Source organism: Mizuhopecten yessoensis, unplaced genomic scaffold (assembly GCF_002113885.1).
Source record: "Mizuhopecten yessoensis strain PY_sf001 unplaced genomic scaffold, ASM211388v2 scaffold10275, whole genome shotgun sequence".
Taxonomy (NCBI): Eukaryota; Metazoa; Mollusca; class Bivalvia; order Pectinida; family Pectinidae; genus Mizuhopecten; species Mizuhopecten yessoensis.
In genome coordinates this window covers 2,370,924-2,443,012 of record NW_018408465.1, presented here as the reverse complement: position 1 = coordinate 2,443,012, position 72,089 = coordinate 2,370,924, and the positions used below count along the sequence as shown (strand labels likewise).

Below are 72,089 nucleotides of genomic sequence, written 5' to 3'. Positions count from 1 at the left end.
CTCGTACCCAAAAGTGTGTGTAGCAAGCCTGTTCTAGTATGTAGACAACTCGTACATAAAAGTGTTTGTAGCACACCTGTTCTACTATGTAGACAACTCGTACATAGAAGTGTTTGTAGCACACCTGGTCTACTATGTAAACAACTCGTACACAAAAGTGTGTGTAGCAAGCCTGTTCTACTATGTAGACAACTCGTACATAAAAGTGTGTGCACACCTGTTTTACTATGTAGACAACTCGTACATAAAAGTGTTTGTAGCACACCTGTTCTACTATGTAAACAATTCGTACATAAAAGTGCGTGTAGCACACCTGTTCTACTATGTAAACAACTCGTACATAAAAGTGTATGTAGTTAACCTGTTCTACTATGTAAACAACTCGTACATAAAAATGTTTGAAGCACACCTGTCCTACTATGTAAACAACTCGTACATAAAAGTGCGTGTAGCACACCTGTTCTACTATGTAAACAATTCGTACATAAAAGTGTATGTATCACACCTGTTGTACTATGTAGACAACTCGTACATAAAAGTGTGTGCACACCTGTTTTACTATGTAAACAACTCGTACATAAAAATGTTTGAAGCACACCTGTTCTACTATGTAAACAACTCGTACATAAAAGTGCGTGTAGCACACCTGTTCTACTATGTAAACAACTCGTACATAAAAATGTTTGAAGCACACCTGTTCTACTATGTAAACAACTCGTACATAAAAGTGCGTGTAGCACACCTGTTCTACTATGTAAACAATTCGTACATAAAAGTGTATGTAGCACACCTGTTCTACTATGTAAACAACTCGTACATAAAAGTGCATGTAGCACACCTGTTCTACTATGTAAACAACTCGTACATAAAAGTGTATGTAGCACACCTGTTCTACTATGTAAACAACTCGTACATAAAAGTGTATGTAGCACACCTGTTCTACTATGTAAACAACTCGTACATAAAAGTGTATGTAGCACACCTGTTCTACTATGTAAACAACTCGTACATAAAAGTGTATGTAGCACACCTGTTCTACTATGTAAACAACTCGTACATAAAAGTGTATGTAGCACACCTGTTCTACTATGTAAACAACTCGTACATAAAAGTGTATGTAGCACACCTGTTCTACTATGTAAACAACTCGTACATAAAAGTGTATGTAGCACACCTGTTCTACTATGTAAACAACTCGTACATAAAAGTGTATGTAGCACACCTGTTCTACTATGTAAACAACTCGTACATAAAAGTGTATGTAGCACACCTGTTCTACTATGTAAACAACTCGTACATAAAAGTGTATGTAGCACACCTGTTCTACTATGTAAACAACTCGTACATAAAAGTGTATGTAGCACACCTGTTCTACTATGTAAACAACTCGTACATAAAAGTGTATGTAGCACACCTGTTCTACTATGTAAACAACTCGTACATAAAAGTGTATGTAGCACACCTGTTCTACTATGTAAACAACTCGTACATAAAAGTGTATGTAGCACACCTGTTCTACTATGTAAACAACTCGTACATAAAAGTGAATGTAGCACACCTGTTCTACTATGTAAACAATTCGTACATAAAAGTGTTTGTAGCACACCTGTTCTACTATGTAAACAACTCGTACATAAAAGTGCATGTAGCACACCTGTTCTACTATGTAAACAACTCGTACATAAAAGTGTATGTAGCACACCTGTTCTACTATGTAAACAACTCGTACATAAAAGTGCATGTAGCACACCTGTTCTACTATGTAAACAACTCGTACATAAAAGTGTATGTAGCACACCTGTTCTACTATGTAAACAACTCGTACATAAAAGTGTATGTAGCACACCTGTTCTACTATGTAAACAACTCGTACATAAAAGTGTATGTAGCACACCTGTTCTACTATGTAAACAACTCGTACATAAAAGTGTATGTAGCACACCTGTTCTACTATGTAAACAACTCGTACATAAAAGTGTATGTAGCACACCTGTTCTACTATGTAAACAACTCGTACATAAAAGTGTATGTAGCACACCTGTTCTACTATGTAAACAACTCGTACATAAAAGTGTATGTAGCACACCTGTTCTACTATGTAAACAACTCGTACATAAAAGTGTATGTAGCACACCTGTTCTACTATGTAAACAACTCGTACATAAAAGTGTATGTAGCACACCTGTTCTACTATGTAAACAACTCGTACATAAAAGTGTATGTAGCACACCTGTTCTACTATGTAAACAACTCGTACATAAAAGTGTATGTAGCACACCTGTTCTACTATGTAAACAACTCGTACATAAAAATGTTTGAAGCACACCTGTTCTACTATGTAAACAACTCGTACATAAAAGTGTATGTAGCACACCTGTTCTACTATGTAAACAACTCGTACATAAAAGTGAATGTAGCACACCTGTTCTACTATGTAAACAATTCGTACATAAAAATGTTTGAAACACACCTGTTCTACTATGTAAACAACTCGTACATAAAAGTGTATGTAGCACACCTGTTCTACTATGTAAACAACTCGTACATAAAAGTGAATGTAGCACACCTGTTCTACTATGTAAACAATTCGTACATAAAACTGTTTGAAACACACCTGTTCTACTATGTAAACAACTCGTACATAAAAGTGCATGTAGCACACCTGTTCTACTATGTAAACAACTCGTACATAAAAGTGAATGTAGCACACCTGTTCTACTATGTAAACAATTCGTACATAAAAGTGTATGTAGCACACCTGTTCTACTATGTAAACAACTCGTACATAAAAGTGTATGTAGCACACCAGTTTTACTATGTAAACAACTCGTACATTATAAAAGTGCGTGTAGCACACCTGTTCTACTATGTAGACAACTCGTACATAAAAGTGCGTGTAGCACACCTGTTCTTCTATGTAGACAACTCGTACACAAAAGTGTGTGTAGCAAGCCTGTTCTACTAAGTAGACAACTTGTACTTAAAAGTGTGTGTTGCACACCTTTTCTACTATGAAAAGTAAGCTATATAAAAATGATTGTAACCTGCGTGTTCTTTGAATGTGGAATATATACAAAATAATTTGCAGCATGCCTGTTCCACTGTGTATATTAGAATGTACACATACTCAAATGTCTTTGTGATGGTTATTTTTCTGTTGTAACTAGAATATATATCAATAACATCGACTTTGATAAGCTAATTGAATTAGGTTATCCATGTGTTTAACCGATAATTTTTCTGATTTTTTCCCAGTTATCTTTTCATTTCAAATTGCAAGAATGTCGCCAATACGTTGATGTCATATTCACACTTTCACATAACATTGATTCACGTTTTTAACAAAGTCATAGAATATTCAAATTAAAATCTTAAAAAAAAAAAGTAATTACCTGCCTTCCAATGGCAAGTATTCCGTTGAATAGTTGCTAAACCGTAACTGTGATTGTATGGACAAACATAAAACGTATCACCTAATCTTTGTCGTATACTTTATATTAAAACTGACTTTGTAGTGAGCTCTGGTGTAGACACTCCCGGAATGTTTTGGTAAAAGTATGGAGGGCGACAATCTTCAAAGCTGCAAAAATATGTGCCATAAATGTTTTCCTAACACATCAAAGTATTTTATTTTCAGTTAGTTTCCATTAAAATGCACATACAATACATTAAAATGCATATACAATAAAAGAATAATATTTTGATAAAATCTGCACTGCGATAAAGAAATTCAAATTAAGTTTAAGAAATGCTAAAATTCCAATTAAAAAACAAATGTTAACAAAACCGAAGACTTGAACATGCAAAAAAATCAGATTATCATGAAGGATGGTCGACCACCATTGGCGATTATTTATAATTCAAATATGGAATTAGAATGAAAGTAAGATATTTAAATACAGAGGCAATTTAAAATTATCACATTATCTGTCACATTTACAGAAGATACATAAGCATTTAAAATCTACACAATGGACCACAGCGTTTGATCTCGTTATGAGATTTCCGGGATGGGCTTGTTTTACTGTTGAAGATTCAGGTTCGATAAGTCTGGATACATGCAGTGTTGTAAACACGAGGTAAAAAGACATTCATGACATGTAATCACCGTGCACATCTAGGAGTTAAAACTGGCTCATCGTTACTTCATTCTTTCTCTGGAAAACCTGCTAACTTTGTACATTCTGTCAACTGAAGCGATCAGTCTGTAATTCGAGCGTTTGGTAGCGCACATTTCCTTGTCAAATCATATATTCCCAATACGCAACTTTACTTTTGCGACCGACCGAAGCACCGTTCTAACAGTCACTGGATAAGAACTGAAATATTACTGGCTCCATAACGAGGCAGTGGTGATGAAACCAATGGAAGATCAACGAAGCGGACTTAGGACCGAGATCATCAGTATAAGTGCCCTGCAGGTCGGAGGTCGAGAAAGGAATATACCTGCTGGTACCCAAGGCATGTCATAAGACGCTACTAATATAAAAAAAACACTCTGTAGAAGTGGGGATTTGCTTTGGTGTCCTCTACTTGAGGACACAAAAGCGACCGAAATAAATATGTTGCACCCATTCAATATTTGGTATCTTTATATTTTCTCTTTACTTCCTAACAATTTTTCTGTTCCCTATGCCTCGCATGGCAATACCTAAATTTTAGGTTTGGTGTTGAACGTTTTGAACGTTTGCCCTGACGAGGAGGCCTTGGGCAATGGGTTCTGTCCGCAAGCCGGAGCATACCAAAGTCCTTAACATGGTAGCTATCTGTTATTCCGTGCTTAACGTTCAGCATTTAGGGGAATGGCGATAAGTGTATTAGTCATTAGACCGGGTGGAATACTAAGTTGGGTGCCTTTGGCATGGTCCTTGCAGGTAGAGCGTAAGGATTGTACCTGCTGCCCTCATTGCATGATCATAAGAGGCGACTGAAATGGGGATCTTATCTTTTCTCTTCTTTCTAAACAACTTTTTTCTTCCTAATATCTCCCTTGACAATGTCTCACTTTTGGCCTTAGTTGAGCATTCGCCCCTGTGAGGAAGGCTTTGGGTTCTGTCCCCTGGCCGAGCCATACCAGAGTCGGTAAAAATGGTAGTTTCTACTGCTTAACGCTCAGCAATTTAGGAGTTGGACGACTGGTTCGCCCGTTGTCAGTATAATGTGACCGGGTGGGGTGTCTTGCTGGGTGTCTTTGGCAGTATGTTTCAGTGAGGTAGCACTATCAGTTCCGCGCTATCACAAGGAGACAAACACGAACATATCGCAGACTCCCAAAACACACACGCATACACTACACGCATGCATCTCGCATCTTGTATGCTGTCCTTAAGAGACCATAGCTGTTGATAGGACGTTAAACAATACTAAACCAAACCAAACCAAACCAAACCTTTGGCATGGTATTTCAGTGAGGTAAGCTCGTCATCAGATCCGCACTTTCGCAAGGAGGAAAACACAAGCATACATTTCACACATCAATTGATGCGCGTCCCTAAGGAACTTAACAATCAATATGACCCTAAACGTAATAAAACCCTACCAAACTCGGTAAAACATTCGACTTTTTGTTGGATTATCGACGTTCCTTTCTGTAACATACACGTGGAGCAAACAGAACTGATGGCCTGTGTGAAAGGTACAGTTCGACAAGCTAAGGTTTCAATTGTCCGTTCCGGTTTTAAAATAGTTTAATATTGGACACATTTGACAATTGCCAAATGTCATCATTAAGAGGACAAACTTTTATTTCATTGTCCATCAACATAATATCACATAAGTCGAAAATTAGCAGCATTAAATACCAACGAATGAGAAACTGCATTCGCGTTTAAATGTATACTCCTGGCTATGGCGAAGCGGTGTAAGACGAGAAATCTCCTGTAAATTCAGACTACAACAGGCGATTCCGTGTGATAGGGACATTCCATACCGCTTCACATGAAATCTCATTCAAAACTGTCCTGACAAGCAATGGGTACATAGTTATATAAGTCCACAAGAAAACAGTCAGCCAGATAATATAAAACGGAGACCTGGTGGCCAAACAGGAGAACAAGCCGAATGGCAATAACTGGAATATTGGTGGTTAAATATAACAACTGATTTACACGGGTTCAATGTTATCTCCCCATCATCAGCCCCAGTATAGGGAGTTATCCAGCTGTGTACAAGTTTCATATTGAAACTGTGTTTACCGTCATCGAATCGGAACATATTTCACCACCATTGATGGCTGTCAAACTGATCATATCGTCATAATTTGAAAACTAGAAATAAATATTTTATGAAGACTAGCTTTGATATTTTATTTTTGTTCGAATTAGCGCCGTAAAAGCGTGAGATAGGATGGCGATATCCTTCGATAGATGTGATCGTTTTTACCAGACTGCATTTTACCGTCAATGGTCACAGACATCTTGTTAGTTTAACAACAAAACCTGTTTATGGTGCGCATCTCTTTTGTAGGATAAGATACCATCGTGTTCTACTATTAACGGAGGGTTGTAACGCGTAACTCCAGCTACGGTTAGGCTTTCACCACAAATTACATCTCGTCTCCACTAATCTCCTCAGACTACGGTTAGGATATAACCATCAATTACATCTTGTCTCCACTAATCTCCTCAGACTACGGTTAGGATTTAACCATCAATTACATCTCGTCTCCACTAATCTCCTCAGACTACGGTTAGGATTACACCAACAATTACATCTCCTCTCCACTTATCTCCTCAGACTACGGTTAGGATTTCACCACCAATTACATCTCGTCTCCACTAATCTCCTCAGACTACGGTTAGGATTACACCACCAATTACCTCTCGTCTCCACTTATCTCCTCAGACTACGGTTAGGATTTCACCACCAAATACATCTTGACTCCAATAATCTCATCCGACTACGGTTCGGATTTAACCACCAATTACATCTCGTCTCCACTTATCTCATCAAACTACGGTTAGGATTTAATCACTAATTACATCTCGTCTCCACTAATATCCTCAGACTACGGTTAGGATTTCACCACCAATGACATCTCGTCTCCACTAATCTCCTCAGACTACGGTTAGGATTCCACCACCAATTACATCTCGTCTCCACTTATCTCCTGGGACTACGGTTAGGATTTCACCACCAATTACATCTCGTCTCCATTAATCTCCTCAGACTACGGTTAGGATTCCACCACCAATTACATCTCGTCTCCACTTATCTCCTCAAACTACGGTTAGGATTTAATCACTAATTACATCTCGTCTCCACTAATATCCTCAGACTGCGGTTAGGATTTCACCACCAATTACATCTCGTCTCCACTTATCTCCTCAGACTACGGTTAGGATTTAACAACCAATTACAATTACATCTCGTCTCCACTATTCTCCTCAGACAACGGTTAGGATTTCACCACCAATTACATCTCGTCTCCATTAATCTACTGGGACTACGGTTAGGATTTAATCACTAATTACATCTCGTCTCCACTAATATCCTCAGACTGCGGTTAGGATTTCCCCCCCAATTACATCTCGTCTCCACTTATCTCCATCTCGTCTCCACTATTCTCCTCAGACAACGGTTAGGCTTTCCCCACCAATTACATCTCGTCTCCACTTATCTCATCAGACTACGGTTAGGATTTCACAACCAATTACATCTCGTCTCCATTAATCTACTGGGACTACGGTTAGGATTTAATCACTAAGTACATCTCGTCTCCACTTATCTCCTTAGACTACGGGAAGGATTTCACCACCAATTACATCTCGTCTCCACTAATCTCCCCAGACTACGGTTAGGATTTCACCACCAAATACATCTTGACTCCAATAATATCATCCGACTACGGTTAGGATTTAACCACCAATTACAATTACATCTCGTCTCCCCTATTCTCCTCAGACAACGGTTAGGATTTCCCCACCAATTACATCTCGTCTCCACTTATCTCCTTAGACTACGGGAAGGATTTCACCACCAATTACATCTCGTCTCCACTAATCTCCCCAGGCTACGGTTAGGATTTCACCACCAATTGCATCTCGTCTCCAATATTCTCCTCAGACTCCGGTTAGGATTTCACCACCAAATACATCTCGACTCCAATAATCTCCTCAGACAACGGTTAGGATTTCACAACCAATTACAGCTCGTCTCCATTAATCTCCTGGGACTACGGTTAGGATTTAATCACTAAGTACATCTCGTCTCCACTTATCTCCTTAGACTACGGTAAGGATTTCACCACCAATTGCATCTCGTCTCCAATATTCTCCTCAGACTACGGTTAGGATTTCACAACCAATTACATCTCGTCTCCATTAATCTACTGGGACTACGGTTAGGATTTAATCACTAATTACATCTCGTCTCCACTAATATCCTCAGACTGCGGTTAGGTTTTCACCACCAATTACATCTCGTCTCCATTAATCTACTGGGACTACGGTTAGGATTTAATCACTAATTACATCTCGTCTCCACTAATATCCTCAGACTACGGTTAGGATTTCACCCCCAATTACATCTCGCCTCCACGTATCTCCTCAGACTACGGTTAGGATTTCACAACCAATTACATCTCGTCTCCATTAATCTCCTGGGACTACGGTTAGGATTTAATCACTAATTACATCTCGTCTCCACTTATCTCCTTAGACTACGGTAAGGATTTCACCACCAATTACATCTCGTCTCCACTTATCTCCTCAGACTACGGTTAGGATTTCACCATCAATTACATCTCGTCTCCACTTATCTTCTCAGACTACGGTTAGGATTTCACCATCAATTACATCTCGTCTCCACTTATCTCCTCATCACCACCAATTACATCTCGTCTCCACTTATCTCCTCAGACTACGGTTATGATTTCACCACTTATTACATCTCGTCTCCACTTATCTTCTCAGACTACGGTTAGGATTTAACAACCAAATACATCTTGTCTCCACTAATTTCCTCAGACTACGGTTAGGATTTCACCACCAATTACATCTCGTCTCCACTTATCTCCTCAGACTACGGTTAGGATTTCACAACCAATTACATCTCGTCTCCATTAATCTCCTGAGACTACGGTTAGGATTTAATCACTAATTACATCTCGTCTCCACTTATCTCCTCAGACTACGGTAAGGATTTCACCACTAATTACATCTCGTCTCCACTTATCTCCTCAGACTACGGTTAGGATTTCAACACCAATTACATCTAGTCTCCACTTATCTCATCAGACTACGGTTAGGATTTCACCACCAATTACATCTCGTCTCCACTTATCTCATCAGACTACGGTTAGGATTTCATCACCAATTACATCTCGTCTCCATTAATCTCCTCAGACTACGGTTAGGATTTCATCACCAATTACATCTCGTCTCTACTAATCTTCTCAGACTACGGTTAGGATTTCACCACCAATTACATCTTATTTCCACTAATATCCTCAGGCTAGGTGTTAAATTAGGATTACGCTATTTTGATATTTAGTTGTTTTCGTACCGATCTTACTTAGGTCTTTTTGATCTGAATATCTGTTTAGCAGATTCTTCAATTAATAGATATATCTTACAGTAATATATATATATCTAATATTAACAGAGATATGTCTGAAAGCAATACAAATCTCATTTTATTTTAGGAAATTTGATATATTGATATAGTTTCTTAAAATATCTAAATTTAAAGAGATAAATCGGTGTGGTATTCGATTTGTCTTGTTCCAATGAATATGCTACGTTTATAGATTCATTTCAAATGTTTCTTTCGGAGAAAAAGAGACGGCTTTAATTAACTTGCACAAATCTTAGGTGGGTACTTAGCTCTAAACTTTAACTATGCTTATATAAAAAAAACGTTTAAAACATATATTCAAATACAACATCGGAACATTAAAAGCTACAAATCATTCCAAGCAACGTCAGCTAGACACATAGCCCATGTCGTACCTCTCCGACAACTGGCTCGTATACTGTTAAACGTGATTCCAACACTTTATTTTAATTAAGTAGTCTATATTTACATTATATTACAAAATTACGATTCATGAGTGAAATAAATCGACGGTTCCGGCAAACATCAAGGTACCACACCAAGCATTTATACATTTTTAGACGGTGTTAATAAATTCCCGGGTTCCGAGTAAATCATTCCCATACATGTTCCTGCCTCCAGCTTGCGAATCTAGCATGTTCATCATCTCCGGGCTTGTATGAGTAAGCTCTTCGTCCGGAAATCGGCAATAAGAATGTTGTGAATGTTCATTAGTTCAGACATTGAGTAAGATAATAAAAAGATTTAGATGCACATACCACCCTAAATAGACCTACTACAGACAGATCTGGCGGGCGGGGAGGGGTGGGACGCATTATCTGGACTCGCTGTCTGCAGCAAAACATGCAAAGAATCAAATTGTAGTTATTTATTTGTAGGTTTAACTAAATTGTTTCCAGATTTTATTCTGCTGCATGGAAGCATGCAAATCCGAGGATATCTAAGAAAGCAATGATGAGACATCAATGCAAAAGGAACGAGGGGATGAAGAGGTATAAGTAAGGAAGACGAAATGGAGGTATAGATAATAGATAAGATAGAGAGAAGAGAAAGGGAACGAGTGGGGTAGAGGGAGAAAGAGTGGACAAATGCCGATGTCGTCGACAGATCTGGAGAAAAGAGGCAGGTTTCCGACAAATCTGAACAGGAAGACAGGTTAAAGGCAGATCTTTGGATTACCATTGCAATTTGTTCACCTCCCTATAACACAATGACATAAACCTGATTAAGCAAAAAGGTCGGGTCCCTAAGTAAAGGACCGAAGAGGAAGACAGGTTACAAATACCGGAAGTCCGTTTTTACCTAGAGGTTAATCTCTTTTACAAAGACGAAAGATCCATGGTACCTTGCACATCAATCTTCATTACCCAGCCCCCTCCCACTCACAACTTTGATAGCAAGTATCTATCGTGAACAATTAACCTATCGTTGATAATGAGTACTTCTCGCCATCATCCCTCCTACCTTTGATAATAAGTATTTCTCATCATCACACTTCCTACCTTTGCTAAAAAGTATTTCTCGCCATCACACTTCCTACCTTTGCTAATAAGTATTTCTCACCATCACACTTCCTACCTTTGATAATAAGTATTTCTCGCCATCAACCCTCCTACCTTTGCTAATAAGTATTTCTCGCCATCACACTTCCTACCTTTGCTAATAAGTATTTCTCCCCATCACACTTCCTACCTTTGATAATAAGTATTTATCGCCACCCCCCCTCCTACATTTGCTAATAAGTATTTCTCGCCATTATCCCTCCTACCTTTGATAATAAGTATATCTCGCCATCATCCCTCCTACCTTTGATCATCACCCCTCCTACCTTTGCTAATAAGTATTTCTCGACATCACCCCTCCTACATTTGCTAATAAGTATTTCTCGACATCACCCCTCCTACATTTGCTAATAAGTATTTCTCGCCATCACCCCTCCTACCTTTGCTAATAAGTATTTCTCACCATTATCCCTCCTACCTTTGATAATAAGTATTTCTCGCCATCATCCCTCCTACCTTTGATAATAAGTATTTCTCGCCATCATCCCTCCTACCTTTGATAATAAGTATTTATCGCCACCACCCCTCCTACATTTGCTAATAAGTATTTCTCGACATCACCCCTCCTACATTTGCTAATAGGTATTTCTCATCATCACACTTCCTACCTTTGCTAATAAGTATTTCTCGCCATCACCCCTCCTTCCTTTGATAATAAGTATTTCTCGCCATCACCCATCCTTCCTTTGCTAATAAGTATTTCTCGCCATCACCCCTACTACCTTTGCTAATAAGTATTTCTCGCCATCCCCCCTCCTACATTTTCTAATAAGTATTTCTCGCCATCCCCTCTACTACCTTTGCTAATAAGTATTTCTCGCCATCACACCTCCTACATTTGCTAATAAGTATTTCTCGCCATCATCCATCCTACCTTTGATAATAAGGATTTCTCGCCATCACCCCTCCTACCTTTGCTAATAAGTATTTCTCGCCATCATCCCTCCTACCTTTGATAATAAGTATATCTCGCCATCATCCCTCCTACCTTTGATAATAAGTATTTCTCACCATCACCCCTCCTACCTTTGCTAATAAGTATTTCTCGCCATCATCCCTCCTACCTTTGATAATTTATCGCCACCACCCCTCCTACATTTGCTAATAAGTATTTTTCGACATCACCCCTCCTACATTTGCTAATAGGTATTTCTCATCATCACACTTCCTACCTTTGCTAATAAGTATTTCTCACCATCACACTTCCTACATTTGCTAATAAGAATTTTTCACCATCACACTTCCTACCTTTGATAATAAGTATTTCTCGCCATCCCCCATCCTTCCTTTGCTAATAAGTATTTCTCGCCATCTCCCCTCCTACATTTTCTAATAAGTATTTCTCGCCATCCCCTCTACTACCTTTGCTAATAAGTATTTCTCGCCATCCCCCCTCCTACATTTGCTAATAAGTATTTCTCGACATCCCCCCTCCTACATTTGCTAATAGGTATTTCTCATCATCACCCTTCCTACCTTTGCTAATAAGTATTTCTCGCCATCATCCCTCCTACCTTTGATGATAAGTATTTCTCGCCATCATCCCTCCTACCTTTGATAATAACTATTTATCGCCACCACCCCTCCTACATTTGCTAACAAGTATTTCTCGACATCACCCCTCCTACATTTGCTAATAAGTATAAGTATTTCTCGCCATCATCCCTCCTACCTTTGATGATAAGTATTTCTCGCCATCAGCCCTCCTACCTTTGATAATAAGTATTTATCGCCACCACCCATCCTACATTTGCTAATAAGTATTTCTCGACATCACCCCTCCTACATTTGCTAATAAGTATTTCTCATCATCACACTTCCTACCTTTGATAATAAGTATTTCTCGCCATCCCCCATCCTTCCTTTGCTAATAAGTATTTCTCGCCATCACCCCTCCTTCCTTTGATAATAAGTATTTCTCGCCATCACCCCTCCTCCCTTTGATGATAAGTATTTCTCGCCATCATCCCTCCTACCTTTGATAATAAGTATATCTCGCCATCATCCCTCCTACCTTTGATAATAAGTATTTATCGCCACCTCCCCTCCTACATTTGCTAATAAGTATTTCTCGCCATCCCCCCTCCTACATTTGCTAATAAGTATTTCTCGCCATCACCCCTACTACCTTTGCTAATAAGTATTTCTCGCCATCACACTTCCTACATCTGCTAATAAGAATTTTTCACCATCACACTTCCTACCTTTGATAATAAGTATTTCTCGCCATCATCCCTACTACCTTTGATAATAAGTATTTATCGCCACCACCCCTCCTAAATTTGCTAATAAGTATTTCTCGACATCACCCCTCCTACATTTGCTAATAAGTATAAGTATTTCTCGCCATCATCCCTCCTACCTTTGATGATAAGTATTTCTCGCCATCAGCCCTCCTACCTTTGATAATAAGTATTTATCGCCACCACCCCTCCTACCTTTGATGATAAGTATTTCTCGCCATCAGCCCTCCTACCTTTGATAATAAGTATTTATCGCCACCACCCATCCTACATTTGCTAATAAGTATTTCTCGACATCCCCCCTCCTACATTTGCTAATAGGTATTTCTCATCATCACCCTTCCTACCTTTGCTAATAAGTATTTCTCGCCATCACACTTCCTACATCTGCTAATAAGAATTTTTCACCATCACACTTCCTACCTTTGATAATAAGTATTTCTCGCCATCCCCCATCCTTCCTTTGCTAATAAGTATTTCTCGCCATCCCCCCTCCTACATTTGCTAATAAGTATTTCTCATCATCACACTTCCTACCTTTGCTAATAAGTATTTCTCGCCATCACCCCTCCTACATTTGCTAATAAGTATTTCTCGCCATCATCCATCCTACCTTTGATAATAAGTATTTCTCGCCATCACCCATCCTTCCTTTGCTAATAAGTATTTCTCGCCATCACCCCTCCTACATTTGCTAATAAGTATTTCTCGCCATCCCCCCTCCTACCTTTGCTAATAAGTATTTCTCGCCTTCCCCCCTCCTACATTTGCTAATAAGTATTTCTCGCCATCAACCCTCCTACCTTTGATAATAAGTATTTCTCGCAATAACCCCTCCTACCTTTGCTAATAAGTATTTCTCGCCACCACCCCTCCTACATTTGCTAATAAGGATTTCTTGCCATCGCCCCTCCTACCTTTGCTAATAAGTATTTCTCGACATCATCCCTCCTACTTTTGATAATAAGTATTTTCTCGCCATCACCCCTCCTCTCTACTACCTTTGCTAATAAGTATTTCTCGCCATCTCCCCTCCTACATTTGCTAATAAGTATTTCTCATCATCACACTTCCTACCTTTGATAATAAGTATTTCTCGGCATCACCCATCCTTCCTTTGCTAATAAGTATTTCTCGCCTTCCCCCCTCCTTCATTTGCTAATAAGTATTTCTCATCATCACACTTCCTACCTTTGCTAATAAGTATTTCTCGCCTTCCCCCCTCCTTCATTTGCTAATAAGTATTTCTCATCATCACCCTTCCTACCTTTGATAATAAGTATTTCTCGGCATCACCCATCCTTCCTTTGCTAATAAGTATTTCTCGCCATCTCCCCTCCTACCTTTGATAATAAGTATTTCTCGGCATCACCCATCCTTCCTTTGCTAATAAGTATTTCTCGCCTTCCCCCCTCCTACATTTGCTAATAAGTATTTCTCGACATCATCCCTCCTACTTTTGATAATAAGTATTTTCTCGCCATCACCCCTCCTCTCTACTACCTTTGCTAATAAGTATTTCTCGCCACCACCCCTCCTACATTTGCTAATAAGGATTTCTTGCCATCGCCCCTCCTACCTTTGCTAATAAGTATTTCTCGCCATCGCCCCTCCTCCATTTGCTAATAAGTATTTCTCGCCATCACCCATCCTATATTTGCTAATAAGTATTTCTCGCCATCAACCCTCCTACCTTTGATAATAAGTATTTCTCGGCATCACCCATCCTTCCTTTGCTAATAAGTATTTCTCGCCATCCCCCCTCCTACCTTTGCTAATAAGTATTTCTCGACATCATCCCTCCTACTTTTGATAATAAGTATTTTCTCGCCATCACCCCTCCTCTCTACTACCTTTGCTAATAAGTATTTCTCGCCTTCCCCCCTCCTACATTTGCTAATAAGTATTTCTCGCCATCACCCATCCTTCCTTTGCTAATAAGTATTTCTCGCCATAACCCCTCCTACATTTGCTAATAAGGATTTCTTGCCATCACCCCTCTTACCTTTGCTAATAAGTATTTCTCGCCACCACCCCTCCTACATTTGCTAATAAGGATTTCTTGCCATCACCCCTCTTACCTTTGCTAATAAGTATTTCTCGCCTTCCCCCCTCCTACATTTGCTAATAAGTATTTCTCGCCATCACCCCTCCTACATTTGCTAATAAGGATTTCTTGCCATCACCCCTCCTACCTTTGCTAATAAGTATTTCTCGCCTTCACCCCTCCTACATTTGCTAATAAGTATTTCTCGCCATCATCCCTCCTACTTTTGATAATAAGTATTTTCTCGCCATCACCCCTCCTATCTTTGACAGCAAGTATCTTCACCAATGCTACATCCTACTATTGGTTTCAAGTGTTTATCTCACCCACCTCCTACTTTTGATAAAAACTATTTTGATCTTATTTTTTCGATCGATTATCACCATCACACCTTACCTTTTATAACAAGTCTTCTCTGATTGGTCATCATCATCAACCCTGCGAGGTCAGAAGTCGGACTTGATCTATTTCAGTTGGACTTGACTTCACCTTTTAAAAAGACATCAATCTCTTTCTGAATTGTAATTGGACATCGCCGACATTGATATTTAAACTGTCACGAATGGAAGAAAAACTGAAACATTCACTCTATAATGTTTTTTTCTTAAGAAATTGTGAATTCTTCAAAAAATAGCAGATACCATTCCCTTGAGTAGTAAGTAATGCTTAGCAATACAAGCACATGCCTAGGTAACGAGCTCGCGGTGAGATCAAAGGCGTGCGCGTCTATTTTTTACAGTCCGAGAGTGGTTATCAGCATAGCATGTCAGAGAAAATGGGTATTGTTCTACTAACTGCAATTTACCATCAGTGCGGGTATATCAAATACAAACTTCAAAGGGGCGGCATCGTTCTGGAATATGCGGTACCATATGTGATGGACATCCTGAGGCAATAGCGGGGGTTTCGCGGTCGATTAGTCCTCCGATAGGTAAACAAGCTTCAGGTTTTACCATTCACTGCACTTCATTTCTTATAAACTTTACATAAGGATTAAAGGTGTACGTTTTGAATGTTTTCATCCGATTAACACATACATGCATGGCATCAACAATTTATCTCGATTAGATCGGACACCGGAAACAAGTACTCGTGTGCGAAACGTCATACAGTATAGCAGCAGTGACGTAACGCACATGCAACAAAAGATGACTTTATTTTCTATTTAATTAATCCAATAGTTTCCCGACAATTGTGATTTAAATAAACTTACTATATTTATAATTAAACAACATGAAACAACAATGAAAAATTGACCACACCTGTTTGTTGATTTCTCTGTATTGAAAGGTCACGTGTGTCCTTGTCCCTCTTTAAGCTCTGAATACTAGACTTACAAACTGATATATAAGTGCTCAACCATTCCCAATGAGAATAGCCACCGTTTCGTTTTAGGAGTCGTTTTACATTGTAACTAAATATAAGTTTATTTTGTCTATTTTGCACTTAACTTTGTAAAAGTGTAGTGTGCGTTTTGGGTTGTGTTGAACCGAAGGTTAAAAGATATTTCAACATTACAACTTATAATTAAGATACCACTTTTTATTTTGATCTTAGTTTTCGTAGTTTCGGCTTTTCAAATTTGTTTACCTATTTGATCTCAAAATATTTTCTGATTACAAGGAAGAATACCGATTTGTGATTTGTATACCCTCCGATTGTTTACCATGCCGCAAACAAGCTTCCGTTCTTGACTGGCTGTCCTGATCCACTAACGATAGCATTGTACCCATATTAACTGACGGAATCCTAAGCATTTTCCGACAAAACAACACATGTTGATATTGTATTTAGTTACAGTTTATACCACGTGATCACCAGACCACAGGCAAACACAGCAGAACCTGTCCAGGTGGAGCTTGCGGCCACGTAACCAATATGTTATATGGAGAATTGTACACTGGTATGGAAAGTGGTGTCGCTCTTAATAACGGCATCCCTCTTGTTTTTTGTTTTATGCAGCATACATGTATATATAATAGACCGTTTGGTGTGGACTTATACAATCTTCCTCTACCCTGAGGGTGTGACAGAGACGTCTCCAACCAGAGGAGTGATGTTTTTTGGTTGTCTAACCCGAGGCTCTGCTGAGGGTTAAACAACCAAAAAAATCACCCCGAGGGTTGGAGATTTCTCTGTTACATCCTTAAGGTAGGGGATGATTATGTTTCTCCCATCCTATTATGTCAGTCACAACTCCACCGACAGTAGTGCAAACATAAACACATGTGAGGTATGAATATCGTCAATCACATTTAATGACGTCACAATTGAATACGTGCTAATCGGCATGAGGCTATCTCCCCCTAGGGGGTGACAAGCTGATCTTTCCCGGTTAAAACGGGAGACACACTTGTGAAGGGTGGTAGAAAAGGTGATACATCTAATGATCTATGAATATATTTAGATCCCCGGTTTACCCAGGGTCGTCCGAAACGTACAAATTGGTAGTTGTTACTGGTATTTTTGCTGGTGTTACGTATACCGTAGTTATAAATCCGAAATAATTTAAGTATCTCCTCAAAATTGTATAGGCGCCCGTCAGGAAAATAAAGAGATAATTATTTCGGACTAATTGAAGCCAGTAGTTGAGATTTTTTATTTGTGTGTCTTGCCTTTGTCATGAAAAAAATAGTTCTTTACCGCTAGCATCCTAGGATTTCAGCTTTGCCGTATAAGTTACTGATGTTCCCTCTGTCACATTAAACAATATCGCCCTTAGGCTTCCACATTCCATATAGTCAAATATGGCGATTATGATGCAATTGTTAATTAAGTCTCTGATTTCATAGCATTGTATCCCTTTTATGTGTTCATCAGAACAGGATCCCTCCCTACTACTCCCTTCCGTCGATCAATGGATGGAGACGAAACAAGATCCAAGACAATTAAGAAAATATGTTGACGAATCTGCGGTTCACAGTTCAGACGTGACAAGTTCATGACCTCATGAACGTATACATAAGAACACGGTGTTGATGGTGGCCGTAGAAACGTGATGAGGCGGCCTTTATTTATCTCAACAGTAAACTATGTGAAAATCATCACACGACACAAAACACCAGTTACAGCGACAAGAAATTATTCTTGACAGTTTGTATCACGAAAACAATACGGACACTACTGAATGTTCTTTCTTTCTCTCTATATATATCAACGTTTTTACAAATCGTTGAGTATAATTCATCTGTTGCAGCCTTTAGTTGTTTGTAATGTTTAATGGTACATCACCCTTTTGTTGTTTATAACGTTTAATGTCACATCTCCCTTTAGTTGTGTGTAACGTTTAATGTCACATCTCCCTCTAGTTGTTTGTAACGTTGAATGACGCATCTCCCTCTTGTTGTTTGAAAAGTTTAATGACGCATCTCCCTCTAGTCGTTTATAATGTTTAATGACACATCTCACTTTATTTGTAATGTTTAATGACATCTCCCTTTAGTTGTTTTTTACGTTTAATGGTACGTCTCCCTTTAGTTGTTTGTAATGTTTAATGACACATCTCCCTTTAGTTGTTTTAACGTTTAATGACGCATCTCCCTCTAGTCGTTTGTAATGTTTAATGGCACATCTCCCTCTAGTTGTGTGTAACGTTTAATGGCACATCTCCCTCTAGTTGTTTGTAATGCTTAACGGCACTTCTCCCTTTAGTTGTTTGAAATGTTAAATGGCACATCTCTCATTAGTTGTTTGTAACGTTTAATGACACATCTCCCTCTTTTTGTTTGTAATGTTTAATGGCACATCTCCCTTTAGTTTTTTGTAATGTTTAATGACACATCTCTCTTTAGTTGTTTGAAATGTTAAATGGCACATCTCTCTTTAGTTGTTTGTAACGTTTAATGGCACATCTCCCTCTAGTTGTTTGTAACGTTTAATGACACATCTCCCTCTTATTGTTTGTTATGTTGAATGACGCATCTCCCTCTTGTTGTTTGAAAAGTTTAATGACGCATCTCCCTCTAGTCGTTTGTAATGTTTAATGACACATCTCACTTTATTTGTAATGCTTAATGGCACATCTCCCTTTAGTTGTTTTTTACGTTTAATGGTACATCCCCCTTTAGTTGTTTGTAATGTTTAATGACACATCTCCCTTTAGTTGTTTTACCGTTTAATGACACATCTCCCTCTAGTTGTTTGAAAAGTTTAATGACGCATCTCCCTCTAGCCGTTTATAATGTTTAATGACACATCTCACTTTAGTTGTTTGTAATGTTTAATGTGACATCTCTCTTTAGTTGTTTGTAATGTTTAATGACACATCTTTCTTTAGTTGTTTGTAATGTTTAATGTCACATCTCTCTTAAGTTGTTTGTAATGTTTAATGGCACATCTCCCTTTAGTTGTTTGTAACGTTTAATGGTACATCTCCCTTTAGTTGTTTGTAATGTTTAATGACACATCTCCCTTTAGTTGTTTTTTACGTTTAATGGCACATCTCCCTTTAGCTGTTTGTAATGTTCAATGGCACATCTCCCTTTAGTTGTTTTTACGTTAAATGGCACATCTCCCTCTTGTTGTTTGTAATGTTTAATGGCACATCTCCCTTTAGTTGTTTGTTATATTTAATGGCACATATCCCTTTAGTTGTTTGTAATGTTTAATGACACATCTCTCTTTAGTTGTTTGAAATGTTAAATGGCACATCTCTCTTTAGTTGTTTGTAACGTTTAATGGCACATCTCCCTTTAGTTGTTTGTAATGTTTAATGACACATCTCTCTTTAGTTGTTTGTAATGTCTAATGACACATCTCCCTCTAGTTGTTTGTAAGTTTAATGGCACATCTCCCTTTAGTTGTTTGTAATGTTAAATGGCACACTTCTCCCTTTAGTTGTTTGTACGTTTAACTGCACATCTCCCTTTAATTTAATGACACATCTCTCTTTAGTTGTTTGAAATGTTAAATGGCAAATCTCTCTATAGTCGTTGGTAACGTTTAATGGCACATCTCTCTTTAGTTGTTTGTAATGTTTAATGACACATCTCCCTTTAGTTGTTTTAACGTTTAATGTCACATCTCCCTCTAGTTGTTTGAAAAGTTTAATGACGCATCTCCCTCTAGACGTTTATAATGTTTAATGACACATCTCACTTTAGTTGTTTGTAATGTTTAATGTCACATTTCTCTTTAGTTGTTTGTAATGTTTAATGGCACATCACCCTTTAGTTGTTTATAACGTTTAATGACACATCTCCCTTTAGTTGTTTGTAATGTCTAATGACACATCACCTTTTAGTTGTTTATAACGTTTAATGATACATCTCTCTTTAGTTGTTTGTAATGTTTAATGACACATCTCCCTTTAGTTGTTTTAACGTTTAATGACACATCTCCCTCTAGTTGTTTGAAAAGTTTAATGACACATCTTCCTTTAGTCGTTTATAATGTTTAATGACACATTTCACTTAAGTTGTTTGTAATGTTTAATGTCACATCTCTCTTTAGTTGTTTGTAATGTTTAATGGCACATCACCCTTTAGTTGTTTATAACGTTTAATGGCACATCTCCCTGGAGTTGTTTGTAATGTCTAATGACACATCTCCCTCTTGTTGTTTGTAATGTTTGATGGCACACTTCTCCCTCTAGTTGTTTGTAAGTTTAATGGCACATCTCCCTTTAGTTGTTTGTAATGTTAAATGGCACACTTCTCCCTTTAGTTGCTTGTACGTTTAACTGCACATCTCCCTTTAATTTAATTGCACATCTCCCGTTAGTTGTTTGAAAAGTTTAATGACACATCTCCCTTTAAGGTTTTTTTAATTTTTAATGGCACATCTCCCTTTTTGCTGAATTTTACATATGTTTCCGAACACTTTAGACATGGAATGTTCGTTCTTTTGAACCTAAGTATACCACTGACTGAAATTGATGATTCCTTAATTGGCAAAATGGCCATATGGTAAATCTATGGTTCGCTTTCTGCATCTACAAACATAATTCTTCCTTTTTCTCGTATTTTTAATGGTTATTTTCTTAGAAAGATTAAGTATGTTACTACATGTATAACTTATGGTTACGGAGGCTACCTAGATTGCATATATACGTACAACATGACTAGATGACCTCGACTTGTAAATTAACCTCCGGTTGGACCCCATCAAAACTGATTTGTCCGCTAAATGATTCGCGGTTTACAGGACGAACCTTCAATGAAGTCTGTCTAATAAGCATAAAATTCTAATTTAGGGGAAGTTAGGATTGTACTTGTATGAATAAATAGTATTTGCATTTGAATGATAAACAAAATATGACTGCCTTTCGATGAACAGAGTTCAAATCAATTTATCATTTAGCATCGAGACGTGCCCCTCTAGATCCAACATTTCCCCATTCTGACTCTACTGCACTTATTAAACCAGGTATAATTAATTATGCGGAGGAATGTAAGATGTTAATTACGTTTGTAAAGAAATGATTAAAATCCCATCCGTCAAAACTATGGTATTTCCTGGTTCACATACCAGCTCATTCTTGTATACATTCTATAATATTTTCACTAGTCTGATATTACAAGTATTATTGAAACAAACTATACGATAGTTCTCATTGGTCATTTTTATCGACGTGAATTAAAATATAAAAACATTCTTTCTGTATTTCAGCTAGTAACTACTGATGGTCTGTATTTGAAAAAAAAAGAAGTTTGCATTACATATTTTAACATATATCCTCATAATACCTAACTAATGTTCTTAAAATAAAGTGCTCGTGGTAGGACTCTATTTATAGCATACATAGTGAATGCAGCAGGAAATACAATTAAACAGATTTAACACTTATGTTAGTGGATATTTATAGAATTTCAATAAGCATATGTCATTTCTGATCGCGGAAGACGGATGGCTTTTCCCACGTGCTATGTCATCACACTTGCATGCTTTCATACACGTAATTGTTTTATATACATGTTCCACAGGTAATTAAGTACAACATTACATGAGTGATGATATATGCACTAGACCTACAGGTCAAACCTAGGTTCGTCTAACATGTTCACTCTGGGATAACCTTAGCATTTGTACTGTAACTAAAACTACATTTTTTCTATAATTCTTCTTATTCCGCCGTAAATGTTCCCGACCGTTGTCTCGAAAACTGTATGTCGGATTCCACTGAAACTTTACACGAGGATAAGACCGCGTGTCTAGATGTGCAAGTAATCATGAATATTGCAGTGCGTATCCAAGATGGCGGCCGCGGCCACTGATTGGTTGAAATTTAGATATTGACCAATTTCATTCGAATTAAGTGTAAAGGTGTACTATGTCATTACAAACAGCACATACTTCGATGAGAATCACTTCCGACTGCGGAGTGGTTTTCGTTGACTTTTGTAACGGCTGCCGTTACATTTAGAAAAAGTTTTTGGCGGTATTATTACCGTTTTTAGCGCAAAACGCCTTCGCTTTTATTTCAACGTGTGATGTGTATGTATTCATGTTTAATAGACCATGTCATTTTGTGTTACGATTGGAATATTGATAGTTTTTGGATCTTAAAAAGATGTTTGTGAAATTCTTTTTTCCCCCAAAGTAACATTATTACTGTATATTCAGGTTAAAAGTAAAGCACCACTAGACGGATATACCAACATATTCAAACAGAAAAAAATCTTCGTCAGGCCCTACATACTACAAATATTACACAAAACTACGTCAGACCGACATTCCAAGATGCATGAATACATAGATAAATCTAAGTCAGCGTTACCGCGTGGTTTACGTTTCCTGTTAATGGCATGGAGAATCTTCCAATTCCCGTTGATAGCATTTCAACCTTGACCCACACACAATTACGTTTATACAAATGAGATAATTAGACTGTGTTAAATTTCGTCAGGTTTGCTTAAATTTCAAAGTTATAAATTTTATTTTAATGTCAGTTCAAGATGAAACATATTTTACGAGTTTGTTGCGGTGAAGGATGTCCCGTATCACGCTATCCAATTTCACCCGAGGATAAAAATGCTCGGATTTACTGACAAAGCCAGAGTTAACCTGTCAACATAGACACGCCGTCACCGTAATTCTACGTTTTATGTGCGTTCGTGGCAACATAAGCAAATCTGATCTGCGATTAAAAAAGACAAATAGTTGATCTAATGAAAGGAAAACAATGAACACATATATCTTTGAATACTTTAGAAATAACAGTACACTTCTCTGACGTTCTATGTGTAGTACACTCACGTTCTATGTGTAGTACACTTCTGTGACGTTCTATGTGTAGTACATTTCTCTGACGTTCTATGTGTAGTATATTCCTCAGACGTTCTATGTGTAGTACACTTCTGTGACGTTCTATGTATAGTACACTTCTGTGACGTTCTATGTGTAGCACATTTCTCTGACGTTCTATGTGTAGTACCCTCACGTTCTATGTGTAGTACACTTCTGTTACGTTCTATGTGTAGTACACTTCTGTTACGTTCTATGTGTAGTACACTTCTGTTACGTTCTATGTGTAGTACACTTCTGTTACGTTCTATGTGTAGTACACTTCTGTTACGTTCTATGTGTAGTACACTTCTGTGACGTTCTATGTATAGTACACTTCTGTGACGTTCTATGTATAGTACACTTCTGTGACGTTCTATGTGTAGTACACTTCTCTGACGTTCTATGTGTAGTACACTTCTCTGACGTTCTATATGTAGTACATTTCTCTGACGTTCTATGTGTAGTATATTTCTCAGACGTTCTATGTGTAGTACACTTCTCTGACGTTCTATGTGTAGTTCACTTCTCTGACGTTCTATGTGTAGTACACTTCTCTGACGTTCTTAGTCTAATCACACGTTTTAACAGTTGACTTGTAGGTTAATTGTCTCAATTATAATATAAGTATGGAATTTACATTTTCCGATCGTTGAGGATAATACATCATAATTAATAAAAAGAGTATCATAAATTGAGCGTATCATTCCTGTCAATATTTTGATCCCCTGAAAAAGATTTAAATGGTTTCATATATGTTAATTTTTTGAACTTGATGGTAACGGCATATATATATATAACAAAATTCAAGTCCCGTAATCGAAATTGTAATAGTCAGGACTGAAATTATCTATGAAATCAGACGACCTTCATTTTTACTTTATCGTACGAGGGGAGATAACTCCTATATGTTGTCTGTGTGGCGATGAATTTTCCCACAAATTAAATACCTAATCAATATACGGCTATGAAATACATAGAGAATAATACATGCCTTTTTCCATATCACACCCAGTATCAACCCGAGACTGCAATATCAGCCCAATGGCTGATATTGGGCGAGGGTTGATACTGGGTGTGATATATTATGGAAAAAGGCGTGTTTTATTCTGTTTATTACATACTTACTAATAAAAACTACTATCTTATGATTTTTTATTTTTTTTGAAAAATTGAAAAACGATTTTTTCCCAAAAGGGGTGTGATATGGGTTTTGCGGGCTGATACGGGGTTTGGGGTGTGATACGGCGGGGGCTGATACGGGGTTTGGGGGGTGATACGGCGAGGGCTGATATGGCTTAGAGCAATTGTGTCGTATCGCATATACAAAAAACCCGTATTTATTAGTAAGTATGTAATAAAACAAAATAGCTGATTAGTTGTTTGCAGACATTACGTACAATTCTAAACACTGGTAAAGCATTTTATGCATGATAACGATTCAGTTAAAAACAATTTGATTGAATTTGTTAACAACTAAAACCTAAATTGCGTAAAGAGGTAAGAAATCATCAAGGCCCGAGTTGGTGTATGAAAGAGGTATGGCGCATTTGTCAACCTAAACGTGACCAGCAGTAAAATAGTAAAATTTAAAAAAAAAATAGGGTAGCCGAACGTAATTTTCACAGGCCTTCAAAGTTGCTACCTTTAAATATGCAATAAAATATGGGGGTTATCCCCCTGAATTTAATTATTCATTTTTGACACACAGCGCATCCAGGTACCAACGTTTAAGCTGTTGAACTTTATCATTTATTACCAAATAAAACTTCAATCTTATTCTCAAAAAGTGTGTACCAGCATGCACTGGTACTGTAAAAAGATTTGCACTGCTGGTCTCCAGAACTTATTGTTTTTTAGACAAGTTGCTTGAATTTTTAAAATAGTTGACCTGTGACCTTGAAAGTAAGTTTGATGTCATTCATATAAGGAAACTCTCTATTACACCACTCCACTCCACTCCCCGATACCTTGCCGTGTGTCAGGACACTATAAATGGAGTCTTAAAGGTTCCATTCACACTGACGGTGTACACTACGTATCCAAGTATCCTGGCCCTTGACCTTACCGTTCTTCAGATAATTGTTTCCTCCGGGAAATCGGTATAGCACCCCGTTCCAAAATGCAAGGATATCAGTGCTTCAGTTTTTAAGAAATTGTTTAAATGTGGGTGGACAAGAGATGCTGCACCATATCACAAGCCCACCGGCACTTCCTTCCAGGTGGGCTTAAACCAGGTAGTCATAAATTGATAATACCTTTGGATACAAAAAATGTTCAGCAATTCAAAAGATACTGAATAGAACAGCATTACAATTTGACCTTCAAATCATTACTGCGAGTTTGACCTTTGGGATGCAGAACACACTTTCTAGCCACAATAAAGAAATTCTGTTTATCTTAAGTTTGTCAAATCATTGCAACTATTTGACTTATGGAAATAATAACGGCACAGGACACCTTAAGATATATATCCATTGATCGAGTTTCTTCAAACCAATTCAGCAGTCATGGCACAGACAAGAGACAAATAGATGTAAATAGAACATACATCCCATAATAACCCTAAGGCACTGCTAAAGGACTATCAATCTTATAGAAATCTTGTTAATGTGTTTAGGAGACCAATACTAATAACAAAGAAATCGTGTTGAGGTGGTTGACGGAACCAATACTTCAAAGGTCAAAGCAATCTTGTTGAGGTGGGTGACGGGACCAATGGGTCAGAGGTCAAATTAATCTTGTTGAGGTGGGTGACGGGACCAATGGTTCAAAGGTCAAAACAATCTTGTTGGGGTGTGTGACGGGGCAAATGGGTCAGAGGTCAAAGCAATCTTGTTGAGGTGGTTACGGGACCAATGGTTCAAAAGTCAAGGCAATCTTGTGGAGGTGGTGACGGGACCAATGGTTCCAAGGTCAAAGCAATCTTGTTGGGGTGGGCGACGGGACCAATGGTTCAAAAGTCAAAGAAAACTTGTTGAGGTGGTGACGGGACCAATGGATCAGAGGTCAAAACAATCTTGTTGGGTTGTTTGACGGGACAAATGGGTCAGAGGTCAAAGCGATCTTGTTGAGGTGGTGACGGGACCAATGGGTCAGAGGTCAAATTAATCTTGTTGAGCTGGGTGACGGGACCAATGGTTCAAAGGTCAAAGCAATCTTGTTGAGGGGGTGACGGGACCAATGGGTCAAAAGTCAAAGCAATCTTGTTGAGGCGGGTGACGGGACCAATGGTTCAAAAGTCAAGGCAATCTTGTGGAGGTGGTGACGGGACCAATGGTTCCAAGGTCAAAGCAATCTTGTTGGGGTGGTGACGGGACCAATGGGTCAGAGGTCATAACAATCTTGTTGGGGTGTGTGACGGGGCAAATGGGTCAGAGGTCAAAGCAATCTTGTTGAGGGGGTGACGGGACCAATGGTTCAGTTGAGGTGGTGACGGGACCAATGGTTCAGTTGAGGTGGTGACGGGACCAATGGATCAGAGGTCAAAACAATCTTGTTGGGTTGTTTGACGGGACAAATGGGTCAGAGGTCAAAGCGATCTTGTTGAGGTGGTGACGGGACCAATGGATCAGAGGTCAAAACAATCTTGTTGGGTTGTTTGACGGGACAAATGGGTCAGAGGTCAAAGCGATCTTGTTGAGGTGGTGACGGGACCAATGTGTCAGAGGTCAAATTAATCTTGTTGAGTTGGGTGACGGGACCAATGGTTCAAAAGGCAAAGCAATCTTGTTGGGGTGGGTGACGGGACAAATGGGTCAGAGGTCAAAGCGATCTTGTTGAGGTGGTGACGGGACCAATGTGTCAGAGGTCAAATTAATCTTGTTGAGGTGGGGGACGGGACCAATGGGTCAGAGGTCAAATTAATCTTGTTGAGTTGGGTGACGGGACCAATGGTTCAAAGGTCAAAGCAATCTTGGTGGGGTGGGTGACGGGACCAATGGGTCAAAAGTCAAAGCAATCTTGTTGATGTGGGTGACGGGACCAATGGTTCAAAAGTCGAAGCAATCTTGTTGGGGTGGGTGACGGGTCCAATGGGTCAGAGGTCAAAGCAATCTTGTTGGGGTGTGTGACGGGGCAAATGGGTCAGAGGTCAAAGCAATCTTGTTGAGGGGGTGACGGGACCAATGGGTCAAAAGTCAAAGCAATCTTGTTGGGGGGGGTGACGGGACCAATGGTTCAAAAGGCAAAGCAATCTTGTTGGGGTGGGTGAGGGGGCCAATGGTTCAAAGGTCAAAGCAATCTTGGTGGGGTGGGTGACGGGACCAATGGTTAAAAAGTCAAAGAAATCTTGTTGAGGTGGTGACGGGACCAATGTGTCAGAGGTCAAATTAATCTTGTTGAGGTGGGTGACGGAACCAATGGTTCAAAAGTCAAAGCAATCATGTTGAGGTGGTGACGGGACCAATGTGTCAGAGGTCAAAACAATCTTGTTGGGGTGGGTGACGGGTCCAATGGGTCAGAGGTCAAAGCAATCTTGTTGGGGGGGTGACGGGACCAATGGTTCAAAGGTCAAATTAATCTTGTTGAGGTGGGTAACGGGACCAATGGTTCAAAAGTCAAATCAATCTTGTGGAGGTGGTGACGGGACCAATGGTTCCAAGGTCAAAGCAATCTTGTTGGGGTGGGCGACGGGACCAATGGTTCAAAAGTCAAAACAATCTTGTTGAGGTGGTGACGGGACCAATGGTTCAGAGGTCAAATTAATCTTGTTGAGGTGGGGGACGGGACCAATGGGTCAGAGGTCATAACAATCTTGTTGGGGTGTGTGACGGGACAGCAATCTTGTTGGGGTGGGTGACGGGACAAATGGGTCAGAGGTCAAAGCAATATTGTTGAGGGGGTGACGGGACCAATGGGTCAAAAGTCAAAGCAATCTTGTTGAGGAGGTGACGGGACCAATGGGTCAGAGGTCATAACAATCTTGTTGGGGTGTGTGACGGGGCAAATGGGTCAGAGGTCAAAGCAATCTTGTTGGGGTGTGTGACGGGGCAAATGGGTCAGAGGTCAAAGCAATATTGTTGAGGGGGTGACGGGACCAATGGGTCAAAAGTCAAAGTAATCTTGTTGGGGAGGGTGACGGGACCAATGGTTCAAAAGACAAAGTAATCTTGTTGGGGTGGGTGACGGGACCAATGGGTCAAAGGTCAAAGCAATCTTGTTGAGGGGGTGACGGGACCAATGGTTCAAAGGTCAAAGCAATCTTGGTGGGGTGGGTGACGGGACCAATGGGTCAAAGGTCAAAGCAAACTTGTTGGGGTGGGGGACGGGACCAATGGGTCAGAGGTCAAAGCAATCTTGTTGAGGTTGGTGACGGGACCAATGGTTCAAAGGTCAAATTAATCTTGTTGAGGTGGGTAACGGGACCAATGGTTCAAAAGTCAAGGCAATCTTGTGGAGGTGGTGACGGGACCAATGGTTCAGTTGAGGTGGTGACGGGACCAATGGTTCAAAGGTCAAAGCAATCTTGTTGAGGTGGTGACGGGACCAATGGGTCAGAGGTCAAAACAATCTTGTTGGGGTGTGTGACGGGACAAATGGGTCAGAGGTCAAAGCAATCTTGTTGAGGTGGTGACGGGACCAATGGATCAGAGGTCAAAACAATCTTGTTGGGTTGTTTGACGGGACAAATGGGTCAGAGGTCAAAGCAATATTGTTGAGGGGGTGACGGGACCAATGGTTCAGAGGTCAAAGCAATCTTGTTGAGGGGGTGACGGGACCAATGGTTCAAACAATGGTTCAAAAGTCAAAGCAATCTTGTTGGGGTGTGTGACGGGGCAAATGGGTCAGAGGTCAAAGCAATATTGTTGAGGGGGTGACGGGACCAATGGTTCAGAGGTCAAAGCAATCTTGTTGGGGTGTGTGACGGGACCAATGGGTCATAGGTCAAAGCAATCTTGTCGAGGTGGTGACGGGACCAATGGTTCAGAGGTCAAAGCAATCTTGTTGAGGTGGTGACGGGACCAATGGTTCAAAAGTCAAAGTAATCTTGTTGGGGTGGGTGACGGGATCAATGGGTCATAGGTCAAAGCAATCTTGTTGGGGTGGGTGACGGGATCAATGGGTCATAGGTCAAAGCAATCTTGTTGGGGTGGGTGACGGGATCAATGGGTCATAGGTCAAAGCAATCTTGTTGGGGTGGGTGACGGGATCAATGGGTCATAGGTCAAAGCAATCTTGTTGGGGTGGGTGACGGGATCAATGGGTCATAGGTCAAAGCAATCTTGTTGGGGTGGGTGACGGGATCAATGGGTCATAGGTCAAAGTAATCTTGTTGGGGTGGGTGACGGGATCAATGGGTCATAGGTCAAAGTAATCTTGTTGGGGTGGGTGACGGGACCAATGGTTCATAGGTCAAAGCAATCTTGTTACATTTATAGTTATATAGGGGACAAATAATTCCAAAAAAACCGTTTTATAATGTGTCAGGGATGTTTATTTGTAGATAATATAGTAGCATGATCTACATGCTGAGCTACATATGGTATAAAACATGAAAACATATTCATACACAGGTATACATTCCTTAGCACAATGTTGATATAAACACACCAGTCCGTAATTACTTTATCTATAGAAAATGACAAAGACGTTATAGACACACCGACAGATGATAATCTTATTAGTTACGAAATATTGTTTGTATTATATATTAGATAAAGACTCAATATATAACCATTTGATCAACCATACACCAAAATCTCATCGTCAAGTAATAAATTAATAATACCCCACAAAAATGTAATTTTCTAATTTTCTCTTTGAAAATTTTCTTATTAATATCACATGATTTTACAAGTTCATTATTAAACAACAATTTTTTTAATACTGTAGTTGATTTTTTTTAATTACCTAGGGTGAAAAAAAAGGTATATTTAGTTAGATATATGATTAAGAACAGATGAAGATTTGTAGGACGGCATAGGGAGCTGACTAGTGACTACAGGGAAAGGATACTTACAATTAACACTAGCCTAACTGCACTAACTTTAGATCAGGAATATCATAAACACACATCCCTCAATTCCTTGATTTCAACCAATGTACCTCTCACTAAACAATCTCTCTTCATTTGAACGCGAACATCTCTCACCAAACATTCTCTCACTTCCACAATTTGAATCTGTAAACTTCTCACACAAAAAAAAAACCACTCTTAATTTGAACCTGAAATTTTCTCGACAAAAAATCTCTTGTTTCTGCATTTTGAATATGTACATCTCTCACCAAACAATCTCTCTAAATTCTTCATCACATCTAAATAATACACATGTGGCACATCTCTCATCAAACTATCTCACTTAATCTCTTTAAATGGAAGCCATGATTGCCAGCCCACTACAACAGTTAGTGTGTCTGTCTCCAACAGGGTGACTGTATCATCTGTATCAAGACATGGAAGTGACGGGAGCTAGCTGCCCTTGATTTGTCGGTCATTCTAACAGCAGGTGGTGTCAATGAACTTCAATTTGAAACATTCGGAAGTCTACTCTTTGTCTGATCACCCCGGTAAGTATAAACTCAGCGTTATACAAAGCTGTAAAGAAATCAAACAATAATCAATTACCAATATCCTACAAATTGGAACCTATAACCTATTAAAGTCAACATTGTTCTTGTATTGATTTTGCTGTTGTTCATTTCCTGTTAATTAATATACTTATGCACAAAGACACACATATATGCATATGTGGATCAATGGTTTGATTCCCAGTGGAAGCATATTATTCTCTTTCCTGTTACAAATGGTGTTTGTGGCCCTCCCTGTGGTGACAGGGAGTTAGAACCTGGGTTGTGGTGTTCGAGGGTGAGCACATTTAAAAAGAGGGGAGTAGTGCGACAGGTTTGAATTGTACATAGGATTAAGGTCGCCTTCTAGTTTCGAGCTAGAGGGAATTTCCCTTTAGCTCAGTGGTAGAGCGTCCGACTAGGAACCCGGAGATCGAGGGTTCGATCCCCAGTGGAAGCACAATATTCTCTTTCCTGTTACACATATATTTTATGAAAAATATGAATACCAAATACACTTTTATAGCATATATACCTAAACCATAATCATGGATCAATGCCCATATCCTGAACATCAACACTTAGAGAGATTTACTGCCTCAGGGAGATACATGACTAAACATCAAAGGAATCTTGCCATTTGACAATATTGTCGTGTAATTGGTTGTTTATAATTATCTAATTTTTGTTAAATACTGCCATCCGTGTACGATGATGTAAACAAGATATTTTTGTTAACTGACAAATAAAGTGTGCGAGTTACAATGCTTCTAATACTTCTGAATGATAAGTTGTTTGATCTTTAGTAAAGATAATGGATATGTACACATTACTTACCAATATTCTTTGCTAGCAAATCCCGGCATAAATGTATGTCATTTTCACAGGTTATAAGTATACATTTTGGATTTCCCTGAAACAATGAAACAAAATATCAGCATTTATATATATTACTACGTTGACAAAAGATGTAATCTACTTAAAAATTGTTTACAATATTTTGAGAGGCACTATAATGACGGTAAGAAAATAAAGACATGATACACAATATATTTTTCCAAAAATTCTGAGATAAAAAAGTCAAACTATTAGACATTTGATATGACATGAACGAACTGCAATATCTATCATAAATTAGTATTTTTTATTCCATCAAGTTCTGCTATCCTTTTCACTATGTTCTTTACATAAAATAAAAGATTAAGATGCTTGTAAAGAAAGCTGTACATTAAAGCATCAAGGTTACAATGATAATTTGACAAAATAACTGGCAAAAGGACCTACCTGCTCATCCTTCATGGACAGAAACGTTCTCAGCCCGGGTCTCCTCTTCACAACCTTACCACCAGCGCTCTCCACAATGTTGACGAGGTCACCGACCGGGGGATTCACACTCGGAGTGATGTAGAACGTCAAACCCTGTAATGTATATTTCATAGGAAATCATGTAACCAATCCTTTAACTTGACAGATGATTTGAGCCAGACATCCTTTTACTCCGCAACAATCTTAGACTTTTCATGACATTATTTCTGCAGGTCAAGTCAAAACTTAAGGCAATTTCAGACTTAAGATCGTTTAATATATATATAAAAATGATCTCAGGGCCTTGACACTCTCCAGACTTGATAAGTTAGAGCCATGCAGGTTAGATTGTGCTTTTAGAACTTAAACAATTGTAAGAGAATGCATTCTCATTTAAATGAATATTTAAAGTAGGATTAGAATCGCAACATACTCAAGCGTCCCCAATAAGTGGGTTTTGAAGTTTATTTGGCCGACTAGTTTCGCCTCTGAAGGTGAGGCTTCATCAGGACAATTTTACAATGATTTAGACACCTAAAATATTTAAATTTAACGAAGATGCATTACCATAGACAGGTAGCATTTAATCACGTTTTCCATCATGGAGGAGTCATATGGTTGAATGTACATCAAATTGTTCTATGACTAGATTTTCCTGAAATCAACACAGGTTCTTTGAACCCACTAAGACTGGGTCGTACCTGGAATAGAGGTCTGACATGAGCCCGGGCCAGGGAGTCCTGTAGACTACACTGCATCTCCTTCTCTGCTTTAACATCTCGCAGCGCATAGTTTGCCTCGTCTGTAACATATCACATAGACAGGTTCATTATCACCCAATACACAAGGCTGACCTAGGTTAACTAAAGATTCCTCCAGGACAACAGCAAGGAAGGATAACACTTTTGTAATGTTTATGACATTTTGTACTGAACCTTTATTATCAAAATTCAACTGAATGACAAAAGTCTTCAAAACAAATAATTAATTTTATTTTTGAGTCATAGTTTGACACAAGGACCAGTCGGTCTTAAAACTTTGCGACACGTTTAATATGTACATTGTTTGTGTAAAAAGTAAAACTTTGATATCAAATATTTATTTTGTTTTTCTCGCAAAAACTAGACGTGGAAAATCTGACGAATAACACTAGCTTCATTTACTAAATTGATGTTGATATTAAAATTATTTCTATGTTTGCAAACATAATCAAAATATTGCTTTACATAAGGGATGTATCTTTCAACAAATTTGGGTAAAACTATCAATTTTTAGGATACTTTTTGTCCAAAAACCATCATTCAATCAAATTTGAAATACTTTAATAGAATTTTAAAAGAATAAAATCTTCAAACTATTTTACATACCAAGGAATCGATTCTGATCGATGCTGTCCTCAATCCAATTTCGTGTGACCACAAACTTACAGACGTTGACGGCAATAAAGAACTTGAGGGTGCGGGAGAATGTTGGAGTGACCAGGTGTGTACAGTAACGGGGGTTCTCTGTGATGTTGGCACCAAGCTGTATCGCATTCTGTAACAGAAAACAACAAACAACATGCACATGAAATCCATGCATTTTGGTAGAAATTCGCGATTTAAAATCATCAGACATTATAACTCTCTGAAAGTAACAGTAGATTTATGTTTCCCTTTTTGATCCTTTAACAAGAACAAATCCAGCTGGGTTTTTTATACCTACTTACAAACATACTTCTATTTTGTTAGAAGACAACTTACAGTCTGGAGCCGTCTGGCTATGCCACGAGGAAAGCCTGTAAACATGACCCTCGGTCCAGGCTTGTCCAGGATAGACTGGTCATCTTTGTTCAGGTCCATTCTGAAATTTAATCAAATACTAGAAAATTCCTGTAAGATATAATACATTGCCCATCCATATTGATTTCATTTTTTGACCATTTTTCATATAAAGAAATGGTGACTATGACCTTGGAAACCTAATTACTTTAAGGTATTGTCATACTTTTGTATGACGTTTGACCAAAATCTGTTGTTTTTTTCATGAAAAATTGCATTATACAAATGAATATTCTTTTAGGCATACCTTGTGATAATTGTGATATTAATATTATTTCAAGAGAAAAGAGAAAAGTTTAACACAGTCACTCCCTATATTTGATTAAAATGACACATATTCATCACTTCGCAATCAATGTGTAAATAAGATTATAGCAATCCGACATATAATAAATGAAGAAAAAACAAACCTGGCCTTTTTAGCAGGTGGTTCTGCTGTCTCAAGCTTTGGGATATGTACATTCTCCTGGCCGGATGCTGAGGCGGGGCGGGACTTTGGAACACCAGGCAGAAATCTCTGTATGGGAAATAAAAACTTATCACAGTGCCAGGCAATATAACACACAACAAAAACAAACTGAAATATGTTCAAATGAAGATAGAGTAATAACTATCACAAGGATTGGTTTGGTTTAGTATTGTTTAACGTCCTATCAACAGCTATGGTCATTTAAGGACGGCCTCCCCTATGTGCAAGATGCATGCGTGTATAGTGTATGCGTGTGTGTTTTGGGAGGCTGCGATATGTTTGTGTTTGTCTCCCTGTGATAGCACCGAACTGATGACGACTTTATAGTGCTACCTCACTGAAACATACTGCCGAAGACACCCAGCAGGACACCTCACCCGGTCACATTATACTGACAATGGGCGAACCAGTCGTCCCACTCCTAAATTGCTGGGTGTTAGGCAGGAGTAGAAACTACCATTTTTACAGACTCTGGTATGTCTCAGCAAAGGGGACAGAACCCAAAGCCTTCCTCACAGGGGCGAACGCTCAACTAAAGGCCAAAAGTGAGGCATTGTCAAGGGAGACATTAGGAAGAAGAAAATGTTAAGAAAGAAGAGAAAAGATAAGATACCAAATTGAGTCGCCTCTTACGATCATGCAATGGGGGCAGCAGGTACAATTCTTACGCCCTAACTGCAGGGACCTATCAAAAGGAACCAGACAATTTTGTCAGAACAATACTATAGCCAATCCCATGACAGCAACAATGTACCAGTATACACACCTTCCAAACTTCCTTCTGTATCTTCATTGGATTTCTCCAACCAACTGTAAAATGAAGTTGTAAGTCAGTTTCAGTCTAGACCACCACAAAAGGAATGTATTCTTAGTGAAAAAATACTTTATACTGCATGGTCTAGCTTAAAAAATATATTGGCTAGTAGTATTTCCTAAATAGTAAATAATCCATTTGAACCACCTGCTGAAAAATGTTTGAGCCTTTTTTTTCATCAATTCACATGCAACTTGATGAAAAAAATTCAATGAAGCTGTCAAGCAGACTTTGTTTAACAGTAACCCTTTTAACTTATTTACCCCTGAAGACACATTTGAACTCTTTCAATTCAAATGTTGGAATAGTCCATTTTGAAATTTCAGGGGTGAATGAGTTAATTTCTGATGCATCATTGCTCCTGAATTAAGAGTCAGCAGGATAATAAAAGTCCAAACTAACAGGGGACAAATGATCAGACTCACATAGGCTGACAGTCATATTTACATAATCTATGACAACATGTTATCTATTATTAGTGCTCCATTCTACCAAAACATTTACCTAGCATGTGTCCTATGCGGCTAGTGTCCAGTTGGAACAGATCTCCCTGGACCGTTTGGAGGTAGCGAGGGTTGATTGGCAGTTTCAGGGCGTCCAGGTTGCCGAGAACAAGATCACTAAGCCACTGGGCGTTGACCACAGGTAAGTGCCATTCCTTGGCTTTTTCGTACTTCTCTCCCTCGGGTCTGTCGGCAAATATAGGTTTAGATTGTGTATAATAATCAACATTTCAAACAATCTATGATGTGAGTTTCGTCTCATGGTAATACTGAAAAGTACATTTTGAATAGTTACGAAGCAATGGAAAACTGAACATTGATACTGAAGTCTACCTGAGGTAAAAACAAGTTTTTACATGTGTTATAATAACAATGTTATCAAGGATCTCTGGATGGCTGTACCACAAACGTGTAAGTGTTTACTTCTCAACTCTTCATACTTTTCACAACACATACATTTTGACAATGCTGTTGCAATCAATGTTTATCAATATCAGTCTGGTGTGTGTCTGAGTAAACTCACCTCTTACAGACCAGTACCGAGTTTGAATGTGTCATGTAGCCAGTATATTTAGCTCCAATAGCATTAATCATCTGTTTAATACGCATCCTCTCGTCACCCTCAAAGTTTGTCACACATATGATCTGCAAAACAAAATAGCAATACTGTAATTATACACGAATAAACTAGACATTTCAGTGATAAATCGCACAAGAGAACTGGAAAGGTACATGATACTCAAATCACTGATAAAATAACACCAATGTTTGATAAAGATGTGTGAAAACCAAATATCTAACAGACAGAAGTTATTGAAATACAACCAATACTCTGTGGGCATTAAAACACTACTATTATATTACAGTAATTATCAGTTATGCGTAGCCTTATAGATCTGTGTTTATCTGTCTTCAAGACATTTAAATTTAGGGATTAAAAAAGCGTAAATGACCACTTCTGATAAAAAAAAAAAAAAATTGAATCCAAAATGTCTACATAAACAAAATTGTTTTGTCCATAGTAACTTTAAAAACAAAAAAATGAAACTGATGACATGTTACTGTGATCAAATTAAGTGTAATTTATGATCAAATAAAATGTGATTTACATAGTAAGTCAAAGTGTACCTGGTTACAGCAGGGCTTTACATCAGCAAAGATGAGGGGGATGTGTAAGGCCTGCCAGGGGGGAAGCATCCTCTTCCGTAGGAGGACATCATTCAGCCAGTACGCCGTCACAACACGACGCTGGTCCTTCAAACCCTGAAAAATTAATTCATGTCACACCATGAAACTCATAATATTAATGCCTGCAGTTGTGCACAGCCACCTGTTTTTGTCCACAAGAAATTGTATTGACAAATATTCAACATTCTGAAATATTTACACAGCACTGCAATTAACTCATTCACCCCTGAAGACACGTTTGGACACTTCCAATTCAATGGTTGGAATAGTTCATTATGAAATTTCAGGGGTGAATGAGTTCAGAATCAACAGGTAATAATTTGTTAGATTTGGCTACAGGGATTTAGCTCCAATTAATTAGCTCAACAGAGCCTCAGCAGTCACAGCTTGTGACCTCACTTACTCACCAGTGCAAATACGTCACTGTGTTGGTTGGCACACAAGATGTGGGACACACGGTTAGAGTAGGCAGGATCTACCTGGCCTCCATGCTGGCTGATCACCTGTCAATCAAATCAAAAAACCCACATCATAATAATTCCTTTACAAGCATGTAAATAATGTACAATCTCAAATTGACAACACAGATTTTCTCATTATTTTCTGGAAATTTTGGAATCACCTCTTTAATCCATAGCACACTAATGACCAGGAAAAAATCGGTGCAGTTAAACTTTCGCCTTTTTGCCTCGATAATGTCGGACAACTAACTAAATGTGGAAGCTAATATTAGCACATGGAATATCATATATATTGAGGACTTGTGAAGGGCAAAATTGACACTGAACAAATATGGATTATACATTAACTGGGAAAAAGCTTCCCAGCAGGAACCAATCAGAAGACTTGTTATTGGTTTTCTGATTATCTTGAAACACTGATGTTACGAAAGTTGAGAAGCTAGTGATCGTCCCTGTGTAGTTTGACCGACATCTGTCCAGAAGTTTCAGTGATAACTTGCAGATAATTTTTATGACAGAATATGATGAAGAAATGAAGCCAAAACAGTATTCACCCCTACTTCCTATTGAGGACATAAATATCAGAAACAAACGTTATTAAGCTGTTTTAAAATATATCTGACATGATATGGTGGACACTCTTTTTTTTGAACAATGTAAAGATTTCAAAATTTTAGGTAGTTAGGTAAGTAAACAGATCACTGACCTTCTTCCAGTTATCAATCTGATCTGGACCTACGATCTTCTGGTAGTCAGTTATGTAGAAGACACACCCCAGCAAACACATGTCAGCAGGCACTGGAAAATAAAGCCGAAGGTAAGAAAACCAAAAAAATCACCCCGAGGGTTGGAGATTTCTCTGTCACACCCACAAGGTAGGGGTTGATTGTTTTTCTCATATCCTATTATTTCAGTCACAACTCCACCAACAGTAGTGTAAACAAAAACACATTTGGGGTATGAATTTCGTCTTTCACTTTTGATGCCGTCACAATTACCGGTGACGCATTTTAATGACGTCACAATCGAACACGTGCTACTTGGCAAGAGGCTATCTCCCCCTAGGGGGTGACAAGCTGATCTTTCCCGACTAAAACGGGAGACATACCTGTGAAGGATGGGAGGAACATTATTCCCCAATTTCTTTAAGAGAAGTGTATGAAAGATGTGAATTACCATTGTCGGTAGGGTCATGACCCCAGTAAGTTGGCATCAGCGGAGACTGGGATGGGTGTTGCCCTTTCTGTGATCCTGTGGCTGACCCATATCTCGGCGGAGGGTGGCGGTGTGGCACATTCATGTTCAGGCCAAGAATCTGGTTAATCTATTAACATAGAAAAACCCTTATTAACAAATTGAATTCAGATTTGAAACAACCTATTTCAATATGTTCACGGGTAGATCATATATTATGCTTTCAGTTAACAATTCCATGTATTATTTGGAAATCTGAGAGAGATAATTATCCTTAAAAATTTCTTTCTCTCATGAAATAAAATAGGTAATATACATGTTTTTACTGAATGTCTTTTTCATGTCATGCAACTATATTTGAAGAAAAAAAATATTTGAAGAAATTGAAGAGCTGGTAGACCTACCTTGGTTGTATTTGGGCGGGGTCCAGGAGAGGGGTGCTGTGGGCCAGAGTTGGTGATGTTTCTTAATGTTCGTTGTGGTTGATTCTAAAGATGAAAAAGTTCATTGAAAAATTACAACTCTATATTACATCAGCTAAAAAGCATGACTTAGGATTCCAAACTTTGACTTAAAAGGGCTATTCTACAGAATTGGGAAACAAGGGGCAGGATGGCATATTGATAATATATGGATGATTGGGTCTGATATAACTTGCATCAATATCTATCAAGAAAGCCCTAAGAAATCAATTGCAGGCGGAAGGGTCACCAAAACTATCCTCCCTGCCCCCACTCATCTTATTTCTTTAATTTTCCACCCGAAAAACAATTTTGAACATTCTTAAAGGAACATTTCAGAAGACTTATACAGATCAAGTCCTCCATATACAAATACATATGTACATTGCTTCTGAAATCTCACCCCTAGTTGTTTCTGCATTCCCATTGGCTCATGCCCAGGGAAGGGAGACATCCCTGGGCCTGGCATGCCAGCATATCCTCCCAATCCAGCCTGCTGCATCTGATGAGGGGAAGGCATGTTGATGCCACCGGGCATGGCAGGGTGTGGCTTTCCCGGCGACTTTGGAGAGTGACTGGTCCGTGGTTGTCCTCCCGCCTGTGTCAAGATATGTTTATAATATTACATATCACTGGTCACACACATCTACACAGGGAAACACACCATGCTCATATCTCTACAGCTGGGGGGGGATCGCTCATGCTCAACTATTTGTTAATAATAACATTCAACTGGTTGGATATGATTTACAATATTAATCTAATATTTATTTTCGGTTTTTTATAATATATCCCAAATTACACACCAACCATTCCATACATTTATTCAATCACACTTAACAAACCATATATCTCTTTAAGTTGAAAATTGTGATGATATATGAATATTATAGCAAACCTCAAATATGTTTATCTTTCTATCAGAAACATTGCAGTCACAGGATGTTATATAAAGCACAGATTCTACACTTAATACAAGAATGATTCATCTCTGGGTAACCAACATGAATAGGCCATTATCAGAATGTTTACGGCAACAACACAGATGTTCAAATTCAGTCATAAAACTGATAAATAAAAATCATTTAAATCATAGATAAAATCCGATTTTTTTTCAGAGGGTTTCTGGCTCCATGGTCAACAGGTGGAGAAAATGGTGAGAATATTAAATACACATTCAGTCTCATGAAAACCATCTCCTCTGCCGGTCTTCCATCTAATATAACTCAAGCTAGCAAACGATTGTTGCCCGAACAAAAGGATTTGAAAACAAGGGCACAAGGAAGGACATTTACTATATATGTATATGTATTACATAAGTTACCGTAATAAACTTCTAATATAGTTCAGGATCATTCTATTTAAAAATATATCCCCAACCCATCGAAGGTGTCAAATTATTTTCAAGGGCACCACCATGTGAATTTCATTGAATTGATAAGAGTATATTACAGTCTGTTCCTCCAGATACAGAAATACTGCTGAATTTGTTTTATATAGCCTTCCATGGGTGGGGGAATATATTAAATTGGAATAGCTCTCACATCTAGTCTTCATAATCGTTCTAAATTCCAACATTGAATTGCAGCAGAGGAGATCAGTTTAATATGACTGACATACAACAACCATAAATTGTAGGTTACAAAAAATTGTCAAAACGTGTTCACACAAAAACTTCAAAGTGAAATTCACCTTTAAAAACAAATTTTACAGATGTGTTATAACTTTTATAAATTCATTTATGATAAAAGTTTTTATCAGAAATTAACTTTTCATAGGTGGAAAAAAAGAAAATTCACCTATGTATAGCCTAAAAAAACAACTTTTTTTATTATTATTAATTCTAACAGTTAAGAAATAGTTCATGATTGTTGCACTTTTGTGAAAACATGCATGATATGTTGGTGTGAAGTTGTTTCAGAGTCAAGGCTTAGTATGAGTGTAAAATAGCATCAAAGTCAAAATGGTTATTTTGGTACAAATGTAGATTGTGTACCACTAATATCCCAAGTATCATATTTTCAAAGTAACAAGCTGAAATCATGTTAATCTTGCAGTGTATATTGTAGGGTATGTACAATGAACATTCAAATTAGATACGTGTGACTTAACCTTTTAACAGGAGTCGGGTCAACCACGAGTTAGATTAATTCATGGCTCAACTCCAGTCATAAATGTTAATTAATAAGTATGCAGTAAAAGTTCAGAATTAGAAAACATTTCAGAAGTTATTTTTAAAATTATTTTCCTTACTATGAAACAATAACATTCTAAAAGTTGTGTATTTTATTTGTAAGTTGTCGCTTCAATCAATTTGTATTTCAAGATGGTTTTGACAATGTTTTGCTTTAGGCTATATAGCTATCACCCAGTGTTAGAAGTGGAATACATAATTGGTATAGGGTCAATCATAGCTAACTGGCTAAACTACTTAGGTCAGCTTAAAATATATTTATCAAGCTACCGGTACATTGTCTTAAGGTCTGACATTTTTTCTAGGATACACTTCAATGATTGGTATAGGGACAATCATAGCTAACTGGCTAAACTACTTAGGTCAGCTTGAAATATATTTATCAAGCTACCAGTACATTGTCTTAAGGTCTGACACTTTTTCTAGGATACTCTTCAATGATTGGTATAGGGCCAATCATAGCTAACTGGATTAACTACTTAGGTCAGCTTAAAATATATTGATCAAGCTACTGGTACATTTTCTTAAGGTCCAACACTTCACTCCAGAAGTTGACGAGCAGTTCACCTGTAGATAAGTGAACTTACTTTAAAAAAAAATTCCAGATGATTACCGCAGAGGTATCTTCAGAATTTTAAATTTTCATCAGAAATTTACAAAACTGATCAGCAATAACAATCATCGGTACAGCACCAAATGACACCATTAAAGAGTTTAAATTATGCTGATAAATGTAGTGCCACATACAGTTTTTTGTTCAATTTCCCCAAGATTCATGTTATCAAATATCTTTAAAATATATAAAAACATCATACAGTATAATATTTTAGCTCTTTTACCCAGGTAGTAATTGTAAGCAAAAAAGTAAAAAGCATCAGGAATTCAACAATATAGAAATTTGAAAATACAATAACTTTTTTATCATTTGGGGTTTCGAAAGCAGTACAAGTTATAACCTACCAACACAATGTACCAGTAAAGCAGACAGATGGTTGCTATCAGAGAAAACTACAGATTATACAGGGAGGATGGGGTATTCACACAATCCAGTCCGCCACCATAAAAGCTGCCCGCACCAGAAAGCAAAGTTGTCCTTCAATTTTAATGCGGACTAAAGGGAACATAGGTTTGATGTTTGATAATGTGCATTGTAAATTGAAAAAGAAGTCATTTTGTACTTTTCCTCTTATCACACAATGTTTTTGTAGCTTTATAAAAATGCTATGAAATACCAAGAAATTACTAAATTCTACAGGAGAAAATAAACCATTTACAGAAGTTTTAAAAGATGTGCACACATTCCTGTCAAGCTGCCATGTGTTGGGCAGTCCTGACCAAAGTGCAGATTTTTTTTGTGGAATAAATGTTTTTATGCAAACGCATTCATGTTCGGTGTGCACGAGTGAAGAAATTTTGTGAAGAAATATGTACATATATAAAAATAAATGAAATATTTTTTAATATTGATTATGTATTTGTTAAAAATGCATTCTGATGAAAGTAAAAATAAATCTTGCCAAAATATTATCATGACACACACTTACCTTACCGTTCTTTTCTAACTCTAGAAAACGTTTCATGTTAGTCATCCTGTGATATTTATTACGAGTTATTCTAACAGAGGCTTAAGTCTTCTGCATGACAAACAGACAATTAAGGTTTTCTATTTACTATATGTTTGTTAAGTCTGGAATTATTCTGAAAAATTGTTGAGTTGATGGAAAGTTGAGTAGATAAGCAAATTTAATACTGAAGCAGTATACCTTGGTACCATGAATTCCTGCGTGAAATATCATATTAGTAAACACAGTTATGCTACTTAGACTTTCAAATAGAAAGTAAGAGAACTAATAGTTTGATTTAAATGACAATTATCATAACATTTCCAGTTAAAAAGTCTATGAAAGCTTTTCATTATTGCTATGTATATATCATAAAAGAAACAAGAAAAGTAGGCAAAGACAGCAATGAAAAACAGATTGATATATTGAGACGCTTTAGCCTTATAGATGTTAGGATGAGACATTAAAAAGTAAAGAAGCTTAGATTTCAGTTTTAAATCAATGAAAGACTTAGTAGATCTAATTATACATATTATCAAATGTATTCAAGGTATTTTTGCATATTCAGAATAAAAGTTCTTTTTGTAAAACGTGTTTAAATATATTATCCAAGCTATACAGATGTTGGGTGACTTACATATTGTACAATGTGTTACAAATACCTGATCTAAATTGTATATTTGAGTTGTCTATTTTTGCAGATCTTATGTTCTTTTGTACACTCAATGTGTCATTCACATTGAACCTGTATGTGGTTATGAAGCATGCAATGTGCAAGCAGAGAAGCTGCAAGCAAGCAAACCTGTATGCGATTGTTGACCATGCGAGCCAATGCCTCTTTAGCACTAGGTGTAGGTGGCCTTGACCCAGCTGCTGACTCCTCCCCCGACACACGTCGCTCTAAAGCAGCCATGGCGGACTGCTGGAAGGGGGTGTTCACCTGATTTCCGGGCGACCGGGCAGACATCTCGCCACGTTGCCGAGCATGGTTCCCATGGTTACCCATCATGTGTAGATACTGATTTTGCATCATCATCTGGTCAGTTACATCCATGGCCTCGGGGAACATGACTGGTGGTGGGGAGGGCTCTCGGGGAGGTGGAGGGGGCGGCGTTGGGGACTTAGGTCGAGGATACTCAATCAGCTCCGGGTCATAAATCATCTCATCAAGCTTCTCCCCCTTGCTGATGCTGTCAGTGACCCAATCAGGGGTGACAATCTTCACATGATCAACATGCAAGGAGGCAGCTCGGTACTTCTCCTGGTAAAATAATATTTTAGTAATAATACATTTTAACATACACTTGTTGAAGTCAATTTGTTCTGGACATATTAAGGATATACCGATAATGTAAGTCTCTAAAAGATATTCTAAGGAGAATGGTTGACGGAGACACTGAAGTTGAAAAGTGTAAGTGGTAAATTACAGTAAAACATGGGTCATATTTAGATGCTACCAACTCTACAGAATTGTGTAGGTGGCGGAGATAATCAGACAACATAAACGGATTGGCAGTAGGATAACCCCGACTCTACAGAAACTGCTATATCATTTAAATTCTCAAATTTGATGAAAAAATATCCACCCCTGTGTGTATAACTCAACCCGCAAATCAAACAGCACTTTTGGGAAAATACTAGTGACGGAAAAGGCAAAGAAATTATACATTGTGGATTTTTTTTTGTGTAGCAAATGGCCTGGGAATCATAGTACATGTACTTCTAAAATTTCAGAACATTCTAAAATTTGAAGATCATATAATGACTACCAATGATGTTTTATCAAACCTTAACTTAAGTATAAATCAAATATTAAATTGATTGAGTTTTTAAGAAATCGTCTCTTCAATTGAAAAGGTAAATGAATTGCAAAAAAAAATATGAACTCCTGAGAATTTAACAGGAAATGTGATTATTGAAGTTAAGAACATCATTAGAGTTAGAAAGCTTTCCTGATACTGAGGACAGGTGTGGAAAACTTTGAGGTATAATATTCAATGTTGAAGAGTTTGGAAATTCGTACACTTTCAGTATTGTAGGCGATGAGGTGTGTACAGGATTGGTCCAAGCTCTGTTGACATCGACCGCCGTAGTACGTCACCATACCCCACAGTGCCTTGGCATCGTCAGGATCCAACTGAAACACATAGCATTCTGTGTGTATAACTCAATCTGCAAATCAAACAGCACTTTTGGGAAAATACTAGCGACGGAAAAGGCAAAGAAATTATACATTGTGGAAAAGCTTTGGTGTAGAATGAGTTGAGCTAGCTATAACATATTTACCATTCCAACAGTGTAATTCTGACATAGATTGATATAGGTGGTCTTAACAGGTCTTACTTGTGAGGAACAGGCTACAACTCCAGATAACAGGCGCCCTTCCGGTGCAAATATCTCGATACTAATGACAGGTTAAGGGGAACAGTCTACAAACAAGAACTATTTCAAGACGGGATCATCAGATAACTGATTTGAAACAATTTTATTGATACCCTGAAACATAAACTTATTTAAGGTATTCTACACCTGACCAATATGTATAAAGTTTGATCAAAATCAATACAGGGAAGAAGTTACTAGATTGATGACCAAAAATTCTATAAATACTGGGAGTAATGCGATCTTGACCTTAGCACCCAGAAACACAAACTCCATCAAGGTTTTCTCACAATTGACGAATAAGAATGTAGTCCCTAGGGCATCGACAAAGATTATCTGTAAATAGCAAGCTTGAGTGCCGACAAAATGTAAACATTGCATTTATGTACGTACAGAACACTCGATCAGTTAAACGATTTAGTTAAAAGCTTTATTGACCAGTCTATACCTATGATAGATGACCCGTTATGTTGACACTAAGATCTAGAAATACAAACATTTAAGTCAACATATTTTAAATTTTAGTGTTAGCAATATCTTTCCATATCTTCACCTGTTGTATTTATTGTTGTATAGGTACTTTCAGGAAATTATAGAATGCATATGAAAAGCACCAATCAAAACTGTTGGGTGATGAATGGTATTTTATTTGCCCCTCACCTGAAATTAAAAAGGGTGGGACCCATATTTTCTTAACAATAAGATGGTAAAGGACCCATAAATATAAATCTAGATTGATCACCCATTAATATCCATAACAACTGGATGTGGGTGTATGTGTACATGATAAAACTATTTTTTTATATGTTTCAGATTAAAGAATGAGTATAAGTTCTTTAGCTGTAATGATAACTTGGTAAGGATACGGAAGTCTTTTCTTGCATTTTACAGACAGGATCACCCACTGGCTCTGCAAAAGAAAAAAAGAATGACATCTAAATTCTTCTTCTTTAAAGTGACTCGATGCCATCCAATGCGATACATGATTCTAACCAGTAACCATCATATTAAATCAATTTCAGGAATTTTAAATAAGAGTTAATAAGACTTGTGTTCTATATAAAAGCTGGTTGCTTGCAAAAAAAACAGCCTGCTATTTACCGACTATACAATTATGGCTATTATTTTTAACAAATATATCATACCATGTGAACATTCGATCTATCTGGGGTTTTATTTATTAAATCTACCATCTGTAATAACTGTGAGAACTTTGAAGACTTCAGTTTTGAAATACATATGCATCAAAATTTTACTTTTATCACAAACTGTGTAAACCTCCAGTCCGATCCAACAAAATTGAATAACGATCGCCAATCCTGTTCACGTTACATGAAATTAAAGCCGCCAAAATAAATAGTAGATCCAACAATTCAAGTTGACATCAGCAAAAATCTCAACAAACAGTCAAAACAATGTGTTCTAACTTTCCGTCAATTTAAATTAACTGGAGGTTTACTGTGTGCAAGTGTACATATCACAATTTTGCAGAGTGCTGTAAAACTTAAGTACTTTTTTCCAGGCAAATATTTTGTTCCTCTACTGCTACAATTTGTCATAGTCCGAACAACATTTCAGGTCACTACTTGATATGTAACTCTCTCACAGCTTAGAGAGTTGAGCTTTTGTACACCCACCGTGACAACCGGAAGTTCAAACAGTTCCTTGGCCTCCGAGTAGTCATCTTGTGTGTGGTCATCAGCAATGACATGGCTCACCATCTGACTCAGGTATGAGTCTCGCTTTGCTCCTCCAGCATTTAGAAGAGCAAGTACCTGAACAATATTACAGTATTAGTCATTTATGATAGCTATACGTATACCAGTAATTAAACCCTGTTACCTAGGAATGAGATTTCTGACATACTAGTTTGTTGCTCAACTTACTGGGGATGAGCTTAAAAACATTCTCCCAAGCAAAGGCAGTAGGAAGAAACAGGGTGATATGCTCTTCATCCAAGAAAAAACTTATTCTGATCAGGAGCTTGTGATGTCAAGGGTTAGTATACTTGTCAATAATTCATGTATCCTGCGAGGGTAACCAATGTGAAAGAGAACAATTTTCAACATCCCTGTTAGGCAAATGTATGTAACAGAGATAATGAATTTTCAATGTCTCCGCTAGGAGTCCAATTTAACCCCTAGGACCTCTGGCTTACTAGTGTTACCTACCAAATGTTGTACCAAATTGGCTTAAAAGAATTTCTCCCTAGCTGCTTCAGTTGGAAGTGCTCGGCTAGTATTGCCTCAGGGTGACATATATATATCTATTAAACCTTTATTTAGATCTTATTAAGCTCTACTTTGCATTACTGTCAGTTCAATCTGGATTGGGGGTGTACATGTTCTGGTGGGAATCTCAGTGACTGAGTGAGTCTCTTGCTGTGAGTACATTACCTTGACTCACAAATGAGTGATAGCTCAAACTGCTAATATGGTATACATATATCTCAATGAGCCAGTTGACATTTAACAAGGGAAGGCATATTAAATCTAACAAAACTCAATTCCCTTGTGATTAATTTTGTTTTAAGTTTCCTAATTGCTGTAATTATCAAGTCGCGACAATTGATGCTCTGATGCGGCCTCATGTTTAGTGTTTATGTTTAGTATGATTATAAATTTCAACTTGAACGAAAAATTTCATCGAAGAACTTCTTCCCTACAACCGGTCGCAACCCAGTTAGCATACAGGAGCTGAAGTGGTATGCCCTAATTATGAAGCCAACAACAGTTGTCTTAGGTTCACAAAATACCTGTTGGTCGATATCACCGACCACGTAATACGTCACATCTTTAAAAAGATCCTCTGGAGTCTTTTCTTCTTCTTTCTTTTCTGTATCAGCGGTCATTTTGCCCTAATTACAAATCAAAATAATAGATTTCTGTAAACTCATCATATCTCAACTTGCACTATTATGTCGCTTTCCCGCTAACTGATCGGTGAAGGTCATATTTCATGAGGGATTGAACATGTTTGCATCGTAAGAAAAAATTGAGCTAAAGATATTCAAGCGCGTTGAAAACGTCGAGCGACTATTTACAATTCGAGGTTTGTCGTAAACAAAGACATTAAAAATTAGAATGAATGAAAAATAAATATATTTACACCACATTTAAATAAATCCATTCGTTAATATTTAACTAGACGAAAAATGATAATGAGATAAATAGAGGACGTGCTTACCTCAGTGTCGTAAACTAAGCACTAGACCAGTTGTTGATACTTTGTGAAAACGGTATCGAAATATTTTTATTGTGACAAAAACATAATAGCGTCTTTTCTAGGTACAAAAAGCAGGTAATAGTATAGAATTTTGATCTTTTGTTGATATGACGTTCGGATAATATCTTTATCAAATAGCAGTTAATCATATAATATGTGTTTATGAGTGAAGGCCTATCAATGCCACTGCACATAACCCGATAACATTTTATATTCTGTCTATAATAATTTGATATTGATTCTAACAATTTTGTTTGTATATAATCATAATATTTTGTAAGTGGTGATCGTTAAATATTGTTATTTCTTTTTTTCTTGTTGCAAATAATTATACAAGCCCAGGGCTCATCCTGTATATAATAATTAATATAGTCAATTGCACCCACTGTTTATTTATCTTTACAGACATAAAACGGTGGCATTGAAACTGCTACAGAAAATTCTGCAGCAGCACATATGAGCCACTTCTCCACATCACTCTACCAAAAATGCGGAATATTGGCTCCGACATAAACAAGTCCAGGGTGAGCCCTGTATATATATACAGATTATATCGCCTACAGTGCGGTAATCTGTAATATCATCAGTGGATCCGGGTTTTCACTCTAAATCCAGTTTGCAATTTCGCACTATGGGTCATTTCGCCCTAAATCCAATTCGCACTGTGGGTTGTTTCGCCCTAAATCCAATTTGCTCTTTGGGTCGTTTCGCCCTATAAATCCAGTTTGCCAAACCATTGTTTTTAAGTTATGAATATCAATTTAAATGTATTTGATGATTAATAAAAACTTAATCCAAATTTCCAGGGGGGATTTCCATGTGGGGGAAAATTGAGGGAAATGGTGATAAAACATGATTTTTAAAGAAAATTCCCAGGGTGGGGGTGTCCTGAAGCCCAAAAAAAACTCTGGATCTGCCACTGATTTGCATTAGTATTGGGGTTTTGTTCCTTATACAGCCATGTCAGCCATTCTGTTTAATACCTTCCTGGAATGCTGTGGTTTTGATCGAAATGGGTGCATTATAAATGAGTAAAATGTACTGTGTAATTATTAAAAGGTATTTTGTTATTAGAGGATTGGAAACTGAATTAGCTTGACATTGACATTAATGGAAAAAATGAAAAGATTGATGGTTTTATTAATGACATCTGTAACTTGTTGTATCACTGTTTCAGAATTCTAATATTATGGTCCTATGACATCTTCCCTTGTATTAACTAATAACATTCACACGATGTAGTAAGTTTTAATATCATTTCTTTGATAAACATTTAATTCATCAAATGAATTTTCAGATTACATTGCCTATCAGGATCATCATATAGATATATATATGTATAACATTTCAACATCAACTTTTTTGAATCACAAATTCACGGTTAACGTTTTGTTTATGCACATCCTAGACAGTATAGATGTGTACAAAGATATATAGCTACATAATAAACTAAGTGCCTGACTACTGTAGGAATCGAGCACCATGTGTGCCCTGCCATCCTCGCAGCCTCCAACCAAGAGAAAGGAGATCTACAAATACGAGGCACCATGGACAGTGTACAGCATGAACTGGAGCATCCGGCCGGACAAGCGCTTCAGACTCGCCCTCGGAAGTTTTGTGGAGGAATACAACAACAAGGTGATCATTATATATACAGTGTGTGATTTCTAGCCCAGCAGACATAGTTTAAATAGTGTGTGATTTCTAGCCCAGCAGACATAGTTTAAATAGTGTGTGATTTCTAGCCCAGCAGACATAGTTTTAAAAGTGTGTGATTTGTATTCTCCCAGACAGTTTTAATAGTGTGTGATTTGTATCCTCTCAGACACCGTTTTAATAGGGTGTGATTTGTATCCTCCCAGACATAGTTTTAATAGTGTGTGATTTGTATTCTCCCAGACAGTTTTAATAGTGTGTGATTTGTATTCTCCCAGACATAGTTTTAATAGTGTGTGATTTGTATCCTCCCAGACATAGTTTTAATAGGGTGTGATTTGTATCCTCCCAGGCATAGTTTTAATAGGGTGTGATTTGTATCCTCCCAGACATAGTTTTAATAGTATGTGATTTGGATCCTCCCAGACATAGTTTTAATAGTGTGTGATTTGTAGCCTCCCAGACATAGTTTTAATAGTGTGTGATTTGTAGCCTCCCAGACATAGTTTTAATAGTGTGTGATTTGTAGCCTCCCAGACATAGTTTTAATAGTGTGTGATTTGTAGCCTCCCAGACATAGTTTTAATAGTGTGTGATTTGTATTCTCCCATACATAGTTTTAATAGTGTGTGATTTGTATCCTCCCAGACATAGTTTTAATAGTGTGTGATTTGTATCCTTCCAGACATAGTTTTAATAGTGTATGATTTGTATTCTCCCAGACATAGTTTTGACAGTGCCAGAAATGCATGTCTTGTTCTTTTTGACTGGACGGCTGGCAAGCACTGTAAAGCAACAAAAATGTGATGTCAAATGATTAATTTCTATATTTTCAATGATCATTTGTCAAAATCACAGACAAGGAAAATAATTAGTCTTTCTAGACCATTCTGGGAAATAGTTTTAATTTTGTTTTCTTATAATTTTACATGTCAAATTCATTTACTTATCAGCCTGACAACTCGTTACAGAGTATAACCCAACATATCTCTCCTACCTGTTACTTCCTAAACCCAAGTACCATAATTCTTAGCCCACCTATTGTTTAGGTCCCATAAGCAACGTTTTGAAAAAGTTGGAATTGTCCTTGTTGCATATCTGGAGATCTTAACGTAAATGTCCAGTGCATGAACCAACCATGGCATCTAAATATTTAATACTATATATTATTGTTTTTCTTTTTGTTGAATATTTGAGCTTTCTTGATCACAGGTTCAGATTGTCTCCCTTGATGAAGAAACATCTGAATTTACTTCAAAGAGCACATTTGATCACCCTTACCCAACTACCAAGATCATGTGGATACCAGACTCTGTAAGTGACACCATACACACACGCACCTGTCTTTAATGATTAACAGGAATGTCAATGTTACAACACACAAGTATTGAGGAAATGTTGTGTACATGTATGTGATATTAATAATGTAGATCTTCAGAAATTTCAGTATGCCTGCTGTCTGTTGTAGAACAATCTTTGTCCTAGAAATAGTCCAACAGATTTAATGCTGTACAAAACGAAAACAAAACATAAAAGTAAAGTTCTGATATCTTCTCTTTAGATGATTCTGATACAGGATTCCGGCTATGATGATTAACAGTTATCCCAATGCTTCAATTTTGTGTTCCTTGAACTAGACTGGTGTTACAGAAACATGTATTCACTGACTGATTATTGTTGTTACAGAAAGGGGTATTTCCTGACCTGCTGGCCACTAGCGGAGATTATCTACGAGTGTGGCGAGTCAGTAGTGACAATGATACACGATTAGAGTGCCTACTTAACAATGTAAGTTTTCCTTGTACAGTTCTCATTATTCTGAGATAAGCATCCTCTTTCCGTCGCTGATCTGGACATAAAATGAAAGCATCCTTTCTGTTGGGATGATGTGGACATACAACATAAGAGTCGTTTACTCTGGGTTGTTGAAGACATGCAAGGTTAGCAACTGAACATTATTTATCCTGGGCTGACGTAAGCAACTGAGCGTTATTTATCCTGGGCTGACATAGACATGTGAGTTTAGCAACTTAGCGTTATTTATTCTGGGCTGACGTAGACATGTGAGTTTAGCAACTTAGCGTTATTTATCCTGGGCTGACGTAGACATGTGAGGCTAGCAACTTAGCGTTATTTTTCTTGGGCTGACGTAGACATGTGAGTTTAGCAACTTAACGTTATTTATTCTGGGCTGACGTAGACATTATTAAATCCTTTCTGTGTGCCTAGAATGCCGAGAAGATGTTGTGACTACATAGTATTTCATTGGACCAGTCAACTTACTTAATACGACCTCAATAATAGTACTGTTACTATATGTTTAATCAAAGACATTGCTTCTTTTGAACTGTGTACAAATTGTTTAACTTCTTCACTTATTATTGGTGATGTTTTCTTATTTCAGAATAAAAATTCAGATTTCTGTGCTCCATTAACGTCATTTGACTGGAATGAAGTCGACCCTAACTTACTTGGAACCTCAAGTATAGACACAACCTGTACAATATGGGGCTTAGAGGTAAGTAGAACGTATCAGCTTATAAAACTAGGTAATGAATAAATATATATATATATATATATATACCACTTGAAAAATACAGAGTTGTGAATTTGATTAGAATTGGAAAAAAATATATTAACACTCGCGAAAAATAGGAAACCAGTGTACAACAATCCAGTGGCTGTAGTTGTAGGAATGAACCCAATAATTTGTAGTACATAAATCGCTGTTTAAAGATGGAACATATGAAATTTGTTATAGTCAAATTATTACATTTTACATACAAATTTCTTATTTTCCAACTTTCTAATAAAATAAGTAAATGCATTTTAAGCTGAACTGATGAAGTATTATATATTTTCATTTAAAAACATGTTTGGATTGGAATCTTAGTTTCTGCATCAGTCCAACGATTTGCATCAATTACAGCAATTAGAAGTTTGGTGTTGATTTCGATGATGTCTAACTAATCATTGTTAATCCTTGTTTCAGACGGGGCAGGTGTTGGGGCGCGTAAATGTCGTATCCGGCCACGTAAAAACACAGCTTATCGCACATGACAAGGAAGTTTATGATATCGCTTTCAGTCGAGCAGGAGGGGGGCGTGACATGTTTGCTAGTGTTGGTAAGTGAGGTGATGCACAATTTCCCTTTTGCATAAGACACATGTCCCATTTATATCATGTTGTCATAACCTAGAGATATCCCTACTAATTAAATTGTGTAAAGTTGTATGATAACTCTTAAGAGATGTCCGATGTAAGTCATGTGTAGTTGAAGGGAAACTCGAGACATGTCCCATGTAAATTAAGTGGAATCGTAAAATAACTCCTGAGATGTCCAATATAAGCTAAGAATGGTACTACATGTACAATACACATAGCTTGTTGCATATTCATGCTTTTATTTTCACATTCATTTAAAAAAGGGCACAAATTGACATCCATGTATTGTTTGAAGATAAAGGAATTCATCCAGGATTTTTTCATTTCCTACACACACAAAGTTGTGAATATATGAAATATCCCTTTTTGCCTTCTTGACTAATAAGATATTGTGAACAGCTTACTGGACGTCAGCCCGATTTGACTCATCATATAGGCAGAAGACAGTGTATGAGATTATATCTCAATGTAGTTGAAGCAAAATTTGCATCAAAATCAATTACATAGGTGTTAGAAATATTGGTGTGTACCCTGTAGTACCAGTTTCAGTGTATCGTTAGGGTATGATACACTTGTACTGACTTGCCTGTCCAGGTGCTGATGGCTCCGTGCGGATGTTTGACCTCCGACATCTAGAACATTCCACCATTATATATGAGGACCCGCAGCACCACCCCCTGCTGAGACTGGGCTGGAACAAACAGGACCCTAACTACCTAGCCACGATGGCCATGGACTCACTAGAGGTCAGTGTAAATACCAGGCAACGTGCTACAGACATGTCCACTCAAATTATGTCTCAGCTGTTAACCCTTTCACCACTGTAGACCATAATGGACTCATCCATACTCCATACCAATGCATGGTAGAGTCCAATAAAGTTACATAGGGATGAAAGGTTTTAACTGATGCTGGAACATTGAATAACACAATACAATGTCGGTAATCTAATATTGATTCATAAACTTTTCAAATAGATAGCAGAAAATCAAGTACATGTGATGTCACCTTATATAGAAATTGTCTGAACTGACACAGATAATTAGAATTAAAACAATTGACTTGTATCAAAGAGGATTTAAGCTCTTGCTATTAGATATTGTCCATAGGTTCAATATCACCAACAAATAAGGATGTATACTGATATACTTTAGGTGATAATACTGGATGTACGAGTACCATGTACGCCGGTGGCCAGACTCAATAACCACAGAGCCTGTGTGAATGGTATTGCCTGGGCTCCACATTCTAGTTGCCATATCTGTACTGCAGGTAAGTAATACATTTCTGTTATATTGGAGTTACTAGGATTTGGCATTTGACCCCTAGCTGTGACCTTTAGTTTAGGGCTTGAGTGTATTCATGACACCGTCTAGTCATAGGCTGAGGATGCACATATAAAAAAATGTTCATGAAATAATGTTTTGAAATAAACAACTGATGATTCAGAGAAGCATTAAAAGATTTGACCTTTTACTTCCTGCTGTGACCATGACTTTGGGGTGCAGAACTTTGAGTGATACATGACAACACCTTAGTCCTAGCTAGTCATCATGGATCTATCTCTTCTTCATAATTGCTCAGACTATTGAAACAATGCTATAACCTTATAGTATAGGCCTGCGAGTGTTACATCACACTATCTAGTCATGATGTATTCCGTCTTTTAGGTTTCACCAAAAACGCTCATAAGATTTTCAGAAAGCCTCCAATTTATTATTAAAAGTTTAAATGTGATATCCTTCACAGCTTTTAGCTGTCAGCCACTCATGTGATACTGTAAAATCATAAATTAAAAACAAAAATCCCCACGAAAACATACATTTGGTATGATATAGATAGGGGAAAATCAGAAAATTGAAATATAATGTCCTTGATGTATGAAAACCACGAAATTTTAACCCCGTGAAAACAAATGATTCTACAGTATCCAGTAAATACCTCACACTATTAATTTACTTTGTTGCTTTGTTTTATTTGACAATCAATACCTTACATTATTAATCTGCTCTGTTTCGTGTCTTTGACAGCTGATGACCACCAAGCACTGATATGGGATATCCAGTCAATGCCTCGGGCAATTGAGGATCCAATCCTGGCATACACGGCTGGGGGTGAAATCAACCAGACACAGTGGTCCTCCACACAGCCAGACTGGATCTCAATCTGTTACAATAACTGTCTCGAGATACTGCGCGTCTGAGACAGCTAGTGTTAGTTCTTTTTGGCAGCCAGTAGTGGCCATCAAGTGTGTATAAGTGGTCAGCACAAGCTAACATTGATACTGCCTAAGCAATCTCCGACAGCTCCTGTAGAGGTTCTGTCCATATATCTGTAGAAGTACGGGATCATCATCCTTTCAGATGGGGACACTCTACTACGTACTGGCGGGTTATGAACTTTACAGATTACCTCCTAAAATTCTGGCCAATATGCATGGCAGTGGTACCAATATCATTAATAGGAAACTTGATCTGTCAAACAGATTTCGCACGACAAGAAAATGATAAGTACTTGCCCACAATAAGTGTGAAAATGACTCAATTTAGTGTTTTTGTACAGGATAGCCATAGTATCAAACACTAGATAAATGATTAGTTTAAAGATCTTTTTCCTTAAACAAATATAACTTTGATTTCATCAGATATTTAAATTACAATGGAAACTTTTGAGACACTTTGTTTTAATAGGGAAAATAATACCAGAATCTTCAACTTTGTTTTAATAGGGAAAATAATACCAGAATCTTCAACTTTGTTTTAATAGGGAAAATAATACCAGAATCTTCATGCCAGAATTCAGTAGTATGTGTACTATAACGGAAAAGTTTGTTATTTCTGGAGGAAAATCCCAAGAATAACGTTTTCCTTGATTAATGAGACAAAAATTTATAACTTTTGTGGAATAGGATTATCCACAAAATGGCTGATTCAGTGTAAACATAGGTTCCCGTGTTCAGTAAATAGATTTCCAGAAGCTTGTATTCCAGTCAATAAGACTCTGTATCACTGAAACGTTTTCATGGTTTGATTGAATAATTTTAGGTACGTTGTACTATTGTAGAAGGCTGCATGTCTCCATAGTCATGTAAATATATATATATATTTCATCACATCCTCTTTCATACAATTGTCTATGTATGCTGACTAATCCCAAGTAACAATTGCATGTTTATAATTTCCATAATAGACAAGCTTTCTTTAAAAAAAGATATTTATACAAAAATGATCACTTGGACACTCATTTCAATTTTTATGAGGATTTAACATTTTTTTTACGTGTATGGCAGTGAATTCAATGCTGCTTTTTTTTAAAGTTATGTACATAATTTCATTTTCATTTTGTCAGTATTTATGTAATGATGTTCATTTTTTTTATTCTTAGGTTTCTGTCAAGTTAAAAATAAAAAAAAGGCCAAGAGTTTATATGTTCACAAAAATGTTCCGTTTTGGTGACTTTGTTTGGTAGAGGCAGAGAGGCCTCTGGTTGCCGATATAGTAGTTTTTATAAAGCCCTTATCTATTGTTGTTGTTTTGTCTTATTTATTAGTCGTAATTGAGCTGTTCTTCATAAAACCAAAAAACTTGAGAAGTCAGTTTTCAAAATGTGTATACTTTTTTTTTTAAGTATTTGTTGTATTTAAAAAACGTCTTTTATAAATACAGAAATTTTCTATCAGTACCAGGTACTGTAACAATAAAAGAAGCTGTAATATTTGTTGGTACTTTATACTCCTATTACTTCTAAAGGGCTTTTTGAAATCCACACAAATTTGTCTATGGCATAACACTTGTTTCTTATCTACACAAGTAGCAGTCATGTTACAGCATTGTGATCATGAAGATAAAAGTCTATGAAGGCCCAATTGTGTGTTTCACTAGAATGCATTATAGTAATCTCTTTTGATCACAGAAATATTCTTACTAATAACTCTAATGGCCAGTAGAGTTATGATATTCCAAACAAGTTTCATTTTTGCTGTATTTGCAGCTTGAAATTTGTGTTGCCATTTTGATACAAACTTTTTGTGAGAATAGAATTTTGTGAAACTAAACTTATTTTCAAAATCTGCAGTGTATTGTGTTTAACAGTATCAGGGCTGGGTTATATGATCAAAGCTCCCTTCCTTGTTCAGTTTACTGATATTAATTATCAGCTGAATAAAGTGAAAACATCGATTCTCCATTTCAATTTTAGCCTTGCGTGACATGCCATTTGAAAAATAAGCATTTTAGCATGGAACTATGATATACTCTTGAAATGCACTTAAATAAATAATAAAAAAGGGGAGATAAAATTTAGATGAAAATGCCAGATCCCCCAGACATAATCCTTTTGGAAACTGATACTTTGTGTTGTAGTTTAAAACTTTAGGAAAAGTTGAGTAATATTACAATTCATCAAGCTATATTATTTCCTAGAAAGTGTCAAATACATATTATCATGGACTCAATTCATTTCACAGTCATGTACTGGTGTTCATTAAAATGTCATTGAAATAAAAGAAATGTATTTGTTTGTTTATTTCAACTGTTAAATACTAGATGCTAGAAAGTTTACAACAATAGGAAGAAGACATTTTTGAGCAATTAACTGCTTTCAGTTGACAACCATAGTAAATATGCTTTTTGGAAATGACAAATTCCATGAAACCCGCTTTGTTTGTCTTCTGTTGGTATTCATATTGACTATGAACCAGGGAGTTTGTGAGAGAAATAAAACAGTGAAATGTGCAGACTCTTAAAAGGGAAACTTGTCTGCAGCATCGTTGAAACAACCTGATCAATCACTACCATCATCAAATAACAAAGCTTATCACAAATAATGACAAAGTAAGAAAAGGTTGTGAATTCATTTATTGATACAAGACAATAAGAAATAAATACGAAATGTGTATTCCGACAATGAAATGTGCTGTAAACCACAGATAAACGTATATGTCTATAAATGGAACATGACAATAATGACTGCCATGTACCAAATCAGTTACCTCTAATATCAGTTCTGAAACTTAAATGCAACAACGATCAACGTAGACAAAGATTCAACACCCTTGCTTGGCTGTCCTGCCAATGCTGTTTGAGATTACTTATTATCTATTTTATTGTTTCAACTAGATATTTCTTGTTATGGCGTTAGAAACATGCACCTACTGAAAAGAAATCCAGCTTGTTTGAGACAGTCTGTATTTAATTAAAATTTATGAGCCATTTTCATTCTGCTGTTTGAGACTCCTTCTGGCCATCTGAAGAGCACCTTCGTAAGTTTCATTCCCTCCAATAAATCCCCCAGCATGTACAAATATACAGCCAGGAATACCAGACTTTTCTGACAACTCGGCATCCCGTATTCCACGCCATTCCTCTAGGAGAGAAAGCCTGCAAAGTAAACAAAACCGTATTGAGTTATCAAAAGTTCCCCACTTCCTCAACATTTTAGTATCCAAAAAGAAGGCTGGTTTAATTTGTAACTCTGTATACTGGGAGTTGGGGCACAAGACCTGATTCAAGTAAGTGAGTCTGCAATGATCCAAAGAAGCATGTACGTATGGATTTGTATACAAAATTCTGGAATTGTTGGTGACAAAGCATAGGAGGTATTCCCTGGATAACGTGACGCTGAACAAAGGGCATGGATGGACAGACTGAGTGCAAGTCTGTAGTCCATACCGTTAGGGGTCTAACAAGCACACAGGAGTATTGATAAATTCCTTATTGTGACACAGTCGTCCAGTCATAATACATTGCATGTTCCTTATTTGGATACAGTTTATAATCATGTTATACAATACTCATCTCCTACTGTGACACTGTCTAGTCATGCTACAATACACGTTCCTCATCACAACCCTACCTGTCCTGGGAACAAATTTACCTGTTTTCAAAGGAGCCTATCTTGAGTGGAACACATTGTATCCTCCACTTCTGACTGTTGTCTGTGTATAAGACATATTTAAGTTTTGGTGACAGCTTCATTTCCTCCTCAATGTTGAACAGATGGTCCTTCCATGGACATCCACCGGACTTCAGGACAACAATCTCTCCACTGGGATCAACCTTGACAGAACGACGGATAGTTAACAACAAGACCTGATGAAGATATGTCTCCAGTTACATTATTTTATTTCATCTCACATTTAAAAAGAATAATGATATTGTCATTCAGATATCCTGCCAAACGAAACATAAAAGACAAACCAAATTTCCACGGTGGAGGGCAGGTGGACAGAATAATTGAGGTGCGGACGGCTGTTAAAACAAGAAGCCCAATGAGATTAATAGAATCTTCCCCTACCTTGAGGGTGTGATAGAGAAATCTCCAACCCGAGGAGTGATGTTTTTTTAAGTTTTTGTTTTTGGTATAAAGACAATAATCTGAGTATACGTATCTTCCTTGAATCAATTGTTTTGTTATTAACAGAACAAATAGAGGACCTGCAAACATAATCGAACATAAACACCACATTAACGAAACAAACTATACAATCCAAAACAGAAGATGTCTACACTGGAATCTTGTTAGTATGGACATTTAGAAAAATCAGTAATTCTATTCTAAACATTCTGTTGAGTAATGACAGTTGTATACTGGACAGTGTACTGATGGCATGCAGACAGTACCTCCATTCTCTCCTTAATGGCCTTTTCTATTAGCTCCCGGGCAGGAATCCACGCCTTTTTATAATACAGAACTCGGTCCAAAAACTCTGCTCCAACCATTTCATAAGCTTTTTTGAACTGGACCTAAAAACACGAACAACAATAATGGCAACCATAAAATCGTTACTTCATTTAGTAGCATAGGCATTTGTGAGAGATTGAATAACATTAAATGTAAGAAAATCTGGTCACCTGAAGGCAGGAGTTTAAATTTAGAAATCTTCTTTGCAATTAAACATGTAACAAGATCACTGATATTTATATTACCATGACAAAAGAGATAACAAAACTTCAATAATATTTACATACCTCCTCGTCAGCATCCTCATTCCAGTTCGGGTTGAGGTGTCGAACTCGATTGCTGATAGTTGTACTTATTTGGTACCTGAAATTTCCATATAAAAAAAGTTAAATTAAGTCCTTTCTTCTGTTTTAAAAACTTTCAAACATTACATACCCTGTTCATATTTTCCTAGCGAAACTTTCCCCCATTTGGTTCCACACTATATATTTACACTTTTATGTTTCCTATTAAACTATCTTCAATGTGGAAGTTTTTGCTAATATTGGTTTTGTAAATCTATGGAAACAATTTTATATTGCTTTAAGCTTGAAGAATCAAAATGCAAATTTTTTTTTGGCATTTTGACTCAAAATTTATCATTTATCAGATAACTTCCACGTTTCGCAGTAAATACACTGTTGTCATACTTTTTCCTAGACTATGCAGTATAACCCATTAGAATGAGGATATGACATTATGATGTCACAATGAAAACGATTATCATGAAGTCATGATTATGGTGTTGAAGATTTGATTATCACAGTCCGAGAAAACTTTGTCCCTCTGAATATTTATACATATTCCTGGTAATGAGATAAAAAGGCTCTTAGTTACCTTGAGAGATGGTCTAGTTGTGTGTAGGTCTATTCTACAGTTTCCCAATAGAGTAGAATCAACCTAAAATCCTACTACTGACAACCTACTTAACACATTTTTCCACTACAAAATTATAGGAATTTTTCAGATAGATAACTAATACTTCATCACTAAATATTACAGCTGAACAGCTAAGAGTTTTTACTTACCTTGCATCTCCATCAAACTGATTAATACCATTGTCCACAGCATCAATCTCCTCCACAAAGTTTTCATAAACTTTATCATAGACTATGTCCAAGACCGGGTCATCCCTGGCCAACTCTAGGATTTGCATCAGAACCTCGTGCCCGAAGTGAAGGTAGACCAGTCCAGCGCTGCTCAGTTTGGTATTCCAACTCTTTTTTGGAATTAAGCTGTTCATCGTTTCCTTGAAAGTCCTGATAGAGATCCATTATTATTGACATTATTACACATACAAATCTGTTTTTACACAGGCATCTATATCTGACGTAAAACATCTATTAAAACATATATATCCATTATTGTGCAATACCATACGCACAACTAGAATTAGTGTCTGATGTACGGAACATAACATCATAACATTTTATATATATCCATTATTGTGCATTAACAAACGAACAGATAGAATTTGTGTCCAATGTTTAACATTGATTTATAATATATAATGATCCTATTTTTCTGTATAACATCATATACTTATTACAATGTTAACAGATGCATCTCTTGCCAATTCCTATGATCAAGATCTGACATAATAAACAATTAGCAAACCTCATTTTCAATAGGTATAATAGAAGTGGAACCAAGTCCTGGATCTACATCCATCAAAATCTTATCAACCGAACGTGTAACACTCTAGACCCGACAGCCAACCCAACCAAACTGTCAAAAATATACAGCACTGTTATTTATGGCTAGAGTACTTTTGGAAAAAAACTTGGCTAAAAATAGGATTTTTTTCCCCATTTACACTGTAGCTACAGGTTCAATATCAAATACTTTGTGAAAGAAATGACAACGAATGTTTGATCAAGTTTCTCTGGTGACATTCCATTTGTGGTGTAAGAATCACACTTTATTGCATGCTGGAAGAAAATTATATTGATCAAACAAATCAATTTTGAAACGAAGTCTCTCTTATCCCAAGAGATATTTGAGGAAATCAATTCTATCCAAGGGTTTCCCTGAATTTGTTTTATAGCTTTTTTTATATACCTTTGGTGGTGGTCGAATCTGTTTTTATCTGGATCAAATATCCCTCCCACGTCCACAACTATATCACATGTGTCGAGCACTGCAGGGTCACGAGTTCTAAGAACAAAAGTTAACACATTTAAATAAACCAATCCTGTCTCCATTTTTTTACATAACAATGGTAAAATATATTCCATTATATTAAAAATCATCAGAATATCCCACGTGACTTATTAAGTATAATTTGCAAAATGTTATTGTTATGAAAGTTAAATGAATTAATATTTTCCAACAAATTTTATTAGCCATGCTTGCTTGATTTCATATTCATAATTCTTTTCTTTCCCAGACATTCCTTTAAATGTATTTATATATTAGAGTTGTCTTTCCTTGTGATCTTTGTACTGTACGGTTTGTCTTTCCTTGTGGTCTTAGTACTGTACGGTTTGTCTTTCCTTGTGGTCTTTGTACTAAAGGAAATGTGTTACCTTGAGATCTTTGTACTGTTAGAGTTGTCTTTCCTTGTGATCTTTGTACCATACAAATTGTCTTTCCTTGTTATGTTTGTACTGTAAGAGTTGTCTTTCTCTGTGATATTTGTAATTTAAAAGTTGTCTTTCCTTGTGATCTTTGTACCATAAGAATTGTCTTTCCTTGTGATCTTTGTACTGTATGGTTTCTTTCCTTGTGATCTTTGTACTGTAGGAAATGTGTTACCTTGAGATCTTTGTACTGTAAGAGTTTTCTTTCCTCATGATCTTGTAGTTTAAGAGTTGTCTTTCCTTGTGATCTTTGTACTGTAAGAATAGTTATCTCGAGATCTTTGTACTGTAAGAGTTGTCTTACCTTCTGATCTTTGTATTGTGAGATTTATCTTTCATTGTGATATTTGTACTGTGAGATGTATATAATTATCTTACAGTGATATTTGTACAGCAAGCTTTGCCTCACCTTGTAATCTGTGCATCTTTGTACTTTGGTAGTTGTCTGAGGAGGAAGCAGGCCAAGACCTCGTCACAATGGAAGGATCCATTGTGTGTTCCGATCTTCATGTCTACCCTGGCTTTCTTTGCTTGAGGACTACCAGCAGACATTTGTTTTACACCAGTGGTAAGTGAAGAGGATAACAACTTTAGCACCTTAGCTGCAATAAAAACAGTTGTATGCAAGGGAAAGAAAAAAAATCAATCAAGTGTCAAATCTATATTTGGCGTTTCCTTTTTTCCAGTATCGTATTGCTGGGTATTATTATAATCCTCTGATCAGTGTGTCAGGGACGACATGGTTTGATTTTGATGCTGAGGTAGTTGTGCGATCAGAAAGTAAAGGAAGTGTTTTCAGTCAGAAAGTAGTGTAAGAAGTTTGAATGTTATTGGCCCACTTGAGCTACTCACTTCAGTGCAGAAATTTCAACCAATTTCCTGTTCACAGTAACAGTAACCTTGACAATAACCTTCAGAAATATGAGAATCAGATACAAATGTCAAAATATTTTGCTCAATATATTTTTGTATTTTTGGACTGTAACGGTATCACAATATATACAGTATGTGCTATAAATAGAAAGGAACAAAAATTGGCCATGCAAAATAGTTTGGCATTGTTCATTGATGATGACAGAACTCGCTAGTTGTGATTTGGAGGAAAGGAAAGCGCATCACTACAAAATGAATGTCCTGGTAAAATTACAAACTTAACATTGCTGACAAATGTGAATCTCATTGCTCAAATTTATTCACCAATATCACCTTAACTCATTCACCCCTGAGATTTCATAATGGACTATTCCAACCCTTGAATTGTAAGAGTTCAAATGTGTCTTCAGGGGTGAATGATTTAAGGACTCAGAAACTGGTTATGGTGATGCAAAACATCATTGGAATGGCATTTTTTTTTTTTACCAAAAGTCGATTTAAACCCCCAAAGATATCAAATATATCTGAACATCATCATGTCTGCTTATAGGTCCAAGCATAGCTAATGTAACAAAGATGTTATAAATCTTCCCTACGATCTCCAGGAAAATAAACATTATCTGTCGTATTATTGTTAATTTGTTACAGGAAAGGGAAAATGCATGGCCAGAATTTGAACTCAATACCTCAAAATTCTAGACAGACGTACATTCTAATTGATTGAGCTACCTAGGCCTGGTCACCAGCAATTGACTCAATCCAGTGAATTAAAGGTGTCTGCACTGCCATTCTATCAAGCTGTACTTTACGACTATGTGACCTGCTGTCAACACACAGGGATATTTGAGACATTTGCACATCATCTGTTTACTGACAAAATTAACAGGAATTTTGCCTGGAGAGTGGAAAACCTTAGAATATTTTACTTATATCGAAACATACATAAATGTTCATTTGTGCTTAATACATTTTTTATCTTGCTCAAAATGAACCAATATCTGAAAAAACAATGATGCCTTTTTTCCTGACCAAGTGACTGTTTTTCTGTTTTATGTTGTTATATGTAAATGTTCATGTTCCTGTCTTGATAGAGGAGCAGATCGCCATGAAAGTTTGACAAATTTCTGTGTCTGCACTGTCGTTATTAATTCTTTGCCCACATATATATATGTTTATATATAGTTATTTCTAGCTAATTTGATCATATAACCAAGTCTAAACAAGTCCCTGTGGTCACCATCAGTCCAATATTAATTAAAATGACTTCCAAACACAAAAAGTAACAAAGCTCAATCGTTTGACAGATTCGAGAGAATCTAGATTTACATAGGCCTACCGTTGAAACTCCAACCACATGGGCTTGTATAGACTTATATGATAAAATTAGCTATATATGTATATCTAGCTAATTTTATCATGTAAGTCTATACAAGCCCATGTGTTCCAACCATAGTGAAAGTTCTTACCTGTCGATTTCCAACCACGCGCCAAACTGAGCATTCCAAAAACGCAGATCAACCTTTCCGGTTCAAAGTTGTTTCGCCCCAAAACCTGTCGTCGAAGGATCAGCTCGTCCTATTACGTTTTTGTAGTAAATGTACATATCAGACGATTTTATTGTCTGTACATATTTTTGGTTTCTACTGGGTATTCGAACACAAACACTTTGGGCACTTAGTTAACCCTAAATCAATTATAGAACAACTAAAGCATGAGAGGCAAACTGACCGATTGGCAATAGGGCGAAATGACTCGTCATCATCGGCCACATACGGTATCACTAAAACTCTTTGATTTGTAAAGGAATTTGGAATTTTAGAGGGAGACACTGACATATCAGATAAAAGATGAAAATGCTCTTTTTTGGTCATAAGTAGGCTTGTATAGAATTGTTCATTGCTCTACTTGTCCTTTGGGTTTTGAGTTTACCTATGTTGTAATTTCTTTCACAGATTTATGATTCTTGTTGGATTTACTTTTACTTTCGTTTTCACTTCTTGGATTTCGTTACACATGTCAAATACACATTAGCCAAGTGAGATTATGCCGTGGTACGGCGTCTGTCGTCCGTCCGTCATCCTGCGTCAATAATTTACTTTAAACAACTTCTTCTTAATAACCAAAATGTCTAGGGTGATGATATTTGGCAAGAAGCAAACTGGGATGAAGGGCTACCAAGTTTGTTAAAAAAAAATGACCTTCACCAATTTTCAAGGTCACAGGGGTCAAATATGTTGAAATATTAAAACAACTTCTACTGAATAACCAAAATGCATAGAGTGGTGATATATGGCCAGTAACATGCTGTGATGAAGGGCTACCAAGTTTGTTCAAATGAATGACCTTGACTTAAATTCAAGGTCACAAAGGTCAAATTTGTTTAAAACCTGTAAACAATTTCTTCTGAATAATTAAGAGTCTTAGTGTTATGATATTTGGCCAGTATCATGCTGGTATGAAAGGCCACGAAGTTTGTTCAAATGAATGACATTGACTTATATTCAAGGTCACAGGGGTCAAATATGTTAAAAACCTTTAAACAACTTCTTCTGAATAACCAATAGGCCTAGGATGATGGTATTGGGGCAGTAACATGCTAGGATGAAGGGCTACCAAGTTTGTTAAAATGAATGACCTTGACAAATATTCAAGGTCACAATGGTAAAATATGTTTAAAACCTTTGAACAACTTCTTCTCAATAACAGAGAGTCCTAGGATAATGATATTTGGCCAGTAACATGCTAGGATGAAGGGCTACCAAGTTTGTTCAAATGAATGACCTTTACCTATATTCAAGGTCACAGGGTTCAAATATGTTTAAAACCTTTTAACAACTTCTTCTAAATAACCAAAAGGCCTAGGATGATGCTATTTGGTCAATAGCATGCTGTGATAAAGGGCTTCCAAATTTGTTAAAATGCATAACTTTGACTTATATTCAAGGTCACAGTGGTCAAATTTGTTTAAAACCTTTAAACAACTTCTGAATAACTAAGAGGCCTAGTGTTATGATATTTTGCAAGTAGCATGCTGTGATGAAGGGCTACCAAGTTTGTTCATATGAATAACCTTGACAAATATCTAAGGTCACAATGGTGAAATATGTTTTAAACCTTTGAGCAACTTCTTCTCAATAACTGAAAGTTCTAGGATGATGATATTTGGCCAGTATCATGCTGGGATGAAGGGCTACCAGGTCTGTTCAATTGAATGACCTTGACATGTATTCAAGGTAACAGGTATCAAATATTCATCGTCTTTTTCAAGCTACTTCCCACAAAGCATATCAAGATTCTATGCTTATCCGTTCTTTAGAAGTAGTCGGATGAAGTTTTTGACCTATGTGACCTTGAAAGTATGACAAGGTCCTGTTTTGTTTTGCAAACTTTATCAAGATCCATTCCTTGAATGAATCATCCAGCAACATATCATGACTTTAGGCCTTTTGGTTTTTCAAAAGAATTTGTTGAATGAAAAAGTTGACAACAGACAGAAGACAGACACCATGCAATGTCATAAGCATAGGCTAATAATTAAGATTCCCACCAAATACAAACATGGCAAGCATGAAGATTTGTATACATTCATGCAAATAGTATTGACCCAAGAGTTGTGCCCTACCTAGAATTTAAGCCTTGAATCATAACATGAAAACAGTAGAACACAATCAAGCTACCAGGATCAGTTACAGGGGTCTGGCCTTACCCCTACATACTTGGCCCCTGTGTCATTACATAAAAACAATTGAGATCCCAATCCAATAACCACATTCATTGCTTGGCATAAAGCAACAAATACACTCATGCTTCCTCAATTGGCCCAACCCCTGGGGATTTAGTCTCCGAGATGATCATATATGGAGACACTTGGAATACCCACCCATTAACCATACATAGTAATACTGTGCATGATGAAACATACACTCATGGTACATGTACTAGGATTAGTTGTTGGGTCTGGTCTCGCCCCTGATGACTTACTCCCTGGGTCATAACTGGAAACAAGTCGAGATTCCCAACCTGTATCCATACAAACATTTGCTGGTCATTAAGATATGAACAATGTACCATGACTTAAGTCCTTTTTGTGTCGCCTGCAACGCAAGGCACCATATAGGTATTACTTTGTCAGCCTCACAAGGTTGCGTCATCCGAAACAAGGTTTCCATGCGATAACTTCGAGTTACCTTGGGTTGATTCACTGAACTGAAACTTGATACACATATTACATAACTCACCGTTGTCGACGTCATACCATTAGTCTTCGACTACTACATACCAATATAGCGTGAACGAGTTCGCAGTTCAGAAGTTTACATGCAGTTTTTGGTGGAGTTATGCCCCTTTTTTTGCCAAATTAGGGCATTGTGTAGTAAATGCAAAACTGTGATTGGACGGACTGTCACATGCTCCCGTACCTGGTTAGTATGTTGTCGGCATACTGTGATTGGAACACTTTTTTATTTTTTAATCAATTCCTTTCAAAATTTGTACAGTAATACTAGAAGCAATAATGTTCAACATTTATTACAGGTTTTTCTGTCGAGTTTCAACTTTCCACGTTTTGGCATATCACATTTAACATAGCAACGCTGTTAATCGTTTTTGCCGTTAATTTTTGCTTGTTTACGCGATAACTCCAGCCAAAACACTTTTCTCACTAAAAGCGCTGAGCAGGCGACACATCCACTCCTATGGAATTCTTGTTTTAGATGTTCTCGGCTTTCATTTCTTTTAATCTTTCAGTGATGAACAGTATTCAACAGGTTTTAGATTAAAATAGAATGACAGTTAAGGTGTGCCCTGGCCTCTTGTTCTTTATGTTACTCAAACCTCAGCATTTAATGTTCTGTATGTTTTATCAGTAATGACCTTAGAAGAGGTTATAAAGGCTTTCCTGTTTACTGAGTGTTATAACATATTACTCTTAGTGTTATATATCATTTTAGGATGTTGGGAATCCCTTCAAAGTTCATCAATGATTATTACTATTTCTTTAACGATTATTAATTGGTAATCAATCTGTCATAGAAAGAAAGGAAATACAATGTACCGTAAATCGGGACATTTCTACGCCGATTAATTTTTGCAGATTTCTTGAAAAAAGCTGTAGTTTCATTTTTACTGGTATATTATTTTTGCTAAATGGGGCTATGGGCAAAAATAGTCTGGCACTCTGATGTTAAATATTATTCTAGGGTTATTTTTTACAGTTGATAAATGTTTATGTATTTATATTGCATTTTATTTGTGAATTTGAATCTTGCACAAAATACGCAAAAATTGACCACAGTAAATATGTACATTTTGTACATCCAGATTCATAGTACTACACAAGCATTCATCAAAATGGATAAATGTTGTGCATGCATTTTTAAAAACATGTACCTAGCTATAATTATATAGGCAGAACTGTTGTTTTAATGCAGTTTATGGTAAAACTTTTAATATAATTGTTTAATCAACTTTCAGGTCTTAGTCAGCTGGTGCAAATGTTAGTCAAAGTAGTCAAACTCTGATTGATCATAGAAAATGATAATCAATTAATTCGAAAGAAAAATGACTATTCATCACTTAAATTGATTAATTTGAACATGATATTTTATCTGGGGGCAGAGGGGCGGGGCCCAGGTTTTAAATTGAAAATAAAATACCAGGTGAGCTATTAAGGCCCCTGGGCTTCTTGTTTTTTTCTAGTGCCTTGCTTGGCAATACCTGTCTTTTGGCCTTAGTGTTGAATGTTTGCCCAAAGGGGATACTAATGCAATCGGTTCTGTCCCCATGCTGAGACACACCAAAGTCCTTAAAAGTGGTAGTTATTCTCTGTTTAACATCCAGTGTCTAGAGTAATCACAACAACTGGTTTACCTGTTGTCAGTAAAATATGACCGGGTGGAATGCTGTGCTGGGTGCCTTAGGCATGGTATTTCAGTGAGGTAGCACTCAAAATCTGGCATCATTATTAATTAGGCCCCTTTCACTTTTTTTGCATTGTTTTTTTTTTAAAAACATCCTTGGCTTATCAGGTGAAATGTTGTAAGATTTATTTTAAGTTTAAGTAGCAAGGTTTATTCCATTAACGATAAATTAGATCTTGATGGATCTTGAAGCTGGTACAATCAAATTCAATACATCACAGGCTATCTTAATTTGAATTGTTACTTTTAGGCACTGGCAGGAGATGCAATGCATTATTGTACTGGGCATTTAACAATAAACTGGTTGTTTTAAATGGGACAGTACAGTTGTTGAAACAAACATATCTACAGGAATTCAATTATAAGACAACAATATCTTATAAATCATTTATTCATAAAAGCAATCAAATATCAGTCGAAAAACAATTGTTTAATATATAACAAATTTCAATTTTCTTTATTCTTATTCAAAAAGAAATACAATGTTGTGTACATTTAATAAATTTTCAAGATCATATTTTACTTCAAATCATACAATTTCGGATAGCGCCTGGTATTGCTGTACATGTATTCAAATATTGAAAATTACAAATGTAATGTGACATTACCAGTACAATACACACACATGTACAACAATGCACATTGCCAAATTATTTCTTTAAAACTATGCTTGGTTTAAACAAGAGGCCCATGGGCCTAAACGGTCACCTGAGTCTACAGTATTTATTTTTGTTGTTGAAATATGTACCAATTTGAGTAAAAAATAGTATAATGTTAACTTAACTTTGTCAGGACCATGAGCTGATCATTCCTAGACCAATTTTAAGTGAGATCGGCCTATTAGAACTTAGTAGCAAAATAGCGGCCATGGCAGCCAAATTGTATTTCTGATTGACCCGAAAAATAACAACACTTTGTCAGGACCATGAGGCGATCATTCCTACCAACTTTCAGTTCAATCGGTCCAGCAGAACTTGACTTTAAGTTTGAAATAGGTTTTCAAAATGGCGGCCGTGGCGGCCATATTGGATTTCTGATCGACCCGAAAAATAACAACACTTTGTCAGGACCATGAGGCGATCATTCCTACCAACTTTCAGTTCAATCGGTCCAGCAGAACTTGACTTTAAGTTTGAAATAGGTTTTCAAAATGGCGGCCGTGGCGGCCATATTGGATTTCTGATCGACCCGAAAAATAACAACACTTTGTCAGGACCATGAGGCGATCATTCCTACCAACTTTCAGTTCAATCGGTCCAGCAGAACTTGACTTTAAGTTTGAAATAGGTTTTCAAAATGGCGGCCGTGGCGGCCATATTGGATTTCTGATCGACCCGAAAAATAACAACACTTTGTCAGGACCATGAGGCGATCATTCCTACCAACTTTCAGTTCAATCGGCCCAGCAGAACTTGACTTTAAGTTTGAAATGTAAAATGTTAACGGACGACGGACGACGGACGACGGACGACGGACGACGACGGACGAAAACGGATAGCAATAGGTCACTTGAGCTAAAGCTCAGGTGACCTAAAAACAATGTAAACGGACCACTAATATTCATTGATAAAAATCTAATTATGAAATAGTTTGAGTGTGATAAATTTTAAGGGGAAAAAATCACAGAAAAAGAAAAGAAAAATGAAACATTACAATATTGACTGTCCAATAGTACTAAGTGTACACATTTCATTGTAATATGTGTCTGTGAAAACACAAATCTGTTTCGTAACATATACATGATAACATATCCTACATATGCTACACTAACTATAAAGTACAGACTTAAAATTTGATACAATAAATGTTTCCATGACTTTATCAGCCCCTACATCCCCTTATATCTCGACCATGGCCAGATCCTATATTTTATCAGCCCCTACATCCCCTTATATCGCGACCATAGCCAGATCCTATATTTTATCAGCCCCAACATCCCCTTATATCTCGACCATGGCCAGATCCTATATTTTATCAGCCCCTTTAGCTACATCCCCTTATATCTCGACCACAGCCAGATCCTATATTTTATCAGCCCCTACATCCCCTTATATCTCGACCGCGGCCAGATCCTATATTTTATCCCTGTTATCACATCCCTTTAGAATACATTGGATCCCATTTATCACATGACTGGACCCCTATTGTACCCTCTCTACCGTACTCCTTTGGACACCTCTGTAAGACCGGCCCTTTGTACACCTCTATAAGACCCCTTTGGACACCTCTATAATAAGACCCCTTTATCTCATTGCTAGATCCTTATCGTACCACAGTCGTTGAGGTTTCGTGTGAATACAACACAAAAGTAACAATAACCCTACAACATTTAGTAACAGTTAACCTACTGCATTGAGTTACAATAACTCTACAGTATTTATAATTACAATAACCCTACATCATTGAGTAACAATAACTCGACAGTATTTATAATTACAATAACCCTACAGCATTGAGT

The 72,089-nt window shown here is 37.2% G+C and overlaps 4 protein-coding genes across 14 annotated transcripts in view; 1 reads left to right on the top strand and 3 right to left on the bottom strand.

Annotated features, from left to right (window-relative positions):
* Positions 1–30,054: 30,054 nt before the first annotated feature.
* LOC110459936 (PAX-interacting protein 1-like) lies at positions 30,055–48,452 on the bottom strand. 2 transcript variants are annotated; one of them, XM_021512453.1, is made up of 22 exons: positions 48,248–48,452; positions 47,130–47,267; positions 46,359–46,402; positions 45,454–45,514; positions 45,134–45,247; positions 43,913–44,371; positions 39,758–39,952; positions 39,298–39,381; positions 38,876–39,023; positions 38,406–38,497; positions 37,646–37,741; positions 37,179–37,313; positions 36,574–36,695; positions 36,052–36,236; positions 35,500–35,543; positions 34,675–34,781; positions 34,187–34,286; positions 33,812–33,980; positions 33,146–33,246; positions 32,424–32,558; positions 31,977–32,052; positions 30,055–31,167 (listed from the first exon to the last, which is right to left on the bottom strand). In XM_021512453.1, exons 1-22 carry the CDS (start codon positions 48,341–48,343, stop codon positions 31,085–31,087), a joined length of 2,784 nt encoding a protein of 927 aa, XP_021368128.1. In that variant the 5' UTR covers positions 48,344–48,452; the 3' UTR covers positions 30,055–31,084. The 2 variants fall into 2 exon arrangements, with proteins under 2 accessions (XP_021368128.1, XP_021368129.1); XM_021512454.1 differs by having other exon boundaries at positions 44,051–44,371.
* A 243-nt stretch (positions 48,453–48,695) lies between these two features.
* LOC110459935 (DDB1- and CUL4-associated factor 7) lies at positions 48,696–58,042 on the top strand. 2 transcript variants are annotated; one of them, XM_021512451.1, is made up of 10 exons: positions 48,696–48,792; positions 49,123–49,241; positions 50,188–50,355; positions 51,586–51,687; positions 52,060–52,161; positions 52,778–52,891; positions 53,366–53,498; positions 54,133–54,284; positions 54,693–54,810; positions 55,569–58,042. In XM_021512451.1, exons 2-10 carry the CDS (start codon positions 49,206–49,208, stop codon positions 55,739–55,741), a joined length of 1,098 nt encoding a protein of 365 aa, XP_021368126.1. In that variant the 5' UTR covers positions 48,696–48,792; positions 49,123–49,205; the 3' UTR covers positions 55,742–58,042. The 2 variants fall into 2 exon arrangements, with proteins under 2 accessions (XP_021368126.1, XP_021368127.1); XM_021512452.1 differs by lacking the exon at positions 49,123–49,241.
* Positions 58,043–58,379: 337 nt separating this feature from the next.
* On the bottom strand, positions 58,380–65,276 carry LOC110459961 (UPF0160 protein MYG1, mitochondrial-like). 3 transcript variants are annotated; one of them, XM_021512534.1, is made up of 8 exons: positions 65,180–65,276; positions 63,250–63,442; positions 62,320–62,415; positions 61,287–61,517; positions 60,507–60,582; positions 60,159–60,281; positions 59,413–59,594; positions 58,380–58,916 (listed from the first exon to the last, which is right to left on the bottom strand). In XM_021512534.1, exons 1-8 carry the CDS (start codon positions 65,211–65,213, stop codon positions 58,739–58,741), a joined length of 1,113 nt encoding a protein of 370 aa, XP_021368209.1. In that variant the 5' UTR covers positions 65,214–65,276; the 3' UTR covers positions 58,380–58,738. The 3 variants fall into 3 exon arrangements, with proteins under 3 accessions (XP_021368209.1, XP_021368211.1, XP_021368210.1); XM_021512536.1 differs by having other exon boundaries at positions 63,250–63,402; positions 65,180–65,231; XM_021512535.1 differs by lacking the exon at positions 65,180–65,276 and adding an exon at positions 64,423–64,506.
* A 5,892-nt stretch (positions 65,277–71,168) lies between these two features.
* LOC110459893 (1-phosphatidylinositol 4,5-bisphosphate phosphodiesterase eta-2-like) overlaps positions 71,169–72,089 on the bottom strand; it is a 67,150-nt gene continuing 66,229 nt past the window's right edge. For all 7 annotated transcript variants that reach the window (XR_002463941.1, XM_021512367.1, XM_021512366.1 and 4 more), the window contains one exon: positions 71,169–72,089. This exon is cut by the window's right edge. The gene's annotated coding sequence lies outside the window, so the exon portion shown is untranslated.

What these genes read in the sequence shown, in the direction of transcription:
- LOC110459936 (XM_021512453.1), bottom strand. Translation starts at nt 48,343, where the DNA reads ATGACCGCTGATACAGAAAAGAAAGAAGAAGAAAAGACTCCAGAGGAT. An exon ending in TCGGTGATATCGACCAACAG is followed by an intron (nt 47,268 to 48,247) that starts GTATTTTGTGAA and finishes AATATTGTTCAG; the next exon opens with GTACTTGCTCTTCTAAATGC. An exon ending in TACAGAAGGAAGTTTGGAAG is followed by an intron (nt 34,782 to 35,499) that starts GTGTGTATACTG and finishes TTTCCCATACAG; the next exon opens with AGATTTCTGCCTGGTGTTCC.
- LOC110459935 (XM_021512451.1), top strand. Translation starts at nt 49,206, where the DNA reads ATGCGGAATATTGGCTCCGACATAAACAAGTCCAGG. An exon ending in TGACATGTTTGCTAGTGTTG is followed by an intron (nt 53,499 to 54,132) that starts GTAAGTGAGGTG and finishes TTGCCTGTCCAG; the next exon opens with GTGCTGATGGCTCCGTGCGG. An exon ending in TTGCCATATCTGTACTGCAG is followed by an intron (nt 54,811 to 55,568) that starts GTAAGTAATACA and finishes TGTCTTTGACAG; the next exon opens with CTGATGACCACCAAGCACTG.
- LOC110459961 (XM_021512534.1), bottom strand. Translation starts at nt 65,213, where the DNA reads ATGCTCAGTTTGGCGCGTGGTTGGAAATCGACAG. An exon ending in GCGTGGTTGGAAATCGACAG is followed by an intron (nt 63,443 to 65,179) that starts GTAAGAACTTTC and finishes TTTTTATTGCAG; the next exon opens with CTAAGGTGCTAAAGTTGTTA. An exon ending in CCATTAAGGAGAGAATGGAG is followed by an intron (nt 59,595 to 60,158) that starts GTACTGTCTGCA and finishes CGTTCTGTCAAG; the next exon opens with GTTGATCCCAGTGGAGAGAT.